The sequence below is a fragment of the Quercus robur genome, chromosome 5, assembly GCF_932294415.1.
Source record: "Quercus robur chromosome 5, dhQueRobu3.1, whole genome shotgun sequence".
Classification (NCBI taxonomy): Eukaryota; Viridiplantae; Streptophyta; class Magnoliopsida; order Fagales; family Fagaceae; genus Quercus; species Quercus robur.
Genome location: NC_065538.1, coordinates 85,082,279 through 85,154,367, shown reverse-complemented (window position 1 = coordinate 85,154,367; position 72,089 = coordinate 85,082,279). Strand labels below are relative to the sequence as shown.

The following is a 72,089-nucleotide window of genomic DNA, read 5'->3' as shown; positions in this document are numbered from 1 at the left end:
GGTGCTTGGGAGCAGTTCAGAAGGGACCAATTCATTTTGGTTTATGCAATGGGCGATTTCGGGATCCGATAAGCTAGAGAAGACAAGGTTTGGCGTAACCCTGTTGGAGCAAGAAACTTGGAGGGCTGTGGTGCACTAGGTAGATTAGGCTTGGAGGGTCTTCTGCTATTCATGTATCCTAACTTTATTCTCTAGTGGATTATTGACCGCTTGGAGGGCGGTAGAGATGTTTTACGCCAAGGACTTTGGTTTCCTTTTCGATAACACATCGCTGTGTTGTCTTTGTGTTTGCATCTCTCTTCCCTTAATCTTTGCCTTTTAATTACTGTTGTGGTTGTAATTAATTATGGTTTAGATTGTTTTACCAATCCTGTTTTAGCTTATTATCATATTCCACATATATATTGTTTGATTATAAGTTTGTGTTGGTAATTTGTAAATTGGGGGTCTAAATGTTCATAGGTATTTTATACACTATTTGAACATTTAAGGTGGAGAGAGAAAACCCTAACCCTAAAAGGCTTTATAAGGATTTCTTTTTGAAACCCTAACCTTCTCCTTCGGAAGAAAGATATATTGCTGCATTTCTTATAAGCCTTTGGGTTCTGTGACCAAGCAAAGTCTCTAAAACCAACATTCAAGATTTTATTGGTATTTCAATGTGAAGTTATTGCAAATTAACTACAACAATCAAAAGGTTATTGTGAAATTAGTCACGTACTGGAATTCGTGCAGTGAAGTTAGTCATGTACTGGGATCCGTGCAAAGGAAGAAGTCTTCTACAAGATCAAGTCCAATTGGGGATTGGAGTAAAGCTTCAATAACTCATTTTGTGACACAGTTGGACTGTCTTGATCATTTCACTATGATTTGCTATCCCAACCCAAATGTCAGCCCAACAATTCTTGTTTGCTCTTAGATGGTTTTGGCTGTATTGATCAATATAAACTCCAATGGTCTTTTTGACCCATAATTTGATTAACACACATACTATTATTCCAATTAAATTGAAAGGAGGGTGATTGTCTGAGCTTAAAATGGTAATAGTAGCAATCTAAAGCAACCATAGAAACCCTTGGCCTTATGCTTACGAATCATTAAAAGCTTCTATTTGGAAAAAGTGAACACTAAAAACTTTTTTTGATATAAGCATGTTGTTGATATGAAGGTAAAACATTAAGAAACAAGATTCTCAAGATGCCTTGCATTATTGTCCTTGATGTTTCTTTCATGAGAATAAATGACTATATTGCTAATAGACTAGCAAAACTTCAGAGAGATTTTGTGTGTGTGTGTGTGTGTGTTTGGGGGGGGGGGGTGTTTGTGGGACTTTAAAAGAGCCCTCGGGATCACATGGTGTAAGTCTCTAGAAATTTACTAGAGTTGGATGGGATCTTTTACTAGATCAATAGTCTTCCAATGCGGGGATGGTACTTGGATTTGATTTTGGCATGACATGTGGTTTGGGGACTCCTATTTAAAAGATGCTTTTTCTAAACTGTTTTGATTGGTAGTAGACAAGAATGTTTCCATTGGCTCTTACTTGAGTAGTGTTAACAGCTGGAATCTTCAGTTTAGCTAGCCACCTCATGATTGGGAGTTGGGGTTTGTGGTTACTCCTTTGATCAGTTGTATTCTAGCTTACCTTCTGGATAATGGGAGAATTGAATGTTGTGGAAACCTTCAAAAGCAAGAAGGTTCTGTGTCTGTTCTTTGTATGGTGATTGAAGGGTTCTATAGGGGTTAATTTTCCTTGGAGTAATATCTGGTGTGTTAAGGTGCCTCACAAGGTTTCATTCTTTACTCGGGCACTGGCGTTGGATAAAATATTACAGTGGATTTTCTTCAAAACTGAAATGTATGATTGTAGGCTGGTGTTGTATGTGCAAGAATGGTGAGGAATATGTTAAGAGTATTGTAACTCAACTAGCACCTCCTGGTGTTTCCAATGGAGATATTCAGGTTTCAAATTCCTCTTTTCCCATTGTAAATATTAAATTTTAAAAAAAAAAAGAATAGTGGGGAATTTGTTGATCATCTTTTGCTTCATTGCAAGATGGCAAGAGATATATGGTGGCTTTTATATTCTATTTTTTGGAGCATGTTGGGTTATGCCAAAGACAGTGGCAGTTATTAAGCTTTTTTTTTTTTTTTTTGATAGGTAAGAAAGATGTATATTCAAAAAGCTACTTTATGCAAGAAGGGCATAAAGCAAACCAAAAATTACAAATGAAAACAAAAAGAAACGAAAGCAAAGAATAAAACTAATTATAAAAGAGGAGAGAACAAAGGAAAGAAGGGAGAGAATCACCAGATATGAGTCCCCAAGCTCGAGACTAGTCGAATAGAGAACTACTATAGAATGCAAGCAACTGATCTCTAGAGCTATCCAAGTTCTCAAAAGTCTGCCGATTACGTTCCTTCCACAAAGACCATAATAAGTACAATGGAATTAAATTCCAAATGTCAGATGAGTGCTTCCTGAACCAATTCCACCATCCAAAAAGTAGATCCGGAATGGTTTTTGGTAGGACCCACAAAATCCCAAAAGATTTAAAAACAAAACTCTACAACCGATGAGCCTTCTTACAATGAAGTAAAGTAGTCCATAGTCTACCCACAACTATGACACATAATGCATCAGTCAACAAAATCAAAGCTCCAAGTCTCAAATTGTCGCCTGTAAGAATCTCATTCTAAGCTATAGTTCAAATAAAGAATGAAACATGCCGAAGAGCTTAAAGCTGTTGGCAATGGATGTTTCAACGTCATCATAGTTTTAAATCCTAGAAGGCTGTCCCATTATGCATTTAATTTGTGGCGATTTGGTGAGAGCGTAATGGTAGTACTTTTGATGGTTTTGAGTGTCCAATTCATGTTATCAAGTAATCCTTGCTAATATGTTTGTTTTAGTGGATGGTTGTCTTAGGCAACGTCACTCCTGTTCTTTCCTAGAGTTCTTTGCTTGCAATTGATTGTGATTACTGTTTATGGGAAAGTCTTGTATTGAGCATTTTTTTTTTGAATGAAATCATTTTTAACTGAGAGAGAGAGAGAGAGAGAGAGAGTGACAAACATGTATTGGACTATATGATTGTGTTGCATGAATTGTCAGTTTTCTTTACCTCGTTTTGGATGAACTTATTATAAGAAGATTGTGAATGGTGGTTAGGTTGAAGATTCCCAAACATTTCTGATGTATAATGCTATTGCTCTTTGTAATCATGGTAGGAAAAAGTTATGACTGTAAGAATGCTTTTCAATCATATCCGCTGATCTTGAAAAATAATACAAATTAGTAGGCTGCAATTGTTAAGTCTGTGAATACTTTGCATTTGCAGCTGAGAGATATGAAAACGGTAAACTACCTTTTTAAAACTTGAATATATCTCAATCAGTACATTACACTTTTGGTACAGATGTCAAAAGTTAAACCCAATTGTTGTAGAGCTCACTATGCATGCATGATGGAGCATTATGAAATTCATTTACCTCATTTTCCTTCCTTATTAAGAATCCAACTTTTTTGGTAATAACTATAAATTGTTGTTTTATTTGGAAGTAGGGTTCATCAGTTATATTTTGAAGCTGAATATAGTTTATTTGATTATACTTTTAAAAGTTTTCATGTTTGGTTGCAAATCACACTAGGGAATTAGATACCAGGGGAATCTAGATTCCCCCTTTCAGTAGGAATATGGATTCCTTTTAAAATAAGTGGGTTTTCATAATTCCCAAAGTTAAAGGAAATTGTATTTATTTATAAATTGACAATTTTAACCCTTTTTCCTTATCATTTAAACAATTGAGATAAAATATAAAACAAATCATCAATATCTTTTCCTTTTTCTTTATCTCTTCCCGCCAAAACAACATAAACATGATAAACAACTTTGTTGATATATTCATTAACAAAGTTCTATTTAGGTTTTACGTGTGGAAAAAAAAAAAAATTTGAAGGGGACCCTCCATTGTTGCCAGGTATTCACTTTTATTGTTGTGTGTGTGTTGCTCAACAAATTATTAATGGATCTATTTTCATGGAAATTTGTTAATATATCTATTTGTATCTCAAATCTTGGTTTTGTTTTGTTTAGGTATGACCATGTTATTCAAGTGCTCACAGATGCAGGGGTGAATACATTATATATGTAATAGATCGCATTTGTTTCATTGTTGATAAACTACTTTTATTTTTATTGCTACTTCTATGGCCTTATAGACCTAAACATTGTCAGGTTGTTTTGTTATGGATTAAACTCTTTTAAAAATTATTATTAAGAATAAAGCATTTGAGAATTTAAATAGTTATGTTTGTATTGTACTTGTCATTTTGAAATGTTAGACTATAGTTTTAATGAATTTGTCATAATTTATAGTTTATAGTTTATATTTTGTATTTCATTATTTATTTAGAGGAAGATTTAAAAAAAAAAAAAAAGACTTATATTGGATTTACAAATCTAAGGACAAAATGGGAAAAGTAAATAATTCAGTTAAGACTTTTAGGAATAAACCAAACATTGTAATCTCACATTCCTATGAATCTTATTAGATTCCCAATAAAACCAAACATAAGAATAGTTACATTCATAGGCATCTAGATTCTAAGGCATCACATTTTTAGTAATGTGGATTCTCCCGTACCAATGCTAAAAGTGAGGTTTGGTGGGAATCCACATTCCCAAGGCATCTGGATCTCTTGTGGTAATTGTAACTGGTTGGGTTAAGATAGATTGACCCCGGTTAATTAATTCAATTATCCAAGTTGATTAATTAAGTCAAATTATATGCAAATCATGGAGGCATCAACCAATCACCAATTAACTAATATGCAACTAAAAATAAATAACTCAGTGATTTGTTGACAAATGGGGAAAATCTCTTGCGAGGCAAAAATCCCACTGGATGGATTTGAGGTCACCACTCCCAAGAATTCACTAATCAATAATCAAGCGATTACAAGTATGAGGAATCTTACTACCACCCTAGCCTATCCCAAAATACCAACTTATAGTTGAACTTTTATTTCAATACCCAATTGAACTTGATCTTGTAGTAGCCTTCTTTTCTTTAATGCACAAATCTCTAATCTATAACTAACTCCTTCGCATGGATCCCAATACGTGACTCACTCCAGCAACTTGAATGATTGTTGTTGGCTGCAAAGTTCTTCACTTCATCAACAATGAAGATCATCAAACACTTGGTTACAAAACTCTATGGCATACAAACGCAGTAACTTCTCATAATGAAAATAAAACTCTTGGTCTTTGTATCCGCTTATGACGGCTCTTAAAATAAGTCTTACCCTAAGGCGCAAAGACGCAGTAGCTTCTTTCAGAGAGAATAAGGCATCGGTCACCTTTTGCATTCGTTCTCCTTGTATTCTCTTATGTGACGACCTCTAAAATAAGCCTTATATAGGTTTAGGGTTGTGAGAAAAGAAACCCTACACAAATACAAAAACTTGGGCCGAAAATTAGATCTGGAAATCTGAATTCCAGTAACCTCAATCGATCGGGAGGTGTCGAGCTTTAAACTTCGACAGATACAGCTATCGAGAAGCTATTGAGGAGCTGTCGAGGAGATAGGAGCTTTCTCAATCGATCCACTAGCTATCGAGAGGTGTCAAGATTGCGATAACAATCAACTGAAGAGCTCGATAGATAGCCTAGCTGCTGAGAGGTGTCGAGCAGCTGTTGAGATATCTGTCCGCAGGTGTCGAGCTATTTGTCCAGCTTTAGTGAAAAACTTTTCTTCATTTGTTTCTTGGTCCAATCTTCATGGCTTTAATACTAGACTTAAACAACATGTTTCTTGAAGTATTAAGCACATCCTAGATCTACCCAAATACAAGTAAAGTGCGTTTTGTCAAAGGATTAGCCAATTACACAAAATATGTCCTTAACAGTTTGAACAATGCCCTAAACACTTATGAGCATGCATTTGTGGTTCCTATGTTACAGTCATTGTGAAGGGATCCCATGGGGCCAAAGTGGTTGCCTAATCCAGCATTGTTGTAGGCCAAAGGTCGACTAGTGAAGTCAAGAATAAGGAATGAGATGGATGGAGTGAGGAATAAGGATCGAGAATCGGGATGGCGGAGGGAGGATGCAAATCTGATAGAGAGTCAACCTAAGCAGACATGTGGACTGTGTCATGCTTCCAGGCATAATCGTAGAAAATGTCCACAGTCCCGTGGTGCTTCCACAAGCGGTCATGTTCCACACTAGGTAGGTAGATGGCAAAAAGTTATGCATCAATTAAATAATTGTTGTTCATTCGATATTTACCTAATGTTTACTATCTTGTCTCCTAACGTGATTACTCTACGTTTTTCAGACATGCTTCCATGGATGACGTTTTTGTCATGCAGATCGCCAATCTTAGGAAAAGTGACTACGTTGTATTGGCTCTATGTGAACTTTTTGGTTTTTGTTGAATGTACTTGTAATTCTCTATCCAATGTACCTCTATGAAGATTGTGATTTGAGTAGTATGGTTAGAACTGTAAATTAAGCATGGTCGGGCATGTTTAGAATGTTGATATATTAAGAATGCCTTTTACTACGATGTAAGTGCATTTGCATTGTAAAACTATGTTTATGCAAAGAGCGTAACAGTTTCTATAATTTGGTGCCTATTGAGAATGCGTTTTGATGTAATTTAAGTGCATTTACATTCTCAGCTTCTCTGCCCCTCAATGAGGGTTTATGGATTACATTCTCAGCTTCTCTATATCTGTTTCTCAGCAAGTGCATGCACACATTTCAGTTTCTAGTTTGCCTACATGTCCAGAAAAAAAAAAAAAATTCCAAATTTCTGGTTTGCCAGTTTTGCACGTCCAGAGGAAAAAAAAAAAATTTCCACTGGGAAAAACAGAGCAAAACAGAGCAATCTCTCGGCCTAAACAGAGCATTTAGCACATTTGATCTCGAGAATTAAATACTCGAGTTCTTTATGGAACTCGAGTCTATAAAACTCAAGTTCCACTGAAAATCTCGAGTTTCAAACACTCGAGTTCTTTTCTTTTCTTTTCTTTTTTTGTGATTTTTTATTTTTATAAAATCTCACATTTTTTTTTCTTTTGTACAAATGAGAACAGTTTTTTTTAGAAATGTAAGTATTGTGAACATAAGTTTGATGGAGGTGTTTCAAGGATTAAATCACATCTAGCTGAAGTTATTGATCTTGTTATTTGTAAAAAACTACTAAAATTGTAGAAGAGATTTTTGTTTTTCTCTCAAAAAAAAAAAAAGAAAATAAGAAAATAAGAAGCTTATCTAGCCTTTAAAATTTAGGCGCGTACAAAAAGTTAATCTGATTTTGATTTAATTATATTTATAGTATATATGTATGTGCTATAGAGTATAGAGAGAAAAAGACAAAACATAATTATATAATATTTTAAAAAAATTAGAAAAAGCTTATTCTTTTTCATGAAAAAGCTTATTTTTATAATTCTATAGATCCATTTATTTTAAATTATTTGTTATTCTTCTATTGATCCAATTTTACTATCAATTTTCGTATTCTAATATTATATTCTTTATTATCGCAAAAAAAAATTAATATTATATTTTTTATCTATTTATTGTAAGGCAAAAGAAATATGGTTCAAAAGAAAAATTGATTTTGGGAGTATGTTGAAGAACTAAATGGTCGTTTCAAATGTAAGTTTTGTGAATGTAATTTTGCTGGGGTTCTACAAGGATTAAAGCACAATTAGCTGGAGTTAAAGGTCACAATATTGGTATTTGTAAAAAAGTACCTACAAAAGTCCAAGAAGAAGCTTCTCTAAATATTGGACAACCTAACAAAAAACTTAAAGGTGCATTGACTTCATGCAAGGCCGAGGAGAGGAAAATTAGCTCAACTTCAATATCGAAGGATGACACATTAAGTGGACTCTTTAAAAAGGTGATTGATGTTTGTAATCAATGTTGTAAATATTTTATTGTTAGATTATATTTTTCCATAATTTTGGTTGAGATAACTAATTCAATTAGTGATTTTAAATGTTTGAATCAAGTAAAACATTATACTAAATTTCATTTACAAGAAGATTGGTGTTGGGGGGGGGGGGGGGGGGGAGGGGGATGTCAAAAACTTGCACCACATTAATTTTGACTTGCAAAGAAAGGCTTAATTGCTTCAATAAAAACATCAGATAGTTGGTATTGCCACCATGAATACACAATACTTGCTACATCTAAGAATTTATATGACTCCAAAGCCGTAATAGTTTTGAATATGGCTTTGTTTAATACTGAGAGTATCCATTGACAACTAAATGGGAAGTCGTCCGGATTTACATTTGTGGGCGGAACATAATCATCCCCAAACTTGGTCATAGCAAATCGTACAACATTCCACAATTTATGGAACTACTGACGATACCGCATCCTCTAGACTCTTATGAAGACCTACTAAGGATATCCCATTTATTACTTCAAGCGGATCAATGACATTTCCCAAGGACATAGACATCTTGCGCCCATGTGCATCATGAATCATGGGATGCAAATAAACCTGATTGAAGAGGGAAAAGCTGAAGGGAAAAGCTGTGGTGTATTTAATGGAGGAAATGCAAGTGTTGGGGGGAGTAAAGAATCAGAAAGTTTTAAAACTTTGAAAGAATACTTGCTCTATTGGTTTGCTATTCTTTTATTTTCAAAACTGCAGGCTATTACATAATAATGTATCAATTAGGAGTCTTTTTTTTGTTGAGTGTTCTCGCTTTTAACAATTGCTTTCAAGCATATCTTGGAGGCCTTACTTTTTCTCCCTAGTTGTCCATGAGATTAATAGGATTTATATTTCATGTAAGAATTTTTTTTTCAAAGAATGAACTAATTTGGTTTTCCATATTTGTTTGGCTCATTGTCATAGTTTTTGTGCAACATAAGTAAATTTTTGGTTTTGATCTTTCAGGATGATGCAAAGAAACTTGACAGAAATGCTAAGAATCGCAACAACGCATGATCTGCTTAGTGTGTGTTTTTAGGATGATGCCTAGAGGATGCAAGATGTTTTCTGGATGCAGAAGCCTTATCCCAGTTGCTATCAAAACCCAAAGCAATAAGAACGAAAGCTCTACCCAGAGCAACAACTATTGGCACTTCAAAAGGCTTATTCTAGGATTCTAGACTCAGTTGTGGCTATCTCAGGCTCTTCTGCATTTTGCTAAAGAATTTACAATGCAAATTTTTACTTTTTTAAAGATCTTTATATGATGTTCAATGACAATTAGTTTAGTTTTTGAAATAAAAAAAAAAGCATCATCCCTGCATCATTCATTTTTGGTCTCACAATGGTATAATCTTTTTTTATTTTTGGTTGCAAATACGCGGTTATATGTAACTCCAAATAACGATGCTCATCCAATTATCAGAAAATCAAAGTTCTCTTCACCACACGCCAACCATATCTGCTAGAACCTGAACTTAAATAGAGTAATATTTTGTCTAGATTAAATAGAAACATGAGAGAGATCCAATTATAAAGATGAAATGTTTAAAACTGCAATTTATATACTTTGGAAACACTAACTTTCTATTAGTTCCCTATCAGGAGGGTATCACCCCTTAAAAAAATAGTCATTTACAACCAATGCCCCTTTTCCATCCACTATGATGATATAAACAAGCAGAGCTGGAAAAAGGAACTATATACAATTGTTGAATAGATAGAGGAGTCGGATGTCACGAAAAAATTTCCCCTTCTTCCCCATCAAAATCAAGTCCCTCTTCATTGTCATCGTCGTCTTTGATAAATAACCCTAACTGTTCTAATTGGGTTCGACTTAAAGATCCATGGAGCAGAGAGATGATGTTGAACAGCCAAATAACATCTCAAGTTCTTTTTGGGTCACCATATTCTCCTCAAAATCAACAGTTTTTTCCATCTTCAGGGAGAGAAACATCAGAAAGAAGTCCCAGATAATCGAGTAAATCAAAGTCTATATGTTAAAATTGTAGAAAATAATTAAGACAAAAATAAACCTTCTGCAAGGCAACTCGAGCAGCTTCCCTTTCTCTCTCCCGCTGCTGCTTACACTCAGCCTCTTCCTTCCTTCGTAAGGCAGCTTCAGCGTCTCTAATTTGGGCTTCAATCCTAGCCGTCTCTGCAAGTAAAAATCCATAATATTACATATAGTCCCATTTGCAAGCCCCAACATAATTTGTTACTTCAATAAGCCCCTTTACACCATCCACGCCAAATTACATAAAATCAACCATTCGGATAAAGAACAGTGGCATGCTGAGAACCACATCATTGTTCTAACCTGAACTTCAAAGAAATATTGCATCCTTCATAATATATAAAATGCATCTAGCATGTGCATTACTCAGTAAACATACTGCCCTCAGAATTATAAGGTTAAACTCCTCATGATCCTTAAAAACAGATATACCATGGCACACTTGATTTTTTGTTCATAAGGCTAGTATGATATACTTAAAACTACGAATCTGGAATATTTATACGACTCTAGCTAAAACATATAGTATATCTTACATGGTCAAGAAGTGTCTTATGTTGGCCTTTCAGAATAGTTCCTGCAAAGCGGCTCTTCAACAGTGCTGCACGGAGACCTTTCTTTGGTGACAACTGTACAGCAAAATCCGGAGCACTCGATCCTATAACAAACAAACAGGGAAGAAGCACAGTTACTGGCTGTTAATGTGCCAAGTCAAATGGCAACAAGTAACACTTACTCCCAAAACAACAACTAAGCCTTAGTCCCAAAACCTCCCCCTTCAGGAAGTGTTACTAAAAAAGAAAAGGAAAAAACGTATACCAGATAAGTTGATGCAATGATCATGAGCACCAAATACATCACCAGTGCCTTACAAATGCCAGGCCTTAAGAAATGCTATTCCTGTGGGAATTCTTACATCACCAGTGCCTTACAAATGAGAATAGGTGCGGTTGGGGGATAAGAAGTTGTTACATAAGCCACACCAGGCAATTACTTAATTGCTTCAATAGTCAACAATTATAATAGAATAAGTTTTGCATATTATGTGATAAGAGGATCTCGGTCTCCAACAGAAGAGGATCAGAGATTCAAAGTACACTGTAAAATATGTGATTCAAAATTACAATTTCTTTGCCACTCTTTTCCTCACTTTTGTAGAGACTAAACAAAGGGTGTAAAAGAAAGATACTAAAGTTCTACGCCTAAACTCAGTTTGCTCAGTCATAAGTTCTAAATAGCCACAACAGTCTGCAAACTGTATTTACCTCTAATCCACATGCACATTTCAAAATAACCATATCATTCCCGATTCTACAGACGTAGTTTTGACAGATTAAAGTTTAAAAAAAAAACAGAGAAAGACCAAAAACAAACAAACTGCCAACAACTTTAAAGAGTTAGAAGATAACAGTAAAGAATTTACCTCCCCTTGCTCACCATTTTTTTTCTTTTTCAAGAAGGGCGTCAACTAGAACCTTGAGCGAATCACTTTCAAAGAAGTACCACCCATCATTTCCAAAAGCCTGACGTAAAATACACCTTATTTATGGCAAAAAGATGGGCTGGATCCCATGAATGTCCTTGCTTTAGCAAAAACAAAAAACAAATAAATCAAAACCCACTTTCAGGAGCCCTTTCACAGTTTCTCTAACCAATTGATCACAAAACCCAAACTGACCGAATACATCAATTGAACAAGCCAATTTCATCAATTTAACCCAATTTGACAAAATCCCCAATTCGGATCAATTTCAAACCCTAGAATTTCCAATTTTTCAAAAACCATAAAATTGATCAAATTAACTAACAAGGATCATTAATATAACAATATAGAGACATAACCTAATGATCAATTTCAGAAAACATGGCTTGAAACATCAAAAACCCCAATCATGAATAGTTCTGAAAATACCCAATGCAATGCATGAAAACGTGAAATAAAATGCAAAAGGAAGGGCAAAAAGGACTTATCGGCCTTAGAAGACAAAAACCTTGCAAAAATTTCGGAAGAAAACGACAAAACAAATAGACAGAGACTTTAACAAAACAATTTTAAAAGAATTCGATCGATCGAAATAGATAGAGGCTCTTTCTAACAAATTTAAAAATTTTCAATTGATCGAAAAATAGAATGGATCGATCGAAATGGGCAGAGGCTCACTAAATTTGAGGAAAAACACAGTTTTTTGAAAAACATTTAGAATCAACTCAAAGCATTGAAATTTAAGAACAAAATGCATGAGTATGTGATGATGTGATTTTCAAAAACAAGAATTTTAAGCCCAAATTCCCCAAAAACAAAATTTCTTGCATTCTCCATAAATTTTCAAGCAACAAATTAATTTTGCACAAAATTCAAAGTATTTGCAAAACTCGGTTGGTCAGACCATAAACACACACAATAACATGTACAAAGTTTAGCAAAGAGTAACTCGTGTAGTGTGTACAACTAGCAAAAACTTGAGATACATGTGAGATGATATGTGAATAGCAATCAATCACAAAGTCTACAAAATTCATCACAAAGAATTTAAAAGAGACTATCACCTAAAGAGTTACATCATATAACTCTCACATCTCCTAGATCATAAGCTTGCAATCATGTAAGTTTCTTGAATTTATGCCTCATAATATACATACCAATTTTAAGTCATGTGAGTTTGGCATCATGCCTAATAGTACACACCAATTTTAAGTATTAAGCAATTTAAACCGAGACTTCACCTTATGTTCTTTTTGTGCATGTGCTTCACTTTCTCGAGCACAAAATCTTATGATACGCACTAAGGTGTTCATGATTGGCTAGTGAACAGTGGTGAGATGGTTATTTATGCCTTTCTCTAAAAGTTCAAGTCCAACATTCAAAAACATGTGACTTCAAGATTAAGACAGAGTAATAAAAAAACCATAAACATCTTTCCCACACAACATGCACTACAAAGTTTCAACTAGTAAAGTGCAACAAGTAAGCTCATCAAAGTTAAACAAGGTACAAACGACATGTTATGTGAAAATAAATTGACCAACCTTGTTCTCAAAAATCAAGAAGAATAGTACAAAACAAAATTTGCTTCCTTTTTCTTCCTTTTTTATTTTTTTATTTTTTTTATTTAAAAAAAAAAAACTAGAATGAAATGTATGAATGTTATGCAATGCAAATCCTAGAAAACAAAAAACAAAACAAAACTAAAGAACAATGGTCACAAAGGGTAGAGTAATGAAGCACAAGGACCATGTCAGAAAGACTCAGTTAGTTCGAGTCTTTTGCATCCAAAACCTTTTAGATGCACCATGAGCATTGGAGTTCTTATTCACATGGGAATGATTATCAACTCCAGGATTGGAAGAGAGGTTTAAAGTCTTTACCAATTCACCAATGAGTACCATAGGATCTTGTGCTTGAGGCACAGGTACTTTTGATTTGTTTGCTCTCTTTGTAGCTTGCAGCTTGTAACAGTTTGGATGAAGGTGTCTAGACTTTCCACAAAAGTGACAAATCCATGCAGGCTTATCATGTGTCTTGTCCTTAGATAGGGTAGGCTTCTTAGACTTAGACTTTTCAGATCAATCCTAATCTTCCTAGATGATGAAACTTCTATGGGTTTGACAACCTCAATCATAGGGGGTTTGATAGTTTCATTCACTATCTCACTCACAGAAGGTTCAGAAAAAGATGAAGGAACAAACTTTGTGGAATGGGGAGTAGATACAGAGATGCTTTCAACATAACCTAATCCAATTTTGTCAGAAGAAGACTTTTGACACTAAGCATTTGATCAAGTTTAGAACTAGCAGATTTAGCAACAGATAAATCAAATTCCAAAGATTTAACTTTATCAAGCAAAAGCATATTCTCAGTTTTCACATTATTCAAAAGTTCATTAGCATCAAACAGTTTAACAAGCAAATTCTTATTATCAAGGTTAAGAGATTCAATTTTCTTTAGGCCAAGTTCAACATTCATAGCATCCTTTGCAGCAACTTTGCAAAGTTTATTATAGGCCTCTTGAAGATCTGCATCTTCATAGAGTTCCTCATCAGAAGGGTTCTCTTCAACAGATATGCTCTCATCGACTACAGCAGTAGCGGTGAAAGTAATGAAATTTCCATCCTCATCACAATCAAACTCATTATTAGAAACTTCACCATCACTAAGGGTTACAACCATAGCCTTACCCTTAGACTTCAAATAGGTAGGACATTCAGATTTCATGTGTCCATACCCTTGACATCCAAAACACTGAGAGCCCAAATAATTATTGGAAGATTGACCTACTTTTTCTCTAGGTTTATCATTATTGTTAACCTTAGTGGGATCATGCTTCCTAAAGTTTCTAGGTTCAGCAGTGTTTGTGCCTCTTGCCTTTCTGTTACTATTCCTGAGAAAGTTTCTAAAATTCTTGGCAAGGTAAGCAATCTCTGTAGCAGAGAGCTCATCATCAAATCCACCACCTTCAACATCATCAACTGACTTAAGAGCCATTAATTTGGATTTGGTAGTTTTGGGTAGATCTAACTCATAAGATTGAAGAGATCCTACAAGTTCATCAACAGGGATGGAGTCCACATCCTTGCTTTCAGTAATGACAGTCACCTTGAGTTTAAAGTCTTCAGTTAAAGATCTAAGAATCTTCCTAATAATTTTAGGTTGATCATAGATTTCACTCAAGTTAAAAGCAGAATTAACAATATCATTCAATTTAGCATAGAATTCATCAAAAGATTCATCATCAGACATCCTAATGCTTTCAAATTTAGAAGTCAATTACTGCAATTTATTGATTTTGACAGTCTTTGTGCCTTCATGCACAGTCTGGAGGATATTCCAAGCAGTATAAGCAACCTCAACATTAGAGATTCTCTTAAATTCCTCCATAGAAACAACATTAAAGATATCATTCATAGCCTTACTATTAAACGCAGCTACTTCTTTTTGAGAAGTTTCTCACTCACTAACAGGAGTAGTAGGCTTCTCCCATCCGTATTCAATGGAGTTCCACACTCTCTCATCAATAGATTTCAGGAATGCTTTCATCCTTACTTTCCAATAAGTATAATTATTCCCATCAAAGTGAGGAGGAATAAGTAGAGAGTGTCTGTGTTCCATGACAACAGGGGTCAAGGATTAACTCAGTGATCAAAGGATCAACAACAAAAGAGCAACCCGCTCTGATACCACTTGATAGTTTTTAGATCCCTTAAAACCAATTGATTTAACCTAGGTAATTAGCCAAGTTGTTTCTTAGTCCAATTTAACAAGTCTAGGTTATCACAATAACAAAGATCAAATCATGCAAAGCAGTGGAAAATAAATAACACAAGATATGATCACCCAGGAAACCAAACCGGTAAAAACCTGGGGAGGATTTGACCTAGTTATCCTTAAGGTAAACTTAAATCCAGTATCTTGAATAAATCGAAGTTCATACAATAAGACTTACAAGCCCCCATGCTCGACTTCTTATTGCTACCCACTAGTAGAACTTACTGACACGACCACGTGCAAGTTTTGAATTCACGGACTCCTTCTTTCTTGGATTCACCACCAGATACAAGCACACCCGCTTGTGTTTTCTTTAAACTTCAATGGCAGCAACTGAGTTGATCATCAAGGTGTAGATAAATCTTCTCCTTGAAAACCCTAAGTTTGTGTAAATGAAACCTCCTCTAGATCTCATAAGAGATTTACACAAACCGCAATATGAGCAACACTAAAACGTGGCTAGGGTTTGCCTTTTATACTTAGGACAAATAAGAAACCCTAAAAACGTTTTAAAACAATTAGGGCTGAGTTGGAAAATTCTGCAGAAAAACATTCTGCCCGAGCTTCGATCGATCGAGCCTAAGCTTTGATCGATCGAGCCAGGCCGAAATGCATTAATCTTTTCTGCATTAAGCTCGATTCCAACTTTACATAAATGCACAACTTTGAGCAAGACTAAAACACTTCTAAACACATTGTTTTGATCATGGTTTGCCAACAATACAAATTAGAGTTCTAAATACATAAAATTCTAAGTCTTTAAAACTTAACAGCAAGCATTTCAGTTTAATATAAAATTTTCTTCCGAGGATAGCTGCAAGAAAAGCTTTCAAAAAAAAAAAAAGTATCATAGGGGGGGAAAAATAATTCATACAAAACTCAAGTAACTAACTCTTTCAACCTAAAAACTTTGCTGTTTGATTGTGGGCTATACAACTTTGCTGTTTGATTGTGAGCAATGCCCTTATATCGTTGATACATAAGCCTCAATAATCTGGAAGACACCAAAATCACAACAAGAGGCTTTCCCATTTCAAACTCTTCTTATGTTAAAACATGTAAGGTCTATATTTCTAATAAACAGAACTACAGGATACTAGGAATTTGTTCAAGCAATAACATTTTCCTTTCCATCAGAGTGAGAGGAGGGGGGAGGATCGCGGGGGGGGGGGGGGATTGGGGTGGGGATCATGCCAATAACAAGAGAGTTTATTTGAAGAGTAGGTAAACTGGTAAAGGTTAAAAATAATAACTAGCAACTGTATGAGGATATCCCATTTATAACCACCTCCCCTCTCTTTGGTGCAATCCACAATCAACAATCTACATCAAAGCCGCATATGTTTCATGAGACCATAAGGTAATTATGTACGAGTGAACATATGTAATTGATCCCTAATACTTATAAATAGTGTAATACCCATATCTATCGGTTTTGATATTCTAAGTTATTAAACCATGTCAAATACCAAGTAAAATGAAAAATGATATTACCACCGACTGAATTAAACAACAGGTAGTCAGATATAAAATAGTACATACCCACAACGCTCAGCACAACTTTTTGATATTATTGTTGATTGGGCTCCACTGTCAACAAAGGCCTGAAACATGGTGAAAATTATTTGGCAGACTGTGTATGTGATTAGTTCTCAATCAGCAAGGGCTGGAACTAACAATAAAGTATAAAGAGGGACGCATAATTCAAAATGATGGGGATATTAATCTGGTTGCATATCATATGCCTGCACAAATCTCATTGAAATGTGTTTTTAAACCAGGGCAGTCCCGGTGTGTAAGATGTTTTATATAGGATCACAAAAGTGACACAAGAAACCCTATAAGCCCTTCAGTGATTTCATATTACGCTGAACTGAATAAGTTCTTCCTAAGATATTTTTCACGATCTAGTTGTTACCTTTAATGGGAAACCATTAACCTCCATGTCCACGTACAACATAACCTAAAGAGTTGCATAAGAAACTTTAAAATCAATACAAAAACAAATATATATATATATATATATATATATATATATATATGTATGTATGTAATAGTGATAGCTGGGGTTGAAGATAAATAGATAATACATACCACCCTTGCAAAAGCTTCAGGGTTATGTTCCAAGGCAGCGGCCCAATTTTCATCAATTCCTTTCTGCAAATAATTTAGAAGTATTGTCAACACGAAGCACCCATTTAATATATCTGCCTTCTTGGTGTGGAAAAAAAGATAATCGAAAAAAAATCAATTTTATGATTATATCAATAGTACTAAGATTATATTAAAAAAAAATAAAAAAGATATATGCCACAACTATCAAAGGATGAAAGAAATTTCAGAGTTGCAAGTAATAAATTAGTTGGCGTAAACATTAATGCATAAGATTTTATGCAAATATTATGAATCATTATAGTAAACATTGTAAAAGAATCACTTTTTGACGGTCCAATATCATTTTCTATCATCAGCAATCACATTCCTCATCAAAAATAAAATCAATAAATCAAAATGCACACTCTTCTGAGAATTTAATGAATTCATCCTACAAGGAAAAGATTTATAATCACAGTTTCTAGCATGTAGGGTCATGCCTACTGAAAGTTCAAATAGTGTATAAAACACCCTTGAACGTTTAAACCCCCAATTACAAAATAACCAATTCAACCTTTATGACAAACAACTAGTGTGCGGAAAATGAACACAAGTTATAAACAGAATTGGTAAACAATCCAAGCCAATTAAAATCACATCCACAATAGAAAATAAAAGGCAAAGATAAAGGGAAGAAAGATGCAAACACAAGGACAACACAATGATGTGTTATCGAAGAGGAAACTGAAGTCCTCGGCGTAAAACCTCTCCGCCACCTTCCAAGCGGTAAGTAATCCACTAGAAAATGTAGTTGGGATACATGAACAGCAATAGACCCTCCAAGCCTAATCTCCCCAGTGTACCTAAGCCCTTCAAGCTTCTTGTTCCAACGAGGTTGCGCTGAACCTATTTCTTTTCAAGCTTTCCGGATTCCGTTACTTGACCATAGCATCTACCAATGTAAATTGTGAAAGTTCAAAAACGTGTACCAATACACTTTTGAACGTTTAGACCCCCAAAAATTAACTTAACCAACACAAGCAATATGTCAAACAACAAGTGTGCGGAAACTTAACATATGCTATAATGTGAAATAGGTTAAATACTATCTAAGCCATAACAGAATAAAATCCACAGCAGATAATATAAAGGCAAAGATAGAGAGGAAGGAAGATGCAAACACAAAGACAACACGCGATGTGTTATCGAAGAGGAAACCGAAGTCCTCGGCGAAAAACCTCTCCGCCGCCCTCCAAGCGGTAATCAATCCACTAGAAAATACAGTTGGGATACAAGGACAGCAATAGACCCTCCAAGCCTAATCTACCCAGTGCACCTAAGCCCTCCAAGCTTCTTGCTCCAACGAGGTTGCGCCGAACCTTTTTCTTTTCTAGCTTCCCAGATTCCGCTACTAGACCGTAGCATCAACCAATGAAGATTGGCTCCTTCCTAACTGCTTCCCAGAACTCCAAACGACTGTCTCACAGAGATGATAATGGTGAGAACCAGGTTTGGTATAATGCCTCTCAAGGATTTGACAATGGAGAGGAAGAGAGTAAGGGAATTTGAAGAGACTCTAAGATATAGATTGTGGGTGAAACAATCTGATTTTTCTTTAGGGTTTCTCTCTCAAAATTCTCTCTGGAAGCTCTCTATCAATCGTGGGTTAAAGGGGTATTTATACTGGAGTGGGAGAGGAATGTGAAACGTCAGGTTTTGGCAAAACAGGGGTGGCTCGCGGCTTGACCTCGCGGCTTGACCAAGTCGCGAGATCCAGTCGCGAGTTAACCGTATGGCCAGTTGTCCTGTTTTGTCTTGTAGTGCTCCAGCTAGCATGACTGTTCATCTTCCAGCATGCTTGGCACGTGTGCAGCTTCTGGCGGCTTGCAGCCGCGAGTCCACCCGCGAGTCCCAGCCGCGACACTCTGTTTTCTTGCACACTCTTGAGCAATCTTCACTCTATCTCACTCACTACCCTTACAACAAACCCACCTAAATACAGGGTTACTAAATGCTGAATTACAAGCAAATTTGGCACGGAATAAAGCCAATTAGATGGTTGAATAAATTCAACCTTACAATCTCCCCCTTTGGCTATTCCGTGACAAAACCCTAAAACAGACTCTAGACTTAACATGTGAGTTGGGAACAGTTGAACAAAACTCACTCACACCTAACTCTAGAAGCTGTGAAGCACTTGAATCATATGAACATAATACTCCTGAAACACAACAATACACCATGATCATTGTAAGCAGAAAATTATAAATGCATATGAAACAGCCAACATGTGATCAAGCAAAGATGGAGTAAATAAACAAACCATGGCTTGATCAACCAAGTGAACACCACAAGGTAGTGATCACAGTGCTCATTCACACTTGGAATGAACACAAGGACATACAAGTTAACAAGCACAAGGCAAGACACTTGTATGCTCAACACTCAACCAATGCATAGCACACAAGGCATATGCATCTAGGAACAATCCTACAAGGGCACAAGAGTGACAATACATAAACCAAAATGCAGAACATTTAGATTAAAGTACTGATTTCAACATAGCATAAAGGCTGCACTTAAGCAAGGTACATACCATAAAGCCTACAAACTATGCATAAAACAATAACCCTAAAAGCTTACAAAAGCACATGGGTACAAACACATTATATTGAATAAAAACTTAAACAATATAAACTAAAAGTGCTTAAAATTTCTCCCCTTCAAAGTGATGAGAAGCTGTGATGCACTTGGAACATATATACTTGTAACCTGAAACACTTGCACAAAACACATTAGACCTTCAAGGTAAAGCAAGTAATAAAAGGACAAGTATAATGTAACAAGCAAATTGCGATCAAGTAAACATGATGTAAAACATATGAGCAACTTGATCAAACACCAAAACAGTCATATAGAAATGACTACAATAATCACATAGCAAAGCAAATGATCATCTGAACATGCATTCAATGAAGCATAATAACATAGGGATATATGTATGTCCAAAGCACAAACATGATGCAATGAGAACACCAAAGCATAACACAAAGCACCATAAAGCCAACAAGAAAACAAACAGAACAAGGTTTTCTAGTTAACACAATGTCTTCTCCCCCTTGGTATATGCATCTCCCCTATGGAATATCTCTCCCCCTACAAATGTGCATGAGAAATAGAATTTCTCCCCCTAAGGATGTGCACAAGAGTCATATAGAAATGAAAAAATACTCCGAAACACTCTCTAGAGTATACTCTCCCCCTTTTTGTCAGGAATAGACAAAGGGTCAAGAAGAAACGAGGGCAAGAGATGAAGGTATGAACAATGCTAATGATGCATGAGGGGTGCAAGATGAATGAGAAAATGAAGCTCAAACCTAAGACAAAGTAACATGCTACAAAGCATAAGATAAGCATGACATGCTAGGATGAAGAAATAAGGTAAAGACCAATGCATGACAAGGGTAACAAAAGTGTGTGCAAGAGGTGGCTAAGTGCAATGCATGACCAATGCATGAAAAATGCACATGTGGGGCAAAGTGTGCAAAATACACAACTAATGAACCAAACATGTTCCTAATGAGGAAACATGAGAAACCCCAAAGTTTGGTACTCATCGGAGTCCAAACAAGCGAGAAAATGTCTAAGAGGCATTTTATCAAACACCTAGCCTGCACACTATGAACAAAAATGTGAAACAATGCATGAATATCATGAAATCCACCCTTAATACATGTTCTTTCTGCCACAAGGGGCCAACATCCAATGCATATCAACAAAAGAAACCAATCCCATGAAGAAAATTGACAAAAAATAAGTTTTCCCAACCCCTATGATGAAAATCCCAACCAAGAGCACAAAACTCTCCAAAACATAATCTAAGGATCAAAATCAATGAAAAGAGTTTATAATTACCTTAGAGATGTTAATGGATTGAAAAACCATTCAAATTAGTTGGGTTTTGATGTAAAAATATTGAAAGAGGGGTTTTAGAGAGGATGGGAGAGGTTTAAAACAAGTTTCCCACGAAAAAGCTCTTTAAAAAGCTGATTCTGGGCGACTCGCGATTGGCGAGTCGCGAGCCAAGTCGCGAGTGAGCCGCGAAACCTCTCTGTATGAACTCACAGCTTAGACTCGCGGCTTGCAAGCCGCCAAACTGAGTAGCCAAAACTGGCAGCTTGCTGGCAGCTCACGCAAGTAGCCAAAATGAGTGGCCAAAAAATCTGACACTTGTTTTTCAAACCAAAACATGTTTAAACATTGAAAAACCAAGTAAGCACTAAACATAAACACAAAAAGTGATAAAAATCACTTCCAAAAACATATAAAATGATCAAAAATATTTTTGGATTGAACCATATATGATTGAGCACACACACATCACATTTAGACAAGTACAATCTAACAAATGAATAAGACATTCATTGAACATTAGGCATGTGTGTTGTGTGTGTGTATCAAATGTGGAATAGTCCTTAGTCTAGAGTGAAGCTTCAATGATCAATTCAATCAAGTCATACACAACTAGTGCTAAGTCAAGTAGTCTATCTCAATTATAGAAATGAGCATATATGACCTCCCACAAGAAAATGATTACATATGATGAAGCTTTTCATTTGGCTTCTTTACAATTCATAACATTTGATCATTTTGAATCAAAACATCTCATTTTGAGATTGATGCCTGAAATTTGTGATATTTCAATTTGATGAACAAGCCTTTGGCTTTTTGGGCATCATACAATTTCATTTAAGTCGCTTTCCCTTTTTCCTAGTCGAATACTAGTATGTGCGACGGCTTTTGCAGCTCATTATCTCTTTTCATTTTGAGATTTACATTTATTGAGCTCTTTAAGCAATAAAAATAAAAGAGTGGGAAGAGATATAAGCACAAGTCTACGCATGTATCAAAACCAACATGACTATTGACAAATCATTCATGACAAGCTTGAAGATCGATTTACAACAATCACACAAAGATGTCAAGATTTTTCCCACAAAGATATAAGTGCAAAAACTAACAAGCTAAGCTCGTAAATGCACAAAGCCATTTGTACAAAGGTACAAGGCCAAACTCACATGTGATATGTGCTCAAACATATACGATCAAACTTTTTAAATTTTTCACTTTTTATGTGGTTTTGGATTTTTACTCACACAAAACGAAAACATAAAAGTAAGATAAAAAACGAAACAATGCATACAAATAAATGCAAGATGCACAAAATGCATGAAGTTATGACATTTAATGCATGAAGGGTCCTACAAAGATCGAAAGAATTAGATCAAGGACCAAAAAGAGCACAAACTCAACCATATGAACCCTTCCTCATCCAAAAGGAACGATTGTTTGGAATGAGTGTCTCAAGAGAAGCGAGACGAGGGTTGGAAGAATGAGAACCGGAGATGCACATAGTCAAGGAGTTAAGAGCATTAAACATTTTCTTTAACAACATGCTATTTTCACTCAAAACCGGTTTACTCTTTTTAGCACTTCCAAAAAGCTCAAGTTTCTCTTTTCTTTTGATTCTTTTAAAAGCATGAAACTTAGAGCATTGAGGTCTTAGATGACCAAAGGCACCACAATGGTGGCAAACAATGCGTTTAGGTCTACTAGGCTTTTTAGAAAGAGATCTAGCAACATTGTTTTGTTCCCTTTTCAACTTGGAGCATTGAGGTCTTATATGACCGATCACACCGCAATGGTGGCAAGTTGGAACAAACTTAGATCCATTCAAAACCTTAGGTTGAGACCTAAACGGAGGCTTTGACTTAACAGCCTTTCTCTCCACATTTTGATTTCTCTTATGTGGAGGAATGTACACCGATTTGTCCTTTAAGGTAGAACACACACTAGGCACAAAATCGGGTACTATAACATGATTGCAACAAATATTTTCATCCTTTTTAACAATAGGTTCAGCAATCAAACACTTGGCATGCATCTTAAGAGATTCATTTTCACATTTTAACTCATCAACAAGTTTGTTAGACAAAACAAGTTTAGCATCCAAGTCCATATTCAAACATTCAAACTCTTTCAGCTTTTCATGAGAAATTTCAGCAAGTTTTTTATATTTCTCAACCAATTTGTTGGATTCATTGAGCTTAGCAATCAAATCATCCTTTTCACAAAATAACTTGCTTAAATTCTTTTGAAACTTCTTAGCATTTTTCTTTAAGAGTTTGTCAACACCACCCATAGATTCAAATAACATGTCATCACACTTATGAGGATTAACACTCATAGAGGCAATTTCACAAACACGTGGCATGTTACATTCATTACCAACCAAATCATACAAAGAGTCATACAAAACACAATCCATGGCAAATAAACACAAGGGGTCAAGGATCACACTTAGGTATTTAAACCACAACAAGTGTACCCGCTCTGATACCAATTGAAAGTTCAAAAACGTGTACCAATACACTTTTGAACGTTTAGACCCCCAAAAATTAACTTAACCAACACAAGCAATATGTCAAACAACAAGTGTGCGGAAACTTAACATATGCTATAATGTGAAATAGGTTAAATACTATCTAAGCCATAACAGAATAAAATCCACAGCAGATAATATAAAGGCAAAGATAGAGAGGAAGGAAGATGCAAACACAAAGACAACACGCGATGTGTTATCGAAGAGGAAACCGAAGTCCTCGGCGAAAAACCTCTCCGCCGCCCTCCAAGCGGTAATCAATCCACTAGAAAATACAGTTGGGATACAAGGACAGCAATAGACCCTCCAAGCCTAATCTACCCAGTGCACCTAAGCCCTCCAAGCTTCTTGCTCCAACGAGGTTGCGCCGAACCTTTTTCTTTTCTAGCTTCCCAGATTCCGCTACTAGACCGTAGCATCAACCAATGAAGATTGGCTCCTTCCTAACTGCTTCCCAGAACTCCAAACGACTGTCTCACAGAGATGATAATGGTGAGAACCAGGTTTGGTATAATGCCTCTCAAGGATTTGACAATGGAGAGGAAGAGAGTAAGGGAATTTGAAGAGACTCTAAGATATAGATTGTGGGTGAAACAATCTGATTTTTCTTTAGGGTTTCTCTCTCAAAATTCTCTCTGGAAGCTCTCTATCAATCGTGGGTTAAAGGAGTATTTATACTGGAGTGGGAGAGGAATGTGAAACGTCAGGTTTTGGCAAAACAGGGGTGGCTCGCGGCTTGACCTCGCGGCTTGACCAAGTCGCGAGATCCAGTCGCGAGTTAACCGTATGGCCAGTTGTCCTGTTTTGTCTTGTAGTGCTCCAGCTAGCATGACTGTTCATCTTCCAGCATGCTTGGCACGTGTGCAACTTCTGGCGGCTTGCAGCCGCGAGTCCACCCGCGAGTCCCAGCCGCGACACTCTGTTTTCTTGCACACTCTTGAGCAATCTTCACTCTATCTCACTCACTACCCTTACAACAAACCCACCTAAATACAGGGTTACTAAATGCTGAATTACAAGCAAATTTGGCACGGAATAAAGCCAATTAGATGGTTGAATAAATTCAACCTTACAAATTGGTTCCTTCCTAACTGCTTACCAGAACACCAAACAGCCCTCTCACAGTGATAGATATGGTGAGAAAAGGTTTTGGTAAAAAGTCTCTCAAGGATTTAACAATGGAGAGGTAGAGAGTAGAGGAATTTGAAGAGTCTCTTATGTGAAGATTGTGGATGAATCAATCTTATTTTACTCTAGGGTTTCTCTCTAAAAATTCTCTCTGGAAGCTCTTTATCTTTCGTAGGTATAAGGGGTATTTATACTGGGGTAAGAATGGAATGTGAAGAGTCAGGTTTTTCAAAACAAGGCTGGCTCACGGCTTAGCCTCGTGGCTTGACTGAATCGCGAGATCCAACCACGAGATAATAGAACGGCCAGTTGTCCTATTTTGTCCTATAGTGCTCCAGCTAGCATGACGCTGGCACGTGTGCATCTTCTGGCGGCTTGCAGCCGCGAGTCACCTGCGAGATCCAGTCGCGAGTCTCTGTTTTTCTTACACACTCTTGAGCATTTCATTACACTATCTCACTCATTACCCTTACAAAAATCCCACCTAAATACAGGGTTACTAAATGCTAAAATACAAGCAAATTTGGCACGGAACAAAGCCAACAAAATGGTTGATTAAATTTAACCTTACAATCTCCCCATTTGGCTATTCCGTGACAAAACCCAAAAACAGATTCTAGACTTAACATGTGAGTTGGGAACAGTTAAATAAAACTCACTCACACCTAACTCTAAAAACTGTGAAGCTCTTGAATCATATGAACATGAAACTCCTGGAACACAATAATACACCATGATCATTGGATTCAGAAAAGCATGAAATGCATATGAAGCAGGCAATATGTGATCAAGCAAAGATGGAGTTAAGAAACAAAATATAACTTGATCAAACAATTAATCACTACATGGTAGTGGCCACAATGCTCATTCACATTTGGAATGAACACTTGGACATACAAGCTAACAAGAACAACGCAAGTCACTTGTATGCCCAGCACTCAACCAATGCATAATACACTAAGTATATGCATCTAGGAACAATCCTACAAGGGCACAAGAGTGACAATACTTAATTAACAAGAAAATGCATGACATTTAGTTAGAAGTACTGATTTAACAAAGTATAAAGGCTGCATAAAGCATGATACAGACCATAAAGTCTACAGATAAAGAAAACAAACCCTAAAAACTTACAAAAGCAACATGGGTACAAACCACATTATATACTGAAAAACATCAATATATATAAAAGGTAAACCAAGTTTCAAAAACATCCATGTGATATGAGTTAGAATCAAACATACACCAAAACCACAGTGTATCAAACCCATAATAACAACAAATTATCCAAAACATAATCCTATAAGTTAAAAGGTAAGACCAAAACAAAAGTATGTGTACTCCCCCTATTACTATGCACATTTCCCTTTGAACTTTCTCCCTCTTACTGTATGCTCTCCCCCTTTTTCGCACGAATAGCTAAAGGCTGTCTTCTAACTTTTGTTGAATAGCTTCTAGCTGATTCTCCATGGTCTCGAGTCACATTTGAACATGATTGTTGGTGGAGTAGAGAAGTGTCACCATTTCCTCAATGCGCTTCTGAATACTTTCAAGCAAACTACCCAATCTATCAGTTTGAGGATCAGACTATACTTGCAGAATGCTAGTTTGTTGAACTTCAAGGATAACATGCGAAGTGGGTGTGGTATGTACATGTGTCTCTGACTCAAGAGCAGACAGAGTAACCGGAGAGATGTGTGCACTCTTTGGTGTTTTAGAGGAATGACTTTTGCTGGCTCGTAAAGTGAACATGGAAATTGGATGCAGACGGGTCATCATTTTTCCATCTGAGGGAGGAACAATACCTTCAAGAAGAATGAACTTCATGATCAGATTGCAAAATGGAATACATCCTTGTACTGCTGATCGAGCCGCGGTCTTCCTTATGGTTTGAAAGATGTGGGCACAGATATCAATGGGGGCTCCTGTAATAAGATCACAGAGGAATTGAGCTCTTCCAAGATTGATGAAAGTCGTGTTGGACAGTGGGTAGAGGTTGGAGAACATGATCAGCTTTAGTGTGGTTAACACAGGTGCAAACTTGGCACTGCTTATGGATGTGCTTGTACTAGAGACTTCATGATCAGGTCCAAGAACTTGTAGAATGTCTTGAGTCTCTGGAGTTTGATCATCATACGATGTTAGATCCACATTCTGAGGTCTAGTGATGCAGAGAATTTTGGCTATGGAGTTCGGGGTGATGATAAATTCCTTTCCTCTTACCCAGCAAATCAGCTCAACTCCAAGGTCACTTGAATTAGAGTAACATTCCTTAACAGTTCATCCATTGGGTCTTCAAAATTCCCAAAAAAGTTTGCCCAATCTCTTGGCTCAAAAATCCGAGGGATAAAGGTGGTCCCCAAGGTGTCAAACTCAACCACACGTTCCATTATAGGAGATGCCCTGTCAAAGATGCTTGAGTAGATGTGTGAGGTAAGCGGGGTTCTAAACCTCTCCAAATTGGAGTCTTTAGATGACTGAGATGAGAGTCAAGTCCGTTTAGCAACCGGGGTTGATGGACCATCAGTTACAATGTCTTTGCCTTTAGAGGATCGACGAGACATCTGCAAGAGAGCAGGCACACAACAAAGAACCAAAAACAGCACCACAAAAGACAGATATCAACTAGATTAGATTCAAATAAAAATGTGAACCAGATATAACTCACACAATCACAAGCAATAGTTAGGGCAATGCCAAACAAAACCATAAGCAATACTGAAGTATTGAATGAGGCAAGTGCACCAAAATGGTGATTGCTCAAGAGAACACAGAGTAACACAAATTTACAAATAACTGTCATTGAGACAATCTATTATGAGCATGATATGCATAGTAGAGAACAAAAGAAGGATAGCTCAAATTAGACCATAGTAAGACAGGAACAGGTATAAAACAGCAGTATGAAAGAACAGTGGAAACCATATACATGCAGAATAGAGAAAATGACAGTGAGGTATAACTTACTGAAAATGGAATGTTTAAAAAATACCCTCAAGACAGAAGCACACACATGTTATGGCAACATAAAAACACAGAAACAATCCAAAGCCTCAGACAGACTTAAACACTCAAACTCATAAGGAGTAAAACATAGAAAAATACCAAACCCATATATCAAATGAGTATGAAAAACAATAAAAGCCAAAGCACAGAACAAAGATTAGCACAATGTGACTAACAATATGAAAGCAGATGGAATCAGAACCAAACACAACCAACCATACCCAGCAATCTAAGAGTAAAATGTTCAAACACAGTATGTCACAAAATATAGTAACAACTCAAAAAGCAAGAAAATAATACTCAAAACATAAAATGTGAAGTGAGGAAGAGAAGACCCATACCTTTTCTTGATGATTTTGAGAGGAAATGAAGCAACAATGGAGTTCGAAGAGGGTGACACGGAGTGTTTGGGTAAGTTTCAGACGAAAGAGAAAATGAACAGTCACATAAAGTTCAAGGGAAAACTGAAAAAGATTTTAAAAACTGCCTTTACTGTGCAAAACACGCGTTTTTCGCAACTGAGGTAAGTCACCAGTAAGTCGCCAAAAACACCCGCCAAAACACTTCAAGCCAAAAGATTTGAAAAATTTGCTAAGTGTTTTTCGCGATTGGAAGTCTCACTCGCGAGGGAGTCGCGAGCTGAGCTGCGAAAATCTCTGTGTGCCCCTCGCGATTGGACCTTCCACTTGCGAACAAGTCGCCAAAATTGACCCGCGATCTCGTGACTGTGGCATGCGACTTGACTGACCCGCGACTGAGTCGCCAAAACAGGGCAACACTGGTTTTTGAAATTTTCAGTTTTTTAAGAAAAAAATACTTTCCAAAAACAACTAAAACACTCAAAAATCTTTTTGTATTTGAATCAATAAAGATAAAGCATGTGAAAACACATTTTATCAAGTACAATCACATAAATGAATATGGCATTCATTGAACATAAACTTGTGTGTTGTGTGTGGGTATCAACAATGAGATAGTCCTTAGTCTAATGTGAAGTTTCAATGATCAATTCAACCAAGGCATACACAATTAGCACTAGATCATGTGACCCATCTCAATTATAGAAGTATGCATATATGATCTCCCACAAGACTTGATTACATAATTTGGAGTTTTACATTTGACTCCACTTTCAATCATAACATTTGATCTTTTTGATCATTTTGAAACAATCACATCTCATTGTGAGAATGATGTTTGATATTTCACCTTGATGAGATAGCCTTTGGCTTTTTGAAAAATCATACACTTTATTTTTGGTCGCTTTCCCTTTTTCCTAGTCAAATACTAGTATGTGCGACAGGCTTTTGCAGCTCAATATCTCTTTACATTTGGAGAATTACATTTTGTACGCTCTTTTTAGCAAAAACAAGAAATAAAGAGTGGGAAGATATATAGGTATAAGTCTATGCATGTCTCAAGATCAGGATAACCATTCACTAATCATTCATGACAAGTTTGAAGATCTATTTACAACAGTTACATAGATTTCAAGATTTTTTCCACAGTGATAAGAGTGCAAAGGAACAAGCTATGCACATAAATGCACAGCCATTAGCACAAAGGTACAAGGCAAAACATGTTTTGAGACAAAACTCAACAATGTCGATCAAACTTTTTGATTTTCTACTTTTTATGTGGTTTTTGGATTTTTGACACATAAGAAGGAAAAGATTGATCAAAATCAACAAAAAGAAATAAATGATAGAATGCAAAAACAAACAAACAAATTTCAACCCACACATTAAATAAGCAAACAACCAAACAAAGTCACAAAGCATAGGAAGTATTGATGCATGGACATGTTGTAATGCTTATGCATGAGTACCCTTTTTCACCCACACGTCACTTGTGTTTGGGGTGATTTCCTTATAGAATTGGGTACGAGAGTTAGGACTTTCAAACCTTCGTGTGAAGCTTTCCAAGCAGTTGGTGAAAGCACCAATCATCTTCATTACGTCCATCATTCCGAGATCACCACTTTGATCTCTTGATGGTTCACCAGCCCAATTTCTCCTGTCATTTCTAGGTCCTCGTGACCTTGGAGCAGTTTTACTATTCATTGCTTTCAATTTTTGACAATTTGGTCGAGTATGCCCTTGAAGTCCGCAGTGATGACACACATAGTTTGATCTAGGACCTCTTTGTGATCGTGGACGAGACTTGGTTCGGGATTCAAACTTGCCCACAGATTGATTACGGGGGTTGTTCACCATCCGTTGGTTCTCCGCATTCCTCTTCTCCTTTATCTTGGGCTTCTCAGCAGTAGGGCTAACTTCAATTGACTCTTTGGCCTTTATGAACTTCACTTCTTAAGTGATATTGCCAGATGAGCTACTCCCTCCGATATATCCCAACCCAGATTTGTCTGAAAAGTTCTTTTGAAATGAAATAACATCATTTAGCTTCTTGGTGGAGACCCTCTCTATCTTTGCATTTGCTTGCACAATCTCTTGTTCAAGAAATCTCACTTTTGTGTAGGTTTCTGACAGCTCACCATTCAGTGTCTCTATCTCACATTTGGCCTCCTTATAGCGAATTAGGAGACTTTTATAGTCCTCCTCTGCCTTCTTCATCTTTCTCACAGCTACCTTGGCCACCCTTGTGTACTCACCCGACTTCTCCAGGAGTAAGTTATAATTCTCTTGAAGATTGACTGTACTTTCATCTTCTTCAACATCTGATTCTTCAACAACTCCTAATGATTCTTCATCACTATGTTCTCCAAGTTTTCGTACAAGCAAGTTCAACTCATCTGAAGACTCAACATGGGCAATAGTCATAAAAGCAGAATAATTTCCTTCTCCGTCACAACTTTCCTCAGAATTTGAGTTGGATGAATCCGAGTCACTCAGTGTCGTGGCATATACCTTGCCTTTCGATTTCAAATAATTCGGACATTCTTTCTTAAAGTGTCCATGCCTGTTGCATTCAAAACAAGTGACACCTTGTGTAGATTGGGATTCTTTTCCATCTTTCTTTTTGAATTCCCTTTTCTCCCTTCTTGAACTTTGGAATTTCTCTTTATCACCAAATTTGCCATTATTCTTGAATTTCAAGAATTTTCGAAAATCTTTTACAAGGTATGCAACATCTTTGTCAACCACATCTTCATTCGATGAGTCATGGACTTCCAACTTTTTATTAATAGTCTTAAGAGCAAGAGATTTTCTCTTCCATTGATTGGGCAGTGACATTTCATAAGTCTGAAGAGAACCAACCAGCTCTTGGACTTTGATGTCATCAAGGTCCTTACTCTCTTCAATCGCTGTCACTTTGGCATGAAAGCTTTCCGGCAACGATCGAAGGATCTTCCTTACTATTTTAGAATCCTCCGTTTTCTCTCCCAAATTGAACTTGGTGACAACCACCTCATTCAGCTTGCTAGAGAAAGAGTTAAAGAACTTATCTTCACTCATTTTTAGCTCCTCAAACTAAGTGGTGGGCATCTGCAGCTTGGTGTCTTTCACTTTCTTCGTGCCTTCGTAGGTGGTCTCCAATATCTCCCATGCTTCTTTGGCAACGGTAATGTGAGAAATCCTGTGAAACTCATCTAGAGACACACTACAGAGAATTGCATTAAGTGCTTTACTGTTAGCATTAGATGCGGTGAGTGCTGCCTTATCCCATGTGGATTTAGCTTCCTCAGGCCTGGTCCACCCTATATCAACAGCATCCCAAACTGATTCATCAATGGAAGATAAAAATGCTCTCATGCGGACCTTCCAAAAAGCATAATTACTACCACCAAAATATGGAGGTGCATTTAGGGATTGAGACTGGTCCATCTCAATATGGGGTCAAGGATCATACTATGGTAATGAAACCAATAAAAGTGTACCCGCTCTGATACCAATTGAAAGTTCAAATAGTGTATAAAATACCCTTGAACGTTTAGACCCCCAATTACAAAATAACCAATTTAAGCTTTATGACAAACAACTAGTGTGCGGAAAATGAACACAAGCTATAAACAAAATTGGTAAACAATCCAAACCAATTAAAATCACATCCACAACAGAAAATAAAAGGTAAAGATAAAGGGAAGAAAGATGCAAACACAAGAACAACACAACGATGTGTTATCGAAGAGGAAACTGAAGCCCTTGGCGTAAAACCTCTCCGTCGCCCTCCAAGCGGTAAGTAATCCACTAGTAAATGTAGTTGGGATACATGAACAGTAATAGACCCTCAAAGTCTAATCTACCCAGTGTACCTAAGCCCTCCAAGCTTCTTGCTCCAACGAGGTTGCGCCGAACCTATTTCTTTTCTAACTTCCCGGATTCCGCTACTTGACCATAGCATCGACCAATGTAAATTGGTTCCTTCCTAACTGCTTCTCAGAACACCAAACAACCCTCCCACAGTGATGGATATGGTGAGAAAATGTTTTGGTAAAAAGCCTCTCAAGGATTTAACAATGGAGAGGTAGAGAGTAGAGGAATTTGAAGAGTCTCTTATGTGAAGATCATGGATGAATCAATCTTGTTTTACTCTATGGTTTCTCTCTCAAAATTCTCTCTAGAAGCTCTCTATCTTTCATGGGTATAAGGAGTATTTATACTGGGGTGAGAATGGAATGTGAAGAGTCAGATTTTTCAAAACAGGGCTGGCTTGCGGCTTGACTGTGTCGCGAGATAACAAAACGGCCAGTTGTCCTATTTTGTCATGTAGTGCTCCAGCTAGCACGACGCTTCAACTTCTGGCATGCCTGGCACGTGTGCATCTTTTGGCGGCTTGCAGCCGCAAGTCACCTGCGTGATCCAGTCGCGAGTCTCTGTTTTTCTTGCACACTCTTGAGCATTTCATCACACTATCTCACTCACTACTCTTACAAAAATCTCACCTAAATACAAGGTTACTAAATGCTGAAATACAAGCAAATTTGGCACAGAATAAAGTCAACAAGATAGTTGATTAAATTCAACCCTACACCTACTATTGGCCACAGAAAATATAATGCATACATACAAAAAAACAAATGAAGAAACTTAAAATAACAAAAGAATCCCAAGGCATAAAAGTCTCTCAATTATTACTTATTAATGCACACCTGTAAATATTAACCAGTCCAAGGAATTTGTAGGAATGAAAAATTAGTTTCGAAGAGAAGTAACAGATGTTTCAAGATAGCAAAGCCACTTGCAAACATCATTATAAGGTTAGAATTTTTGCACAATGAAAAATTAAATTACTATAGATTCTATAATTACAATGAACTTAAGATTTCAATGGACTGAAAAATACGCAGAAAATCAAGAGTACAAAGAAAGGTTCTTTCTTTCACTTTTTCCCCCTCTATCCAATGCTAAACAACACCCACACCTATGACCTACCCTGACCCAGCCAACCGGTTGAACCCCTGAGCCAAAGCATCAGGGATAAAGGGCTTCTATTGATACATCAATGCCACATATGACAAAGAAATAACACTGACCTGGTGAATAGCAGCTTCAATCTTCTTTTGCTCTTCAACATTAAAAGGATCTGCATAAAGAAGGGCCTATATCACACAATAACAAGAACGTATATGTATCAGTTTCTCCATCTAAAAATCGTTATCAAATTAAATTATTTATGAAAGAAACTCAATGGTAACAATTTAACTAAATCTGATCAGTAAATGGTAAGTACGTAAATACACACATATATTAGAGGCCAATATATTAGAACTTGAAAAGTACTTTATGTGGTAAAAACTTAGCACCATGACATAAGCTATAAAGGCCAAGGAAGAGAGAATTAGAGCCACCAGATAAGCAACTTACGAGCTCATCTTCTTGTTGACGTCGTAAATCAGATTTTTGGCGATGACGCTCTCGTAAAAGGTCTTGCAGTTTATTTAGATCATTTCCTAGAACAGCTTGTGCTAGTTCAGGATCATTCTGTAAATTCAACATAAATTTTAGATTGCTAGAAACTCACCAATTAAGAAAATAAATCATAGAAATCAAGAACGGATTACAAACAATCCAATCATTTTTATTTTTATTTTCTTGATAAGTACAAAATTCGCTTGATAGGGAGTACAAAGGAAAGAATTATGAAGACAATAAACTATAAATACAATTGATAAAAAGGAAAGAAAATATATTATCTAATTTAGAAAAAGAAAAATTATTAATACTATTAGTAGAGTGATTTCTAATTTTATGCCAAGTGCTACTGATTGGCATGGCATTTTCAGATAATAATCCAATTTTCAAACTCATCTCCCAAATAGGCTCTAGCTCAAGAACACCATGAGGGTACGGTAGTGTAAATAATATTAGAACCAACCTATTACTCAAGTAGTTAATTTTCCAGACTTTATCTGATTCCAGTTTTCTTTTGAATAGGAAAACCCTATTTACATGCTTCAAACCCCAATTTGAAATGCAAAGAATAACTTTGAAGAAAAAGACCACAGTTTTACCTGAAACAACTGAGCCATAAGATTAGAATCACTTCGAATATGCTGCTGGAAAGCTCCAGGGTTCACAGCAGACCCATCTGGATTGAAGCTCAAATTATTGGTAGGTGCACTAAAATAATTTCAAATAATAAGAGTCAGAAAAAAGCTTTAGATTCCTGTTTAGTACATAACAATTATTGAGATAAAATTACAAAAGTTATCTTAGTGTGCTTCATCATGAGACAGTGATTTGCTTTTACATGGGATCTAAAATGTGCATAGGGAATAAGTGGAACATTTTCAGAAAAAAACTCAATCTAACATCTCAAGTCACCATACTGTAATTTGCAGACTGGATTGCCGAGTATTAGCTCTACATAATCTTGGCATCCCTTAAATTCCTCATAATCATGGAAATTAAAAATAATTTTTTAGAGCACAAAAGATTGTGTCTGAAGTTATTCTATCAACCCATCCTACAAGCATCAATTCCATTACTTCATTAATATGTAAAACCAAAATATCTCGTCATATAATCAAGGACAACTGACTTCAAACTGAAAAAGAAAATGCAAGAGGAAAATCGGCTGTGTTTCTCAATGACATAGACAAGACATAGGACATCAGCTACCAAGATTGTTAAAACCAGCAGCATATGACATTTTAATCCTCTATCTGCCTCTAGGACATATGCTCATGCATATTTTGTGGTGGAATTTAATGACAGGATCATACTTATTTGTAACAGGAGGCCAGATCTCTAGGCCAACAACTGATTGCGAAGGAGTTCATGGGATCAAAATTTGTTTTTCTTTCTCCCTTTCCAATTGGCTAGGCAGTTTTAAACTTTAACATAAACAGCTCTAGGACAGACAAATTGAAAGAACAGAATACACACTATGAGAACAAAAATTATTAAATTTATGTACAAGTTTAATAAAGCATTTGTAATGATTCTGAAGAGAACTAACTTGATTGACATAATGAATAAGCATTCAGCACATTTGTTTGAACCATGTATGTGCATATTGGTACTTGAAATCTGTTCCCATGGTCCACATAATATGATTTGAGCAAGTAATGTTAGCCTGAAAAACTCAAAAGATGTATTATCAATAAGCCACAACAGATTTGAATTCTTTCTTGTACAAAATTATTGGCAGCAATGGCACAAAGGAAAAGAATACGAAATCTTACATAATGTGTTCCTCCTTCAAATTCAAATTTCAACACACTCACACCAACAATCTGATATGTTAACTTAGGTTGCATTGAAGAGAATCTATTGCAGATTAAAAAAAAGTTAGAGAATGTCTAGAAACTGATGGCATCTTAAAGCACCTTCGTTTGTATCATAAAAAGACATATGTAGAAGAGATTTGTCTTAAATACTAGTATATCAAGTCATAAGCCACGTTCATAAGTAGCCAATTCGAGAATATCAAGTCCAATGATTCATCAGAATTTTACCTCTTTAACAAACCTCTTCTTCAAGGTTCACCAATTTTGAGTTTTTTAACCCTTGTGTAATGTTTGGGCGGGGGAGGAGGCTACGGGGCATCATCCTTGGGCTCATCATCATGCTGCAAATTCCATTAGATGGATGCAATCAATATTCGGTGTAATGATAAGAATAAAGTGAACTACAAAATATATCATTACATTGTAATTAATGTTATCATACCATAGAGTTGCCTCGGTGTCCTATTTTGTGTCCACCTATCCCACAAGTGGGCGCTCTTCTAGTGCGTTGCAGTCTACCTCGTGGGGGTGAAGGCTGATGAGGCGGATGCTCGTCTGGTACATCAGTATGTGGCTATAGAGTGTCAATCCCAACTGGAGGTCCTAGAGGGTCGGACGAGGATGATGATGCTCTGTGTAGAAGCCAAGAGTGGGTGCACTGGAGTTGGTGGGTGGGTACGAGGGTGTCTCGGGGAGTATAGGAGGGGTCAAATTTTGATCAATATCGAGATCAAAATTGGGCTGCGAAGGTAGGGTGGGTGAAGGGACCTCGAGCTGAAGAGATGCATCTACCATGGGTGCAGGGACCTCGGACTGAAGAGATGCATCTGGGATGGGTGGAGGGACCTCGGGCTGAGGAGATGCATACGGGATGGGTGCAGGCATCTTAGGACTAGTTACAACCCGAGGGGTTGTTGCACGCTGACCACGGCCCCTGGCTGCACTTGTGCTTAGGCTTGCTGTAGTAGGCCGACCACGGCCCCTAGCTGCACTTGTGCTTGGGCTTGTTGTAGTAGGCCGACCACGACCCCTAGCTGCACTTGTGCTTGAGCTTGTTGTAATAGGTCGACCACAGCCCCTAGCTGCACTTGTGCTTGGGCTTGCAATAGCATGCTGACCACGGGTCGGTGTACTTACGGATGGTGCGCTTATGCTTGGGGTTGCAGTAGCTGCTGGTTCAGTCTAATGCCCATTGTTTGCCTGCCTATTTGCTGCAGGACCACCACCAAGCCCAGCCACATTATTTAGGACGCGTCGGACATGGTGTGAGCTCGGCTGCATTCAGGAAGCATCTCCAACAGCGCTAAATGGCTTTCAATCTGAAATAGAGAAAGAACCAGTACAATTAGATTTGAGACATTTATGTATCAATTAATGAATGGATAATATAGTACTTATTAATCTACTCAAATACTCAACTAAAAACTAACAGTTTTATTAGAATACTATATGTAACAGAAAGTCTTTAATTGGATGTTAGTCAAATCAAACCAGATTTGCTGAAAAAAGAAATCAATTGATTCTACGTTCGTACATGTACTAAAGAAATCGAAGCAGGCAATAAAATCTAATTAGAACACATTACCATTATATCTAATTCAGCGCTGTTGTGGTCGACATACTTTCGAGTGACCAGACGGTACCAGCGGTAATAGGCATGATCGCGAGGCATCTCACCAGTCTGAGGAGGTGCATGACAAAGTTGTTGTTGTCTCATATCCCATGAAAGGATATACGGTCCATGCTCCTCCCTCCAATTCTTTTCCATCTTCCCACGTAAGTCAATTCTATGCAGTCTATCATCGTACCCAACATCGTCAGGCGGCTCCTACGCCAACCCAAACTGTCGAAGGACACGGTCCAGGTGGTGTCTCTCTACTATGCAAAAACACACAAGCGGAACCCTTGCTGTCCACGTATCCCTCCCTACAACGCAGAACTAAGGAAGGTGGCCAAAGTCTGCCTCGTATGGCTGCCACACAATCTACAATAGAAACAAAAAACAATTATCATAACATCTTAAAATGTGAAACAAGGGAGAATACATAGATAAAGGAAAAAACAAAAATTAAAACAGAAGCTATGTTAAAGGATGAAGCAATCATATTCTTAAGGAAAATTAACATAACCAAACAGAATTTTTGAATATTATTACCTAGTTTGGCTGCATTCTAACTAATTGCTCGCAATAGTGGATCAAGGCTGTGTTGGATGGCCTACTCTTCGGGCTTGGCACTCGCACCCGCCTACAGTTACGAGTGAATAACATAAGATAAGATAATACCACTTAGTTAGTAAGAAGAGTACATTGCATAACACACTAAATATCAGGAAAATACTTACTTAAATGCAAGTGGAGCATTTGGCCATGGGCCATAATCACATCCAGGTGGGGGCTCTATCCTCAGGCACAAGAATGGCAACCTTGCCCATGCCTAATACTGGACCAAGGTGCACGCCCCACCAATTTGCGATGCCCCTTTCTCGCTTGCCCGACACAACTCTCTGTACAACCAAGCCAAGCAACCACTACCCCAACTATACTGTGGCGGATCATGAAGGTTTCGCAAGAACTCCAAAAACATTAGATGCACCTTATCTCTCGACTTGTCCATGAAAAGCTTATCCCCTAATAGTGCTAAAATATAGCACCGGGCATACTGCTGTATCTGAATCTCTGTTGCGTCATAAGGCAGTGGCTTTGCAATGGCGTCAATAAGGCGGCTGATGAGAATTCTTTGCCCCACCAAAGTTTTGTTGTCATTCGCCGGAGTAAAACCAAGCAACTCCATGCGCAGTTGACTCCAATCCCCATCCACCACGGCAGTCGGCCCAACCAAGACCTTACTGTCTATAGGAAGTCTGAAAATGACCTCCACATTTTGTAGGGTGATTGACATCTCACCATGTGGAAGATGGAACGTATGAGTCTCTGGCCGCCATTGCTCAACTAGGGCCGATATTAGGCAATGATCTATCTCTCTGGAAGGAGCCCTAAACAATCCTTCCAGCCTTACCAACTTGATAATGTCAATCACCCGATTATCTTGCATCTGAATGTGTGCCATCTCCTTAGTGCGACCATGGCATGTAAGTGGGCCCGGGTCCTAAAAAATCGATACAAAATTATCGTGGTTGTTAGAACTAGATATACAACTTTGAAAGAACTTGCTAACTAAAAGTCAAAGACAAGGTAAAAATTAAAGCGGTTGTTAGAAGATATTTCACCTCGCCATTCCAAATGTCCTTTGATCGATGATATCGTTGTCGCGTCAACAATGACTGATTTTGGGTACCAGGGTGCACGATCTCTAGCTCCTCATCGATCCGAGGCTCCATACTGCAAAGAGTATAGACAATTAAAAAGGTTATGAAAACCCCAATTTTTCTATGCCAATGTCTGATAAGACTACATATATTTTCATTCCATCACCTTCAAAATTATATATATATATATATATATATATATATATATATATATATATATATATACAAGGTTAAAATGACAGTTAAACATTACAAGTGCATACAAACTAGATAAGAACATGTAGGTAAATAAAAGTTTACACTTGTTGGAACCATAAATTTGAAGTGAATAGAAAGAGTTACAGAAACATTCAAGCTTCAAGAGCATCAGCGAAATGTGACCAACTAACCATGCAAGAGGATGGCCCTTAACAGAAAATTTTTAGGCCTTCTACATTCCTATTCTAAACTTATTTTTGTAAGTAAATAAGATTATATTTTTTAACATTATTCTTTCTTTTGTGCATTTCCTAACTCCTTTCAATCTCTACATTGGTTGCCACCAAACATTCATAGGCCACAAGACCATTTTTATATTCTTCCAAGTGCATAAATTAGCTACCAAAAGTAATTTTCAATCATATTTTAGATATCAACTTGCACACAGATCAAATATTTAATTTTTCTAACAAGTAAATGTGATCAAATCCAAAGTTCTATTGGCCACCAAAGTTCCTCCATTAATCTTTCATGTACTCTGACTAAAATAAAGATGATTTTCACAGTAAATTTCATGGTAGTTTCCACTAAAGGAAACCACTATATTCAATATTCCAATTCAGATTATTGAATAATTTGGTTTTACTCAAATAAACCATACAGCTTGATGTTATTTTTTATTTTTATTTTTTGAAGGTAAAACAAATAAATAACAGCTTGATGTTAGTCCAAAGACACAAGTTTGTACAACCTAATTTTACTACCCCAAATAAAGTCACTAAACCCAATTAAAAGCCCAAATTACCCAAATATACACCCACAGACCCACTAACAACTAAACCCATTCAAGGAATCCACAACAAGCTCTCTCTTCTTCTTTTTCTCACTTTTCTTCCTTTTCTGTGTACAATGTGCACTTGCTCAAACACACAAGCATATCCCCATAAAATATTTTTGTGATTTTAAAAATCCCAACTATTGAACAAGAATCCAACATATTTTTGGACAGTCATCTTTAGTTCAGTTACTAAATCCAAGAACAAGAATCCAAATTTAGAAATCACAAACAAAAGCCAAGATCCAAAAGCCAAAATCAAAAACAAATTCAGCCATTAATACCCCCATATAGCAACCACCACAATTGAAGAAGCCCAAAAAGGAAATCACCAAGGCATATTCAGCTACTAAATTTAACAACCCAGAAAGCAACCCATCACCACAAATTCAATTCAGCCACTAATTCCCAAAACCCAAACAAAAACACAAAAGACAAAGTTCAGCCACTAAACTGAGCTACAAAAACCCAAAATTTCAAGAACCCAAAACAGAAAAGAACTTAAATTTACAATAACCCATCACACAAATCCAAAAAAGCATAAAGAAAAAAGAAAAGAAAAAGAGAACCCAGAACTTGAAAAGAGAGAGTACGAATAGTGGGCTACGAACGGCTTGAGAGTGAGTGAGTGAGTGAGTGACTTTGAGAGGGCGGAGTTTGAGAGTGAGTTTGAAAGGGTTCGTGTTTAGGTGTTTGAACTTTGAGGATTTTGTAATGAGCCGTTTGAAAGTGCTTTGGATTTGTGTTTTAATGGTGGGCAGAATTCGAGTCTTATAAACTCGATTTTACGTGGCTCCACATGGAAAATTTGTCCACGTAAGGGTATTACCAAAACAACGAACTTGAGCTTTAGAAACTCGAGTTCTAATTAAATCTCGAGTTTTAAAAACTCAAGATGCTAGTTTCACACATACTTTCAAAACCGGGCAACTAAGGAAATTGTTAGAAATCCTTTGTTATTTGGAAAGGGTGTTTGAATGGGCATCGTGCATTGCGGTGATGTAATCCTTTTATGTTTTCTATGATGGAGTTCCTAGATTCTTTACGCTCCTGCCATTGATACAACAGCTTTGATGATCTTTTTACTTCTATGTTTCCTTATTTCCCTTTGTTGTCATTTTCTCTTTGTGTACTACCTATTTTTTTAGCCTTTTAAGGAATTGCACTTATTTATAAAAATAAATAAACAAAACAGAACAAGAAGGAATATTTCCTAATGCTATCATCCAATCTTACGTATCTTGTAACAAAGATTGTTCGATCTTATGGAATGACCACTCAATCCATCAAAAATTCTCCTAATTCACACATGCCAAAGAGTCCACAAGATGCACGAAGGAGTTGCATTTTTAGCTTTAAACACAATGACAATATTGATAATTTTTTAACTTACCATTTACTTTATTTAAAAAGTCAATAATACATGAGGATTTGCACTTTGTTTAATGATATGTACTTCTCTTTTTTATAGTTGGTATGGGCAAGAGTCTTATATTGAAATCTTCCCTAGAATTCATATTTGTAATTTGTGTCTGATAATTTCCTTTGTTCATTCCATGTAGGTTGTCCGCTGGGGGCGTTCTATCTATGCAAATATTCAAAAATTCATCCAGTTCCAGCTTACGGTTAATGGTGCAGCTCTTACAATTAATGTTGTAGCAGCAGTGTCCTCTGGTGAAGTTCCTTTAAATGAAGTGGAGGTTTCGCTTCTCTCTCTCTCTCTCTCCAGAAGATGGGCGAATTTAAAATAATTTGTTATGACCTCGTTTTGTAGTAGACCTTATGTCACATATGTTGGAACGTTCTCAAATTTGATACATGTGGGTAGGACTAAGAATCATGCAATAGAAGGTCCAAAATATCCACAATTGTCAATATTTTGGGTGTGGGCTTTTAAGAAAATGTTTCTCATGAATTATTTTCTATAAACTGACAAAACATTCATGGATTTTCTACTACTGCATTATTGATGCATAATCATGGGGTTTTAACACTCAATCAGTCCCTTCATTGTGAAAAATTATCTTATGAGATTGTGTTATAAGACATTCCTCTCACAACATATGTGGGTCAGAGAGATGTCTTATGAGACCATCTCATGAGATACCTTCTCCTTCATTACTGCATTTTCTCTACTATAAGATGATTTCTTAATCTTATTGCATTGATGTAAAAGGGATGGAACAGTTGACATTTTAAATTTATTTTAAATTTGTTTATGTTACCCAAACCCTTCCTAGATGAAGGCAAATGTTTCTGGATCTTTCTAGGTGAAAATGATAAAGTTTTGTGAAAATTATTTGAGCATCAAGAATTTTTTTCTTCTCTGGGAGAAGTTTTGAACCATCACTCAAATATTTGAAAAGATTAGGACTCAGTATTTTATGGGTTGTCTATGCCATCAAGGCATTGGATTAATTATTTGCTAGCAGTTGGGAAATTTTAGGAATATAGCATTTAACTGTCCCTTATTGTTAGCGAATGTGAAGTTGATGTTTATGTCTTCTTGGTACAGATTCTATGGGTTAACCTTATCATGGACACTCTTGGAGCACTTGCTTTGGCTACAGAACCACCAATAAACCACTCTACGTATAGAACACCAGTTGGCCGAAGGTTTACACCATTGATCCCTGTTGATTGTGCAGTATCATATTTGCATTCAATGCTCTTCAAGTTTTGTAGTATGCTTTCACTCAATGGTACACTTTATGGCCATTAGCTTTATTTTTTATAGATGTAGGTTGCTCTTATACCCATCAGGGTGAGCCAAGTGGCTGAAGGCTTGGGATGAGCTGTAAACCTAGACATCTTGGGTTCAATCCCCACTAAGAGTACTCTTGGATTACTTGATACACGATTCTGTTGGATGGGGTCGTGTATCCGTGGTTTACTCTTGAAGGGTGGATCCAAAGGGTTTTGCCTTGGTGAGGTTCCATGTCATCAACAAAGAAAAAGAAAAATGTAGGATGCTCTTATTGCGTCTTGTTTGTTTTTGTTTATACTCTATTAAATACTATGTATTGATACTTTTCTGGGCTCAACTCACCTCCCATTCTCTCCATTTTGTGGTCCAAAATATGCATATTATCATAACTTGGTAAATAGAGAAGCACATCTTCTTTCCTGGCCAAATATGTTAGGCTCCAGTTCTTTCAAATTTCCCCATGAAAATATTGTACCCATTGATCCTCTACAACCTTTTTGAACCTAAACAACTCTCATATTGACCAAAATGTTTCTTCCCTTTATAGTAGTGCCATTTTCTACTTCAAAATTTTCTTTGTCAAACCCTTGTTTTGTTAGGTCTGAAAGAGCAATATGTTCTATAATCTCTATTACTCTTTACAATTCCTTCCATTTTGGGTTAATGGAAGCCATTATTAGACATTGTCTATGTTGAATCTCTTCCTCTTGGTTGCAGAAATAATGCTTGACTAACTTTTGGGAAATTGAAAATTGGTTATTTTGGGTGCAATTTACAAACCAATGAACCACAACATGCTTTAGTTTTTTTTTAATTGTTTTTTTAGGGTTGGGGGGGGGGGGGGGGGGGGCAATAGAGGTCATGTGAAGTGCATGAGGGGTGGACAATGTGGAGGGGCATGAGAAAGAGAGGGTTATGCAGAGTAGTCAGCATGCAGTACGTTCTTGTGGCAGCAGAGATGGTGATTGGGTTAGAGGAGGTGGGAGAGACCGAGTTTAAAGAGAAAGGGAAGCTCAAAATTAATTTTCATCTTCTAATTTGAACAGTTGTTATTTTGTGCTATGGATGGGAGAGAATGAGGATAAAGTGAAAAAGAGTGAGCCAAGCTCTACGTTTCTTACAAATATTTTCAATTATTGTGATTTCTTTTGCGATCTTGGTTTATATTATGTTTGTTTTGAACTATGTGATAATCGAAGGTCATACTCAGTACACAAACCTCCCATTTTGCGGGCTCTAAAAGCAGTCATGATAAGTAGTCTTATCTCCAATTTATTGGAGAGGTTAATTCTTGGAATCAAACCTACGACTTATCACTTGACAAGACCATTCCTCTAAATTCAGTTTCAATTGGTACCTAGAGGAAAAAGGAAGTTATAGTTGATTTTTCTTTAGGAATGTGTTATGACCTAGGTGTTGGATAAATTATTTGAATTTAGTTTAGTAATAGAATAAGGCTTCTTAGATAGATCAATATTGTTATTTATTTGTATTCAAATTAATTCCTATGTTTTAAGATTGTTCCTATATTTAAGAAATAGTTCCTATGTTGTACGATTTGTTGATGAGGTTATATCATCTTAGCTATTTATGTACGTTAAATGCATTAATGATAATTGAACAGAAAATTAACTCAAAAAGTCTATTCTCTCTCAAGTTCAAAAGATTAGTCATCTCAAATTAACTATTTGTATATTTAGTAAACTATCCTGGTTCACAACAGAAAGACACTGTAGTTGAATCATCCTGCAAAATGTTTGGCTTTACAAATAGCCATGAAGGGTTCCTCTCCAACGAGAGGGGTGATGAGTAGCTATCTATATAAAAGCTTTGAAAGCCTCATTCTGTTTTTATTTTTTATTTATTTTTTACTTTGCTTTTCTTGACCCATTTTAAGTAATGCTTATTTTTCATCATTCTCTGCTTAATGTTCTTCCCTTTTATGTTTGTCCATTTTTTAGCTTCACATATCAATAATATATTCAATATTAAGGGTTTTGTGTGTGTGTGATTGAATCACTTTTTGACTGATATTATATGACGTGGATTTATGATTTCATGGCTGTTCTCTTAGAACTCTAGCAATTAGGAATATAAAAAGTACATATTTTAAATCCTTAAATATTATTTTATTTATTTTACCATTTTATTTTACAATTAACTCAACATCTTTTTATTTTATATACAAATCAATAAAATAATATAAATTATACAACTAATTAATATAAAAATATTTATTACTCCCTTCTCTCCCATCTCTCTGTTCTACCCAGGAACTCTTGACCCACTGCTACACGCCAACATCACCCACAAGTAGAAAAAGTCTGGGAGGTTTTAACATATGAAAAAAGAAGTAATATTACAAGAGATCCATAACAGAAATTTATTAAATTTTCTTCTACTTTAATTTTTTCTTTCTTTCTTTCTTTTATGACGAAATGCGTAATGTATCAGACTCCAGTATACACTGATGTCATTGAGTTTCTATTACAAATCAAGTTTCTGGAATTCTATTACCAAGATTACAGTGGTTTGCCTCATCAAAGTTATTCTCTTTCAAAAAACAAACAGCTATATTTGAGAAGACAAAATTGAACAACTGAACCACAAAAAAAAAAAAAAAAAAAAAAAAAAAAAAAAAAAAAACCACGCCATCACCGTGCTGCCTGATCCGGCCAACCAACAGCCATCCAACCACCGATCCGGCCAACCCACAGCCACCCAAACACAAGAAGAGAGGAGAGAACAGAGGAGATAGAGAGCAGAAAGAAAGAGTCAGAGAAATAGGAGAGAGGGACAGAGAAAGAGAGAGTACCGTGATTGATGAGAGAGAGAGAAAGAGGATATTTTTTATTAAAATAATATATATATATATATATATATATATATATTTTCCATCCCACGCACCAGTTGGGATACGTTTAGTACACTGAATGAGGATTATGATAGGAATTGTAATCTTTATTACTAGAAATAAAATGTATTGTAATGTAATTACTAAACCTATTCATTAGTTTGGTTGTGAGTTATAACATTAGAATGAAACTTAACATTTATTTTAGGAAATTCCTTACTTATACAATTATATCTCCTTAAAAATTGTTATTTTTAAATTTAAGAGAGATATGTGTTATTTTTTATGATTTTTTATTTTTATAATTGTTTTAAAATTATTGCCTTTATTAAGGAATAACTAATATAACCTTTTAAAGATGAATAGTTATTCCTCATTTTGAAGAATAGCTATTCATAAGGAATGATTATTCCTTATAATAAAAACATAACCAAACTAAAAAAAAACTAAACCATAGGAATGATTATTACATTACAACGCCTATTACAGTTTATCAAACATGCCCTTGGTTCTATATTTGAGAATCAACTGTTCATGGGTTGTAAAAAAATATGGATTCCCACCCCGGATGCAAGGGATATTTAACTTGTTGGTGGCTAAAATAGCAACCGGAGGATTTTTATACCTCCAAGGGATTTAAAAACTGGCATTTAAACCCATGTGACTTTAAATGCTAATGCTCTTAGGGAGCCTCTTATAACAAATATAATGTGGAGGAACTTCCTCATAAGGTACCTCTTCTGTTCGAAGTAGTTTTTGTTGCTTGTTGGAATGTATAATTAAAGCAAATGGGCATCTAGCTTTATGGATTGTTGCCATATTATTCATAAACTTGTTTTTGCAGGCTGTTTATCAATTAGCTGTCCTCTGCCAAGTAAGTAGGCGATTTAATGAAGCTAGTAAATACCAACTTTATGAGTCTGCTTTTAAGTAAAACCATCAGCTTCAATATTTGTCATTTCAATTTCATAAGAGATTATACTTATCAAAAAAAAAAAAAAGTCATAAGAGATTAGGATAAAATAGGATATGCATCATATTGGTTATGGTTTCGTGTGTGAGAAATGCCAGTTGAAGCTTGAAACACCCATTACCATTGAATAAAAAATCTTCAAATAACTTTAAGCTGATTTTCACTGTCTCTTTTTTAAAAAAAGATTTTAGGAGTAGGTGTTTCATTTATTTCAATTCCTACAGAACATTAGATTTGTTTGAACATGGCCAATGAACTTCACCTAAAATGGTACTTCTTCTTTCCATATTAATAGGATGAAGGGTGAGGTGGAATGTGTAACTTACCAATAAAAAAAAAAAAGAACTTCTAGACCAAGAATTGAGTTCTGGAATCACACAGAATTCATACTACAATTGAATGGCTGATCTTTATAATTAGAATTTTTTAAGAAAATAATTTTGAACTTGAAAAATGACCCAAAAATTAGGGTAGGAAAATAGAAAGTTGTCAGCCAGTCTAATTACTGAGTAAACAAAGAAAAATGTTCATCTTAAATTAGTGTCGAGTTCCATCTGAAATATTATAGTACTATTGATTGTTAAATATGGGTTTCAATGGTGTGAAGAAAACTAAACTTTCCCTATGCCAAAGTGTGCAGTTTCAGTGAACCAATGAGTTTCAATGCTCGTAAACCAGATGAAATAAATGTCTTCAGTGGAGTAACCAAAAACCGCCTTTCCATGTCAATAGTTGGAATTACCTTCGTACTTCAGCTGATTAGCCATTATGATTGTTTAACATGCTTTTATTTTTGTACATGCATGTCTACTTGGTATTAATAATGCTAGTCCTTACTATTTTGTAGATACTCATCATGGAATTCCTTGGAAAATTTACATCAACAGTGAAAAGATTTGTATAATGGATTGAAATTATTTGAACTGTCTTTAACCTTTGGTATTATTTTGCGAGATTGAGCCATTGATATACTCAGAAAAGCATTGCAAAACCTGCACTTAATTTGACTAAAATTTAATAAAAATTAGGCATAAATGCACTTTTGGTCCCTATATTTTGGGTCAATTTCTATTTTGGTCTCTACTTATTTATTTTACTGCTTTTAGTCTCTAAAATAAAAAACACATTTCATTTTGGTCCCTAACGTCATCTTACTAATGGAAATTGCTAATATAGCAAATGGAGTGTACTGTTGGCATAGTAAATGCTGACGTGACCATTAAAATATTATTAAAAAAATTATTTGGTATTTAAAATATGCCACTTTAGCATTTTAATTTAAATTTTTTTAAAAAAATAATTTCTAATTTATCAATTTTAATATAAATTGAAAAAAAAAATTTGCTTTTTGAATTTTAAAGATGGAGATTTTTTTGAGTAACTTTCTCAATTTCTATTAAACTTTCTTGGCAACCAAACACAACATAAAAGTAAAATCTTAAAAACTCAAACAAAATCTCCAAGCTCTCTCTCCAAGCTATCCCTCTCTACAAAAAGTCTCCAAGCTCAGGGTGAAGCTGGTGGAGGTGACTGAAAGTGGGTTTCGGGTGAAGGTGGGTTTCAACTAAAGGTGGGTTTTGGCTAAAGGGATTAATTGAAGGCGAGCTCTCTCTCTCTTTCTAAATCCATGGCTGAAATCCCAACTCTCTCTCTCTCTTTCTAAATTCATGGCCAAAAATCCAACTTTCTCTCTCTCTAACCCTTGGCCAAAAACCCAACTCTCTTTCTCTCTCTCTCTCGACCTTGGCCAAAAACCTAGCTCTCTCTCTAATTGTTGAAAAAAACTAGATTTAGGTCCGAAAAATATGGGTTTGTGTTTGGAGCCGAAAATTCTGGGTTTGAATTTTGTCTTTGTGTAATTGTTGTATGTATGTCTTTGGATTTTGTCTCTATGTAATTGTTGAAAAGAACTGGGTTAAGTTTTAGGTTTAGGTTTCAAAATTCTGTCTATGTAATTGTGGGCATGTCTTTGTGTTTGTGGGTTATGATTTTTGTTGACTTGGGTTTTCACCTTGTTCAAATCTGGGTTGGCAAGGAGGGTTAAGGTTCAGTCAAGGGGTTTTTTCTGACAAAAAGAGTAAAGTGTGTTGGGTTAATGGTTTTGTGGGTATTTTGTTCAAATTTGGGTGAGAGTTGTGTTTGTTGTTGTTGGTATGCATGAGGGATTGAGTTGGGTTTGTTAGAATTTGTGGGTATTTTGTACATGATTGTATTGATTAAATTTACAGATTTAAATCTATTTTTTCTTTTGGATAATTTGGTTTATGTATATATGTGGATTGATTTTGTTTTGTATGATGTTCATTTATGATTTTTTTTGGGATTTGATTTTCTTGTGTTCTTGTGTTTGATTTTCTATGTTTGTGCTCGTGTGTTCTTGATGAAGAGAATGTCAAATTTGAATTCATGTGTTGTTGATTTTTAATTCTGTTTTTCCTTTTTTTTTATTTTGTTAAAATTGATAAATTAATTTTTAAAATTCTAAGTTAATGCGGATCTGACGTGGCATTTATTAATTGCCAAATATTTTTTTTTTATTTTAATAGTTACATCAGTATTTATTATGTCAGTACTTTATTCTGTTTGCCACGTATGATATTTCCGTTAAGTAAATAATGATAGGAACTAAAGTGGAATGCGTTTGGGTTCTAAAAGCGATAAAATAAAAAAGTAAGGACCAAAATAGAAATAGGAGCAAAATATAAGGGACCAAAAGTGCATTTACGCTTACAAATTAATCAAATTCTGGTTTTGTTTCAATTTGAATGGCTTTGCTGCCAAAATTAAATGAAAAATGAACCATCTGTACATAGGCAGCCTTTGAAATTTGACCAGGGTGGTAGCGTTACTTCATCATCAAGAAATGATTGTAAGATTCCACATTCCAATGTGCATTGAAAACCCTGGCAGCACTCACAGTTTCGATGAACGTTATAAATCTTGGTAGCATGGGACCTATTCGAGGTAGTTATTTATTAAAATGAAAAATGTTTCATATTTTTTTTGGTGTGAAAAATGCAAGTCAACAGAAACAATGGAATTTCTCAAAAAAAAAAAAAAAAAAAAAAAAAAACAGAAACAATGGAAAACATGTTCTACATTCAACAGAAAAGTAGAACTAAATGAATAGGAATTTGTTTTCCATTTTTAATGTGCTTTTAAACAACAGAATATGTTTTCCCTATTGTTACATTGTAAGCCGATATCATAAATAATTGAGATGGTCTAAGAATACAATTGTTTAGCTACAATTTTTTTACAATTCTAAAGTTGTTAAATGTGAGTGAAAAGGAAAAATTGTGGGTCAATGTGAAAATGATTATTCATCACACATAGTTGATCACATCATTAAGTTATAGCATATGGCATGGCTTAAAAAGAATTGCGGATAAATTTCCGATTTTGGTCAAACTAGTCACTTTTTTTTTTTTGAGAATAACTAGTCACTTAATTATACACTCTACAAGTTTACAAATCATAAAGGGAAATTATATTATATCATATTAAACTATACTACTTATTACACCTTGCACCTTAAACTTTAGATTTTCATCCAAGTTAATGCATGACAAACTTGATTTTATGCAAAGTATAACAAAGATCATAGATTAGGGTGCAAAACGTGCATTCGAAAAGTTTAGGATGTAAAGAATAATCTAGGGTGTAATTTAGGACAGTAAAGTTTTATTTTTCCTATTATTTGTAATATTAAAATACTCTTGTGGAAATAAACTAAAATAAAATAATTTGCAAAAAAAAAAAAAAAAAAAAAAAAAAAAAAAAAAAAAGAGGAAAAGAACCACTTGTTGTTGTCGTTACTTGTTACTCACTCTGAAGGAAAGGGACCGCTTGTTCTAGGGGAACAAAACTTTGAATGGGGCTCCAATATTATGGAGTATTTTTTATTTTCTTTTGAAATCACATAAACCTTCCTTGATTTTTTTTTTTTTAATTTTTTTTTTTTTTGATAATTTGATAGATAGGAGAGGGGGGGGATTCAAACTCAAAATGTCTTCGTTGGAAAAACTAGGAGATACTAACTAGCTAGTTGAGGCAAAGCTCTTGGCAATCTTTATTATCAATAGTCTTAGAAAATTCAAATACCAGTTTGAATACTAGGATCTTCATAATTATATTAACTCTATGTAAAACTTAAACTCTCTAACTATATCTTATTTATTTATTCTCTTTTATCTATAAGGAAAGGGGATTTAAACCAAAAATATCAGCCATCACTTGAGCACCCTCTTTTGTATTACTAGTCTCACACTTTCTTTTTCAAAATGAGTTCATCATTACCTCTCCTCCAATCAATTTAGGTCATTGTTTTCAGTCACATCTTTTTCACTTGTATCATCCTCCTCATCGACATCTACACAAACAACATCCCACCATAATTTTATTCACATTTGTTCATTCCCCTAAAACCCTTCTTGAAGTGAAAGAGGCAAAGAAAGTGAAAGAGAAGTGAAATATTTTCGGTTTGAGATTATCGCCAGTTTTCAGTAGGTGTGTGTGAGAGAGAACAGAGAGAGGTGGTTTGGTGGGAAGATTTTAGCTTCTTAGATGTACAATATAGGTGAGGAAGAGAGAGAGAAAGAGATCACAAATAATTGTGAGAAGAATTGAAAGTGAGAAACCAAAGTAAAATGAAATGAACCAAAAAGAATGGTTAAATAGAGAATTTGCTGCAGGATGTCAGCCCCTTACTAGATCCAGACTACCAGTACAAGATGAGATGAGAATAAATATATACAATCCAAATGTGATTTCTTTTATAAAAATGTGTAGATTATCTTTGTTAAACCAAGAAATTAAGTGACTTTTTTATAAAAATGTGTTTCTTAGAGTTAAAGCTCTCTTCTTGCTTGATGAGCCACAAGAATGGACAATTTTGATTTAACGGCACATCACATAATGATATATAAGGTTGTATTTGTTTCCATTGGCCAAATGTCATTTTGTTTTTTGATGCTTGTTTCATGTTCAAAGTGTATTGATATAAAATACTTGTTTGTTAAAAAAAAAAAAGTGACTGAGGCACATATATTGGAGTCCAAATCTTCTATCCCTCACTTTCTGCTCCATTATATACTTCACAAATAAAAATATGCCACATGTCTATCTAATTTATTAAATGCTAGATGGACATGTGGCATGTTTTTATTTGTGGAGTATATAGTGGAGCAGAATGTATGAGATAGAAGATTTGGACTCCATATATTGAGCCAATTTTCACAGAAAAGCATTATTAAATTTGTGCAATCAAATTCATTAATATAGCTATATTAAATTTAATTCAAAAAATGTTAAGGATACTATAAATTTTATTGAAACTACTTTTAGAATAGATAATTTGATGTGAGTATTGAAAAGTGATTGTATAAAATAAAAAGAGACATCACCAACACCATTGGATCTGTGTGTTTTAATACACAAATGGATGTTGCTTTTCTAGGTTATTTGTTGTTTGTATAAGAAGGGTGTGTTTAGTGTTGTGTTTGGTTACCAAGAAAGTTCACAAAGAGAAAAGAAAATGGATTAGAGATTAATTTGTTTTAGATGTATTGTGTGATTGGTTAGCAAGAAAGTGAAAAAACCAAACGAATGAAAAAAAATCCAGACAATCATTTTTTTTTTTAGTTTAAATGAGGAATTTTTTTTTTTTTTTTTTTTTTTGTAATTTTTAATTTTTAATTCTAATTTTTTTAATGAGTTAATGGTAGGAACAAAAAACGTAGAGACATATAGTAATTTTTGTCAATAAAAAAATAGAGTCTTATATGATTATATAGATAAATTTTTTTGCACAAGGGTGAAAAAAAAAAAAAAAAAAAGAAGTAAAATTGATTGTGGACACGCAGCATCCAGAGAGATTGAGTGTCATTACTCATTACTCATTAATATTGTACAAAATGAAATAAAGTCCAAATTTAATTCCTTTTTTTTTTTTGTTATTCCATCTAGCGTTCAATTGTTTTGATAACATATCTCTATGATTTAGATTTTATTTAATCACAGTCTTGGACTGATTTGTTGTCAAAAAACTATTGAAAAAGAGTTTTATATAATTTTCACGTGGCTTACTAATCATTGTGCACATTTTTTATAGAAGAAATCATAGTGCACATGATATGTGATTTGATATTAATGTAGTCATATTTATATTTTTTTACCTATAAAAAAAATATAAAAACGAGAACATAAAATATAAGAAGAATTATTTAAATGATTCTAAATATAAAAAATAATGATGTAATTTTTTTTTTTTAGCTTACATAATATATATATATATATATATATATATATATATATTCATGGGAAATTCATTGGTTTATAAGTTCGGTGAATTTCAATGATACACTAGGCAACTCAGCACTGCAATAGCATTGTTGCCAATGCCATCTGAACCTTGGTTTGAGAAAATTGCTCCTTCAAAATTCGCTTGATAGAGAGTACAAAGGAAAGAATTATGAAGACAATGAACTGTAAATATAATTGATAAAAACTAAAAAGGAAAGAAAAGATATTGTGGGGTCCAATAATTTGTGGCCTTGGCCCACTTTACATTAAGGCCCCAAAGCCCGAACTGAGGGGAGCATTGCTAAGGACATGAAAGTCCACATTACCTTAGGACACAACCGAGGAGAATTCCATCCTCGGCATCCCGTAATACCCTAAAGGAAAGGATGAACTCAATACAGGAGCAGGGCAAGGGAAAAAGCTGCCAATACAGCAATAAAGAACTCTGTGTCTGACAGGTCCATGCCTTTCACCATGCTATTCAGCTTTTATAACCACTCCCAACCACTCCAGGTATGGGCTGATAGGACAAGTCTCAACCCTAAAAAGTGGAACTTACACGTGGACACTAGAAGGGGGGTAAATGCTAGTATAAAAGAGAAGGAGAACCAATAGAGAAGGGGATCCGGGGCCAGGAAGCCCTGGGAGAGGAGAATAACAACATTAGGCTCCTCGGACAAGGCCTAAAAACCAGAACCATTCATTGTCGCCACCAGAAGAAGTGACCCGGGCCTAACCTTTCAAGCCTATACTCTACAAAGTATATTGTTTGGGCCCTTTACGTATGAGCCCGATGTCATTCGTGGGTCGTTATTAATCGTGTCCTTACAGATATTATCTTATTTAGAAAAGAAAAATTATTAATACTATTATTAGAGTGATTTCTAATTTGAAAAGGAAGTTTTATTCTAAAAAGTGTATCTCTTGTTCAACCATTAGAAATTTTAGTAGTTGAACTAACTTGAACTCACATAATTGGTAATTTAATATACCTATAACACCCCAAGTTAAAAAAAAAAAAAAAAAAAAAAAAAAAAAAAAAAAAAAAAAAAAAAAAAAAAAATTGTCAGGTTTTCACCGACCCATGGGCCCCACCTACCCCTTAATTCCCAACCACACAAATCTCACAAAATATCTCTCCTTTCCCTTGGCCGGCCATGCCCCTCTTTCTCTTCTCTTTTCTTTCTTTTCAAAAGAACACAAACACACTTATATCTCCCTCTTTTACATTTCCACTAGTGCATCACTACACCACCTCCACACTTATTTTTCTGGCGAGTTTTATTGAGAAAAAAAAATAAAAAAAAATAAAAAAGAAACTCCATCAAAACCTCTTAAACTCCTACATCTCATCTTGTTTAAGGTAAGAGCTCTTATACTTTTTGTGGGTTTTCATATTTTGCTAGAGGTTCTTGTAATATAAGTTTTGGAAGTGATATTCTTGTGATTATGTTTATGGGTTTTGTTTTAGTGGACCTATTGTGGACCTATTTGGGTTTATGTTTATGGGTTTTGATTTGTTGGACCTATTTGGGTGAATGGTTGTGGATTTTGTACAATGGTAGCTATTTGAGATTTACCCATGGTAAAGATTTGGGGGTTTTGACTTTCTAATGTGAAACAGTTGATGAATCTAATTTTTATTATTTATTTGGAGATAGTAGAGGATTTACATTTGGGGTTTGTGATGGTGGATGTTGTTATATATGTTGTTTCATGGGTCTCTTGAAAATGGTATGCATAAATGGTGGAAAAAATTCATAAAGTGCTAGGATCACTTATGGTAAAGGAGAAGCTTTGAATGACATGATTATAAATTGGAGTCAAAGCCTTGTAAATGAAATTGTTGAGAAACTTTGGAAGTGAAATACATTATTTGTGAGGTTAAGTACTTAGGCTTGCCTAATTAATTTCTTATCTAGCGATTTATAATTCGTTGCTAGATACAATGTCAAGTCTTATGCTTATCATGATTGGTTTGTTTGGTATTTTTTAGGTTCTAGTTAATCTCCTTTTGGAGCTTTGGAACTAGGCTTTTTGCAAGTTGCAAGGTAAGCAACTTTTTAATGAGATTTTTGGAAAATAACCATGTCGTATAAAATATTGTTTTTGGGTTATACACATTTTGGGAAATTGTTTATGGAAACTATATTTTCTTAGAAAGCTTTATGTTGCAACTTTAATGTATGTGATTATTCTTGAAAATGGCATCATATTTGGTAATGCGTATGGGGAATGCATGATTTGTTAGTATGAAAAAGATAAGCATCTTTTATAAAATTCTTGGGAATGAATTTTATGGATTTATTATATTATTTGCAAATTCTAAAGATGATTTATCTTAGCTTGTATTATTTGGGAAATTTATGCAAAATATTTATGACAAGAAATGGTTTTGAGGACTTTGAGAATATTGTGGATATTTGGTTATTGAAATATTTTATGACACTACTTTGAAGTGAATTGTGTGTTTCTAATACATAAACTTGTGAGCTTTTGATGTCATTTCACCATTGTGCCATGATATTAGTGATTACCCTGTTTGTGTGACGACTCGTCTGTGTGACGACCTTGTCATGTGGCCTTGGGTGAGGTTTTTGGTTTTGAAATGGTATTGGATATTTTAATGGCTCACAATGGATAATATGTAGTTTCATAGTTACTTTGGGAAGCTTGGTGCTACAATATGTCTATTATTTTTGTCATGATGTTAAGGAAATTTATTTTCAAATACCTCAAAAGCTAAGAAGAAAACAAATAATACAAATGAGAGAGTTCAAGTGATTAATTACTACCACCTCAATGACATAATATACGAATATCTAAATTGTTTGTAGTATTCTTAACATCACTCGATTGATAAACTAAATTTATAATTTGCTCAAAATTCAAAGCCACAAAAAGTATTGGAATAGTTGTAGTCTTCAAATAGCTGTTGATTAACGTTGGGGAAAGGATCTTGTTGACTTGAACTGAACGATGAGGGCCAATCTTCACCTTCTTGGGCAATAGCATTAATCATTTGCAGCTGCTGCATTTGTTGTTGCTGTAGTTGTTGTTGTGCATTATGAAAGGCTATTTCACTCTTTGTCTTCACTAGCTCAGACTGAGCCTCAATTATTTGTTCTTGGAGTTGAGACATTATCCCAACAGTTCCATAGACTGGGTCTTCGACACGTGAACTTGCTTCGAAAGACATGCAATCCGCTGCCACAGCTCGTAAATGCGGTGGAAGTTGCTGCAATGCCAAATGATGAAAAAAAATTGAAACCAGCTTTCTTGTTTTGTTTTGTTTTTTGTTTTTGGGCAAATAAGCTAGAGAGATGAACAGCTATAAGGGACTAAATTTTGAAGTAAAAAATATAAGTAGCTTAGTTAAAAATGCACTACTAATCAATTTCAAAGTAAAATAATTTTGGGATTCTTTTTTGTCAAATGAAAATCATTAATTACTCAGGGAATTTAATTTGACAAAGAATCTATTTCAAGTGATGGTGCTCTCATGCTTTGTTGTGACAGGTATTAAAATTACACTTGTTAAAAGGTTGACAAAGAGTATATATATGGAAAATGTCAAACGGCTACATGAATAATAAAAAAGAAAAAATTCCATTAGGAGTAGAGTCAAATATTATTATTATTTTGATAAAAGAGTCAAATATTAAATTAGTTGCTCAAATAACTTAATTCCAAAATAATAATGAAGATTTGGTTAAAAATGGAAATTGAGATGAATTTAAACATATATTTTTGATCTAGTCCACTTCATTAGGTAGTAATATTCACTTATTCAAAACACTTACAAAATTTTTCTCAAGTGTTGTTTCAAGAAAATTTAGGAGGAAATGGTATTAAACAAATTTGATATTAACATAAAATGATGAACTCAAACCTTACAATGATAGGGAAAAAGAGGAAAGTAAAACATGTTCAACATTCATATTGATTATAGAAATGATTGTTTTACTTATGTGTATGTGTTGAAAGAATCCATTAAGAAACATCTTAAGGATATCATTAACACCATCTATGTGATTATTTCTATAAGATAGAAAGCTTTTCAGTCAACGACAAACAAGCTGAAATATTAATCCCTCCTCTATATATGCATATGAAATAATATGTATATAACACCTTTGTATTAGAGAGAGAGTTTTAACTTATGGTGTCCGCTCCTGATGATAGCTTTTTATTATCAGATTAAGACACCAATCAGTTTTTGGTATAGGCTGAGCTAACTTGAACCCACCCTTTGTATTAACTAATTGATAAATGAAAAATATATTACTAGTAACATGTATGTATATATGTATTTATTTATATTTGGTCATACCTCTAGCATTTTGGTAGTGTTGCTAGCACCAAAGATTTTGTGAACACAAGCGAATCTTTGTGGATTGGTGGGAGGAAAATATGGTGCAAGAACACAATCTTTAGGGCATCTCCTTCTCAAAGATTTGCAAGCTGCACATCTAGTTGAATGGGACATTGTCAGATTTTCGAGAATCTACTCAAAGATTTTCTTTCAAAACTTCTAATTATTCTCAAGAAGAGATTTGGTTTCTATGTATTTATATAATGGTGACATGTTTATATAATGGTGAAATCCAGAGATATATATATTCTTATGGTTTTTTCTTGGGAAGCTACCGACGGCTACTTTTTTTCTAAAATAGCTTCCACAAATAAGGAAACCACGTGAAGCTTTAGATTTCTTCTTTATCAAAGAAAAAAAAAAAAAGGAAAGGTGGTGACCAGTAAAAAAAAATTATAATAAATTACAGAACCAATAAAAGGTCAAACACTACTCCAAAAAGAAAAAAATTCTATTCCACATAATTTCCTTATGAAACAAAAGGTAAAAGAAGAATAAAATAGTTTTTCTTAAAGAAGGCCGGCGCAATACAATTTGAGGTCTTATACGAAAACCTTAAATGGGCATTTGTGTATTTCAATATTGCTTAAAATTAAATTTATTTATTATCCAGCAATTTAGTATGAGTTTGGATACTGTTTTATTTTGTTAAAAATTAAAAACTGAAAATAATAAAAAAATAATTTTCGGATTACTATTCACACCAAAAATACTGTTCATTTGCTTATTTGCACTGTTCATGTCCTATGAATAGTGCAAATTTCAGCTACTTAATAAATGAATTGACATTTGAAATGTGTTTTAGAAATTAGTGACACATTATTTTGTAAGCTCTATACAGTAAAATTTGCAATTTCCTTAACAATACTCATTTTTTAAAAGTGGAGGGGGGAAATTGAAAATCACTTATTGGCCCCCACATTATGGGGGCATTTCTCTCATGGGCGGAGCCAGAGTGGGCAAGGGCCAAGGGGCTTGCCCTCGAGCCTTCTCTTAAAATTTCATTGTAATGTGCCATGAGGGTCTAGCAGCCCATGTTTTTAAAAGATGTGTTTTTATAACAATGCTATAGATAAATATGCTTATGCTTATTTTTCAAAGGAATGATGCATATTTTATGTGAAGTTCACCAAAGTAAATGACTCTGACACATGAAAAAGAAAGGTAAAAAAAAGGTCATCTCAAACACCAAACCACATCACCTTTTCATCCATTTCATTATTGATATAATTAGCTTTTGTCTTGTCTCAGTTTTTTCACCTTTTTAACTATTTATTTTCTTTTTTATCATTATTTTCACAAATTTCAATTATTCTTGATACTTTTCCGAGTACTTTATTATTAAGTGATACTACAAATTTTACTATTTATGTCTAATAAATTGGCATGCTATCAATCACAAAAATTAATTTCAAACATTTATTCATTATATTGATTAATTAACACTAATCACATTTTTATCACATTAGTTTGTAAGCTTTTTGTTGTAAATTTTTGTAGCTATGGATTGGTTATTTTTGTATAGTTATTTTAATGATATGAAATATATTCATATTTTCTTACAACTGTTTAATTTATTTGTTATTATAATCGATTAATAGTTTTTAAGATTAATTTCATTTTTAATATTGTCTTTTAATTTTGCTCCCCGGACTAAAATTCTGGTTTTAACAATGATTTTCTCTAAGAGGTGAGGTGATTATATATATATATATATATATATATATATATATATATATATATATATATATATAAACCCTTCACATGAAGGTGAACCCCACTTTTATGAAACCTCCCTCATGTGAGGAAGTGAATACTTGCAAGAAATACATGATAAATTTTATCATAGCAAGGGGGCCCTAGATCATAGCCTAGGCCTACGCAACTTTATTTTGCATGTGGTGGCTGATTGTGTGCATTCTTAAGCTAAAATAAAAGAAGGGCTGCGGGGCTGATCAATTGGCTTTATACAGTTGAAGAGATTTTTGAACAAAAATCATTCAGTCAAACACTTCATGTGCATGCCGACCACTTCTTGGCCGTACTTTACATCTAATTTTGTCATATCCTATCTATCTTTTTCACTTTAAGTAAAGTATATAATATAAATGATTGCTTTGTTGAAACTTAAGTAGTTTAATCTTTTATTGCATCTTTACTTAATTAATGAGCATTACAAGTTAACTTCTTTTAAAAAATTAAAAAAATTGGGTGCATGATCTTTTATTAAAAGTATATATCACAATTTAACTTAAAAAAAAAAAAATAATTCGGGTGCCTGATGTTTTAGTTCAAAATACATTGATTAATTTGGTTATAGTTAACTCAATTGCTAATTTCGGCATATCTATTCTTTTCACTTTAAGAAAAGTATATAAATAACTACTTTGTTGAGTGATCTAATCTTTCATCATGCTTACTTAATGAGAATTATAAATTAACTCTATTTTTGGGGGTACTTGATCTTCTAGTTCAAATTAGATAAAGTTTGGTTGGTTCAAGTTAACTCAAGTTACTCAATTGCTAAAGTATTTTGGCGTCAGATAAGAGATATGTGTTTAAATATTGCTTATGCCAAAAAGAAAGTAATTCATATCTTGATCTGATAGTGAAACATGATTATGGAGTAAATCATTATAGATTTTCAATACTAGCTACCTAATTTATCCATAAATATATATATATATATATATATATATATATATATATATATATATTTAAAATAATAATATATATATATATATTTTAAAAAAAAAATAAAAACTTTTACTTTACAAATTTATGTGACTACAAATCGTTCATGTTCGAACTATGTTTGGGTCTTACTTAGAACATCAATTAGGAAAAATAATTAAAATGATTGTGTTTTATAACATGGTTGAGATGCATTTTGAGATTCATTGTATTATTGTTTTATGTGAAAATAAAAATATGGGTGTGTCTCATCTTATGAACAATTTATTGTTTATTAACTTAATTTTCAAAACTTTTTAATGGTTTACACTTTAGAAACAAACTTTTAAGAGGTTAAGTTTTATTCTCAAAACTTAAGAGGGTTTTGTGGTTTACGGGGAAATTCTGTTCCTCAATACTTAGCAAGAAAAAAAATAAAATAAAAGAAAAGAAAAAGAGACCAATAGGAAAAATTGCTGCTGTCTCTAGGTCTTATATTTAGTTGTGCCCACTGAACTGAACCGTTGAAATGGAATAGTGAAAAGATTGTAAAGCTTTATTCTTGCCATTGAATACTTTTTTTGTTTTGACTACTCTTTTTGATGGTGATGCATAGACAATATTTGGATAGGTAGGTGTGAAGGACGAAGGGATTGTTGCTAATTTGCAATGCAAGAAACATTATTAATTTTTACATAGCCAATTGATTATTTATTATAGAATACTAATTTTAAATTTTAAAAACCAAAAAGAAATTACTATATCCAAAAGAAAAGATAGAGAGGAAACGCCGTCTGTGGGGATCGAACCCACGACCACGTGGTTAAAAGCCACGCGCTCTACCACTGAGCTAAGACGGCTTTTTTTCTCTTAGTACTTTATGAATTGGATTGCACTGTTGTTTGTTTGCTGAATGAATTGAATTGCACTTATAAACCCACTTCCCGTCTCTATGATCACTCACAAGTCACAAGTAGATTTAGTAGTTTCATGATCCTTTGTGTATTATCAATATGCATCACTCCTCCATGGTGGTTCTAAAAATTTTAGTTTTTAATAACTCAAAAAGTTATTTTATCTATTTTAACATCATGCTTTACAATACACCTAACATCAATGATTATTTTTTTTACCACTTCATTTAAATATTATTTCTTTATTCTTTTTCTATTATTCATATATGTCTCTTTCTATCTCTTCCTCTGTTTCTCTCTCTCCTTTGAAGTTATACCAACTAGCAAGCCAAGAACAACCACCCACAACCACCATGCACAACCCACTGCTAGCAAACCCAACCACCACAAACTCACCAACCATACCACAACCACAACCACACTACCACCAACCACCACATCACAACCCAGCAACACAAATTAGCCAAAAACCACCACACAAACCACATGGCATGATCCACCCACCACACCCCTTCCACAAGTCGATCAATGACCCACCACCACCACAACAACCCACAACCCAATCAACATCGATGAACCCAATCCACCAACGAACCCATTGGCAAAATTTGCCGAAGAAAAGATGGAGCAAACCCATTGAGATCCAAGAAAAAGAGTGTGAGAGGATTAGTTTTAGTTGAGAGAAAAGAGGGAGGCGTTGGCGTTAGAGGAAAAAAAAAAGAAAAAAAAAAAGAAAAAAGAGAGAAGAAGAGACCCTCACATGGCAGAGAAAAAAGAGAGGAGAGAGAAAAAATAGAAAATTTTTTATAATGAGAAATGGAGACAGAAATGTAGTAAAGTAATATATATATTATCCCTTCTTGCCACAATTTGTTGGTGTGAGTGTGTGTTCCAAACACTTTTATTATTATTTATTTTCTAGCCGTTGATAATTTATGAGTAAAATAGTCGTTAGGCAATAATCAATAATATAGTTGTTGGGGTTTTATGAATTATTAGTAATCAATAACTATAGACAATTATTGTCATGACTCATGAATAGCCAAAATTATATCCATCATCACACCCTTTCTTATAAGTCATATTTTACTACTTTATATTTAACTATACACAATTCTATTATATTTCTCTTCTACATATTTTTTTACATTTTGTATATTTTTTTCTAAGGAAAGATAATAGAGGGTTGTTCTTGAACCTTCATGAGTGAAAGTGCATCCATCACGAAAGTTGATGCTATATTCTAATTTTGGGGGTTGTTTGGCCTAGAAAACTAATCGCATCGAGTTTTACTCCGAGTGGAACAAATCAACATTTAAGAACAACGTTTTCATTGCATTATTTTATAGTATTGTGAGATTGTTCTAAACTATCTTTATTTTATACTCTTACTAATTATTTAAGATATTTTTTTTTATCAAAATTTGTTTATTCACTAAAATATTTCCAACACAATGAACTGCTAGTCTTGGCATTTCACTGTAGCAAGTTGTGAAAAAAAATTTGACTTTGGGCACCATTGATTTTGGGCATTTTTTGGAGTTTGAAGTGCTAAAAATAGCTTTATTTTCTTTATTTATTTATTTTTTTTTTTAAATAGTATTGGAATTGTTAAAATTGTCAATAGACCATTTTTAACAACCCGAACACCAAAATGGGTCAACATTTTTATTATATTATATTATATTATAATAGGGGGAGGAATCCTCTGCCAATGAGTTAGTGACAATAGGGTGACTAGGTGAGAACAAAGAATGAGAATGCATAAGAAAAAGAAAAAGGTATCTCTTAAAACATGTGTAATCCTATATGTTGTGAGAATGATGATTAATGTCATTGGATTAAGTTTGTCAAGTGATATTTTCTTATTCCCAACATGTGCCGAAGAACCCAAGCGTCAAAAAAAAAAAAAAAAAAAAAAAAAAATCAAACACTTCACGTAACCTCATAAAATGATATTCAATGTCATTCGACTAAGTTTGTCAAGTGAGATTTTCTTATATCCAACACGTGCCAAGAACACAAGTTTCACAAAAAATCAAAAACTTCACATGACCACCACACACGCTTTGTTTATAAAGGAGTAAAATCATTGAACATGCCTAATATTCACACCAGGACATGTCGTGACATTACCGGTTAAAGTGAGTCGGTTGGGTAAGATCAACACTTTTTAAAAAGAAGGAAATACACCTTTAGACCATTAACCCCACTTTTAATCGTGCATGGAATTTTGATTGGTTTGTTTTTCCAAATTATTGTTTAATGTGTTCACATCACGCAGAATGATAACAAAAAAGTTCATCAGCAATTTATATTCAGGGTTCAAAACTTTTTCCTTCACAATGTTCACGTGAGCTGAACCGAAGAAGTTTTCATAAAAGGATAATTTTACCATTTTTTAAGCAATGGCGGCTACAGCAACTTTTTTTCAGTGTTGTAATTAAAAAACTTAAATTGTGGGTTTGGGTGTTTGGCAGTAACTACGGCTATTTGCGAGCTTTTTTGTGGTTGTTGGATGGTGTTTGTGGGTGTACATGGGTAGAAATTGGTCATTTGGTTGTATTATTTTAATGTATTGTAAGATTGTTTATATTATTTTAATGTGTAGTATGCTAAAATAGAACTATTAATATTAGGTGTATTGTAAAGTGAGATGGTAAAATAGATAAAGTAGTGTTTTGAATTGCCAAAAGCTATATTTTTTAGCAACCTCACCTAAATGATCAATATATTAACTATTTGAAAATGAACATTTTTTAGAAGGAAAAAAAAAAAAATAGCATTTTTAAAATATGCCCTTTAAAAATAAAATTTCAAAAATCACAATAAATTAAACATTTGATTTGGGCTAATTTGATTTGAGCTTTTGGGCTAATTTACTTGTTTGGGCAATTTTTGAAAAGTGCTATGTCCACAACACTTTCATAACAAATCCTAAATGGTAAGTAGTTATTGGTTCTAATTTGAACCTACAACTAAAATTACCTCTCTCTACTACTAATAGCCAGTAACAACCTAACACTTAGGATTTATTTTTGAAAGTATTGCGAAAATGTTGGGAACATAGCATTTTTGAAAATTTTTTTGTTGAATCTTCAATGGACCAAAATTTTAGATGAATCAAATTTTATTTTTAATGGGCTCAAATTTTTAGGGGAAATTACACTTTACCATCCTAAACTGTATTTCAAATTACACTCTGCACTCTAAGCTATTCGAATGCATAGATTGCACCTTAAACTATGACACCTAATACACTTTGCACCCCGATGTTAGTTTTACTTTTATCTTAGCATTGACACTCCATTTTGCAACATGTATTTAACCTCACATGAAGAGTAAAATGGTAATTTCATCTTAGAAATAGGCATCTTAATTGTGGCCACTAGATCCTTAATTTTATTTCATTTAAATGATTTTAATGCTGTAACAATCAAATTGACTGGCTATAAGCCCTAATCGGACCATCAAATTGAAAGTTATCATCTAATCAAGTTTTAATGGTCGAGATGCACTATCACAAATTGAGTCTGACTATATGTGATTATGAACAATTGATTCCAATTGGTTATAATTATAATCAATTTGAGATTAATGACGTGTCATAATTTGATTGGCTAGGACTATATCTTATGGTAAGGTTGCACACACTTGATTAATTAGATAATCAAACATTAATTATTCAATGAGTAATTTGTGTAATTATCTTTTTAATTGGGTTAAATTTGGAATTGATTAAGTTTAAAATTGAAGTAATTGGAAACTAATTTAGGGTCCATTAATGCTAATTATGCTGAAATTATTTTTCAACAAAAGACCTTTGCTCACCATATCTTTGATATCTCTTAGAATATTTTGAACCTGCGAGTGAGATTAATTTTTTCAGAAACTATACATCTGGGGCTTCAACTTGAGCACAAGAATGAGGTAATTCCAATCAGAATTGAGAGTGATATAATTTTTCAAAGTTAGCTCTAAAAATTGTTGTATGAGCAACGGGAAAAACTGAGGTTTTAGACATTTTGCTCACTCATCACTTCCACCAACCCCCAAATTTAATGCATTAGCTTTCCCAAAAGTCTGAAGTAGGGTCTAGGTTCATGATTCTCTTTGATCTTTTGCCAACCCTCATTAAATGTCATTCCATTCATATTTTCTCCACTACTACTATATAAACCCTCCTCTTCTTCATTCCAATACACGGAAACACCCTCTCTTCTTTTAGTTCTTCTTTTCTACTCCACCCTTAGGACCTCCACCATGAGTCTTCTCCTCCACTGTGTGGATCTTACATATAGGTATAATCCCTTTCCTTAACTTGTTTATTTATATTACTATGATGAGATTATGATTAGAGCATGCTAGTGATTATTTAAATTTCTTGAATATGTTTGAATGTTCATGAGATTCTTAAACGTTTATATCGTTCTTCACATGTTCTTGGTTGTTCATCATACATGTTCATGCATGACACTAGTTTTGATCTTATATCCACATAAAAAAATGTGAAAAACATGTTGGTTTCATAATTCTCTAAAATTCTTGAATCTAGGATATCACCATTTACACACATTCACTAGAATTTATTTTTCAATCAAAATGCAATGATTAATAAGTGGAATTAGGGTTTATCACTTGCACACACATTAAATTCAACATGCAAATTGATTGATAACATATTGGATGATATGATATGAATATTGGCCACCGTAGTCTAGAAGACTGGTTTCACCGAGCAAGGTGAGTGCCTAACATTTTCTCATCTTGTAATATAGCCTCCGAGTTTAGATCAAGAGTTAGTAGATCAAATGCTTATCCATGTAATTTTCAATCTCTAGGTTGTAACTAGGAAACAAAGTCAAGTACTTTATCTTAAATTGTATCTAGGACCAAAACCATTTAATTTCCTATGATCAATGTACATTCACTCTTAAATTAATATAATGATGAATTTTTCAATTATGGTTTTCTTATTTATTCCAATAATTAAATAAGTGGCAATTCCATTATAAAACCCTTAATCTAAAGGGGAAAATATAATCAGTCGAACCTCTATTTTAAGAGGCAATAACACAACTCCACCCATTCATGTGGATTTGGTTTTGTTTTGCTTGGGTGGAACAAAATTAAAAGACAAAAACACCCCTCTTCACAATCAATAATAAATAAATAAATAAAAGCTTCTTTCCTTTTATTTTCATCTCTCACACACGTACAGGTACAGCTCTCCCCAAATCAAAACCTTGTAAATCCCGAAATCAGAAATATCTTTGACGCCACCATCACCCACCACTGCATTACACTCGAATAAAAATGGCAAAATGTTGAGTGGAGTGCTAACTTAAAGTGAGTAGATTTGGAATATCACTAATTTATACTTTTTAATTAATTAATTGAGGGGGGAAAGTCCAATTATTTGTACAACAATCGGCTTTTTTCACATGGACAATATCATGAAAATCCTTTAGCAAAGGAAGGTAGGTTCTATCTTTTAAGCCTTTGCATGGTGCCCAAGATAAAAATAATCTTTATCTCTATTCCTTCGTCATCTTCATTTCTATTCAATTTTGCTATTATTTTATTTTGTTTCATTTACTTGCTTGGAAAAGGCTGGTGTCACCACTTTTGTTTCTTTAGCTTAAAGAATGAGAAAACCTTCAGTCAGGTCCTGGCGTAAAGAAGGCATTTTACGCCACCAATGATGTTCCGCCACGTCATATTTCCATTGATCTTACAATACACTCTTACACACACAAGTATAACTCAATGAAACACAAAATTTTCAAACACCTATCAGACTTGAGAAGCTCCAACGCCTCTCATCTCCTCCTCTCCTTGTACCACCGGACCTCCACCCTGCTGTTGGAGTTGCTGCACACATCAGTTAAGAGCTAGCGTCACTGCACCGGATTCTCATCAAGGTATCACAAATTTAATGGAATTTTGGGTCCAGATTCCTTCTCATTCTCTCCCTTTTTTTTTGAGACATGTGTTTGTGATTTTAAGCTCAAAAGAGAGAGTCATTAAGGCCTTTCCGATAAACCCATTTGATTTTAAGCACAAGGAAGAAAGAAAAAGTCTATCTTTGTTGTGTCCGCAAAAGTCTTCAAAGCTTTTGAAACAAGCCCATTAGATTTTTATCAATCTTAAGCTGATTCCCACCTCAAAGTTTCAATCTTTAATTTTTTTTTTCTCTTTCTTTATTGTTTCCACAAAATTTTTAAGATAGGTTTTTTGATTTTCAGCACAAAAAACAAAGTTCTTAAACCTTTTGCTGCAAACCCACCTTCGTGTCAATTGTTTTCTTAATCTTCTTTTACTTAAATGTGATAGTCATTATCATTAATACGTATTTGAAACCCAATGTTTTAGTGTTCTTGCTCTTCAATTTAACACCCAATGTTTCACTGTCCTTCATCAAACACATGCCTACAAAACTATCAGCCACTAAAGAACCATCTCCAGCAAGAACTCTTTTAGGAGCTCACACATTTGACGAGGAGTGGAAAAATTAATTAAGTTTCATAGCTCAAACCTTGACCGATAGGGAGGAACCGGTGCGATGGTGCCAACTCTCGATTGATGTGTGCGGCAGCTCCAGTAGTGGGGTGGAGGTCCAGTGGTACGAGGAGATGAGAGGTGTTAGAGCTTCTCAGGTCTGATAGGTGTTTGAGAATTTTGTCTTTAATTGAGTTATACTTGTGTGTGCAAGAGTGTATTGTAAGATCAATGGAAATATGACATGGCGGCACATCATTGGTGGTGTAAAGGGCCTTCTTTACGCATGACCTGACTGAAGGTTCTCTCTTAAAAAATTCTCACTTTCACAATGCATGAGGCTGAAAAGCCAATGAAGGTATTTTTTATTTGGGGATTTAGGGTTACAATGTTTTGATTTGGGGAGAGGGTTATACCTGTACGTGTGAGAGACAGCTGGAAAAAATAATAGGAAAAAAAATGTTTTAATTGATTGTGAATAGGGGTGTTTTTGTCTTTTAACTTTGTTCCTCCTAAGCAAAACACATGTGCGTGTCATGTGCAGGAAATTTCTGTCAAAGATAATTGTAAAACTAACATCGGAATGCAAAGTGTAGATGGTGTCATAGTTTAGGGTGCAAACAGTGTATTTGAATATTTTAAGATGCAAAGTGTAATCTGGAATATAGTTTAGGTTGGTAAAGTATAATTTTCCAAAATATTTATTTAGGGTGTTCAAGATTTGTTTTTAGGGTGGTCAAGATTTATTTCTAGGGTGGTCAACAACTCATAGTAATTTAAAATTTTAATTTTTTTTAAGGTATATAAAAAGAAAAAATTTCAAGTCAAGGTGGTCATGTGACCACCATGATTAACAAGTGGAGCCACCTCTGAAAATTGCCAAGTTGTTAAGCTGAAAGTCCAACCAACGAGTAATTCTTAAGTACTCTTAGTGCATAGTAAATAACTTCTAGAGCACGGTGAATAGTGTTTTCTCTCTCATATTCATAATATAGTCTAGTCATTAAATTTATGGGGGCTCCACCATAAATATAAGAGAAGGCAGCATCATTTCACTATATGACAAGAGTACCTATAAATTTTCCTCAATGTCATAATTATCAAAAAAACTGACTATGTAATCCAATTTTATTTTGATTATGAAACGAGTGTTTTTCTTGGATTTTTTTTTCTATACATTTACTTCCTCAAAATCTCCACATTTTTTTTCCAACCATATTTTCTTTAGAAAAGAATAAAATACATATAGCCAAGCTCAATAGGATTAAAGCTTGATTGTCGTTGTTGTATGTTCTTTAAAAAGCTTTCTAAAGTAAAATGCCTTCTAGAATTAGCACAAAGAGCGAGCATCTTGTTATGCATCCGGATGAGTTTCAACAATGGAGAGCAAGACCCTTCCTAACAAAATGTCAAAGTTAAGAGACTGGTAGCATTCTTTTGGCAAACCATTTTCCCAGGTTTCTTATAAATTATTGTCCATATGAGCAAATATATTGGTAAAACTTAGGTGAAGTTCCTTGGTACAACATATTAGATTGTCTAGTTAATTCGAACACCTTTTTGCATTAACCAATAAAGCACAATCATTTTATATTTTCCAAGAATGATTAACTTCAATGTAATGATATGTTTGAACCAAATGTATTATACCTAAGAAACTGTACATATGTTTTATCCATGTTTTGATAACAAAACTACTATCAATACCTCTATTCCCTCCATTCTTATTCTTCTTCCTCATCTTGAGATTGGTGAGGCTGCTTGGAAATTTTTGGCTGATCACTATAATTGCACTAATGATTCAAGCCTGGAGTTCCACATTGAATCAAAGTTTTATCAAATGCGCCAAGAGACAGGTCAGTCTATTTTTTATTTTTATTCTTAGACTTTTACTATGTGAGAACAACTCTCTACTGCAAATCCTCCACTAGTGTGTTCTAAGGACATTGAGCTCTTTGTCAAATATCGGGATTGCTGTAAATTCATGCACTTCATGATGGGTTTACGTGAGGATTTTGAGCCTACTAGGGCTTCTTTGCTTAGTTGGTCTCCTACTCCTTTTCTTGATGCTACAGTCAAGGAGCTCATTTCTGAGGAGAACCGTCGGCCTACTCATCACATGTCAACATTTGATCATGTATTGGCTACACCATCTCCATAGCCTCCCATTGCTACATTCACTGCTCCTTCACGAATAAACTCTGGGTGTCCCACCTCTCAATCTTCCAAAGGTACTCGCTGCGAGTTTTGCCGTGCCAAAGGCCATGATATCTCAATTTGTCGTAAACTGCAAAAATTTATGCAAGAACAGAATAAAGCTTATCTTCCTCGAGCAGCTGCTATATGTCCTTCAAATCTGACAATTTTTAGACCCCTTAAACAATTGATTAAACCTAGGTAATTAGCCAAGTTGTTACTTAGTCCAATTAAACAAGTCTAGGTTATCACAATAATAAAGATCAAATCATGCAAAGTAGCGGAAAATAAATAACACACGATATGATCACCCAGGAAACCAAACCGGTAAAAAAACCTGGGAAGGATTTGACCTAGCTATCCTCAAGGTAAACTTGAATCCACTATCTGAAAGAATCGAAGTTCATACAAAAGGACTTACAAGCACCCCCGCTTGACTTCCTAATGCTACCAACCAGTAGAACTTACTGACACGACCACGTGCAAGCTCTGAATCCACGGACTCCTTCTTTCTTGGATTCCCACCAGCTACAAGCACCCCCGCTTGTGTATTCTTTAAGCTTTAATGGCAGCAACTGTTTTGATCATCAAGGTGTAGAGAATATCTCCTCCTTGAAAACCCTAAGTTTGTGTAAAGGAAAGCTCCTTTAGGGTTTGCCTTTTATACTTAGGACAAATAAGAAACCCTAAAAACGTTTTAAAACAACTAGGGCTGAGTTGAAAAATTCTGCAGAAAAGCAATCTGCCCGAGCTTCGATCGGTCGAGCCTAAGCTTCGATCGATCGAGTCAGGCCGAAAGCCACAGTGCTTTCTGCTTTACACTCAATTCCAACTTTACATTGACATACAACTTTGAGCTAGCTTTAAATACTTCTAAACACATTGTTTTGATCATGGTTTGCCAACAATACAAATTAGAGTTCTAAATACATAAAGTCCTACACTTTAGAACCTAACAAACTCCCCCTTTGGCAATCCGTGACAAAACACAACTTAGAAGCTCAAAGTTTACAAAATGAAAAGCCCTTTACAAAATAATGCTCATAAACCAAATTCAATCCTAACTACTATCCATCAGTTGCAAGTGTAGACAGCAGCTCAATTGAATCAACCTGTATATTTCCTGAAACACTAAACAAAATGCATAACCGCATGTGTGGAAATAATACAAGTAAAAAAAATAACTTCTTGATTTCAAACAACACACAAATAAAGACATATATCAATGAATAACTCATAAATATAAATCAATAAGCAGTTTGAAACAAGAAACAAATAAAGTACCAAACAAAAATATAAAACTCCCCCTAACATGAATATCCCATCAAAAACAAGGTAAGAGCTAAAAATGTTAAGTACATAGTGAAGCACCTAGATACAATCTAAAACTCCATAAGCTCCAACCAAAAACAAAAAGACTCCCCCTGAAAGCAAAAACTCTACAAGTACTCCCCCTTTTTGTGACGGAATGCCAAAGGGCAAACAAGATATCCATCATCAAAAGGGAGGTGGTCTAAACTGCGCCAACTCCGCACGCAAGGCACGGATCTCATCAAGCACGTCCACCAAAATCTGTCCTTGAGCCGCCTGAACGGTCAAGACATGATCCAACGTGCGACGAATGTCTAAATCATCCGTAGCAGTCGGTGGAGGAACAGCAGCATCAGCATCAGCAGTAGCACCTGAAGGCTCAGCAGCAGTTGTACCTGTAGAAGAGGGAGGAGGGGGAACACTACTAGATGACGCACCTCTAGGACGAGAAAGAGGGACCCTCAACTGAGCAGCCCTCTGATGAAGAAAGGTGGCACCTATAGGAGCTATCACATGAACAGGCTCACCTGACGGAAAACCATCTAGACCTAAATAGAGCAGAATCCTATGAATGAAAATAGGATGAATCAGCACATGGCCTACGGCAGAACTCCTATGAACCTCGTTCAAAGAACGAAGGAACAAGTAAGGAAAACTGATAGACGCTCCAGAAGCAAAGGCGTACAAAAACACACATCGCTCTAAAAGGATGGTGTGGAAGTGAGAGATAGGCCACAAGGAATGACACGTAATCCTAAAGAAGAGATAGGCAGTCTCTGTAAGCTCAGCGGACGTGATCCGAGGATCAGAACCCCACTGGATAGATGACCCAGTAATGTAAGACATGACTACATCTAAAGAAGGTGACTCATCATAGGGATAGACAGCATCCCGAACAACCGGCACCCCAAGAGCCTCAGCCACCACCCAAGGGGTAATGGTGAACTCTACACCTCGTATCCAACTCCTAACAAGGGTGTTGGAATCATAGATGTGGCAAGAGAGGTTCGAGTAAAACTCTCTAATCAGGGCGGTCGGAGGTGGATGATCTATCTGTACGAGAGGCAACCAACCCCTAGACTCAAAATTAGCCCTAATGGCCGGATCAACTGCATCTAACACAACAGCTCGCTCAGACCAGATCTTACGCCTACAGTTCAAGGTGTCATAGGCTTCTCTACACTTATCATTCTTAAACAGCTCTACTCTAGGTGGAGACTCAGAGGAAGTGGAAGTGGTCCTATGAGCTCTAGTTTTCCTAGGTATGGTGCTAAGATAAGGATCAAAACACAGAGCGAAAGAACAAAACCACAAAACAAAAACCAAGGACAGACTGCAAGTTAGCACAAAAACAAAAAATAGAATGAAAATCTATATGATGCATGAACAAGTTTAAATGTCATGATGCATGTGCTAATGCAGTGA

General features: G+C 35.0%; 1 protein-coding gene, 1 long non-coding RNA gene and 1 other non-coding gene across 3 annotated transcripts; all 3 read right to left on the bottom strand.

Annotated features, from left to right (window-relative positions):
- Nucleotides 1–9,502: 9,502 nt before the first annotated feature.
- LOC126727510 (uncharacterized) lies at nt 9,503–11,875 on the bottom strand. The gene is made up of 4 exons (XR_007656256.1): nt 11,412–11,875; nt 10,525–10,646; nt 10,008–10,129; nt 9,503–9,910 (listed from the first exon to the last, which is right to left on the bottom strand). It is a non-coding gene; the product is annotated as an uncharacterized LOC126727510 (long non-coding RNA).
- Nucleotides 11,876–37,992: 26,117 nt separating this feature from the next.
- LOC126728877 (serine/threonine-protein phosphatase 7 long form homolog) lies at nt 37,993–38,625 on the bottom strand. Its single transcript, XM_050434631.1, has one exon. The coding sequence runs from the start codon at nt 38,623–38,625 to the stop codon at nt 37,993–37,995; it is 633 nt and encodes a 210-aa protein (XP_050290588.1).
- Nucleotides 38,626–60,530: 21,905 nt separating this feature from the next.
- On the bottom strand, nt 60,531–60,602 carry TRNAK-UUU (transfer RNA lysine (anticodon UUU)). Its single transcript has one exon. It is a non-coding gene; the product is annotated as a tRNA-Lys (tRNA).
- Nucleotides 60,603–72,089: the final 11,487 nt, after the last annotated feature.

Coding starts and splice junctions, on each gene's coding strand:
- LOC126728877 (XM_050434631.1), bottom strand. CDS start 38,625: ATGGCACACATTCAGATGCAAGATAATCGGGTGATTGACATTATCAAG.